Source organism: Quercus robur, chromosome 2 (genome assembly GCF_932294415.1).
Source record: "Quercus robur chromosome 2, dhQueRobu3.1, whole genome shotgun sequence".
NCBI classification, from domain to species: domain Eukaryota; kingdom Viridiplantae; phylum Streptophyta; class Magnoliopsida; order Fagales; family Fagaceae; genus Quercus; species Quercus robur.
The window spans coordinates 38187315-38249590 of NC_065535.1; the positions used below are offsets into that span (position 1 = coordinate 38187315).

A 62276-nucleotide genomic window follows, 5' to 3' on the forward strand; every position below is an offset into this window, starting at 1 on the left:
TATAACCCTTGGCTAGTGATGAATGCGGTCTTCTTTTGATCTTCCTCATCCATCATAATCTGATTGTAGCTAGAGAAAGCATCCATAAAGCTTAAGAGCTTATGTTTGGTAGTTGAATCTACCAATTGGTCGATCCTGGGTAAAGGGAAGCTATCCTTCAGGCATGCCTTGTTGAGATCTGTAAAGTCGACACACATCTTCCACTTGTCATTGTTCTTCTTTACCATCACTACGTTGGCTAGCCACTTAGGGTAGAACACTTCCCTTATGAAGCCTACCTCCAAGAGTTTCTCAACCTCTTCTGCTATTGCCTTATTGCGTTCAGGCACAAATATTCTTCGTCGTTGTTGCACTAGTCTACACTCCGGGTTAACATTAAGACGATGCTTAATGACTCCTCTGTTGATTCCTGGCATATCCTTGTGCTTCCAAGAGAAAACATTCTAGTTTTCTCTTAGGAAGTTTGTTTGAGGCTGAGAGTGCTAATCCTATCTTCAAGACTTTGGACAGATCTCTAAGGACAACCTCAATCACTTGTGGCACTTCTGACGGTTCAGGGACTGGTTTAGGTTCGTCTATCATCCATGTGTGGTTTTCCCCTGATGCTAGGGTAGCTTGACAACATTCTCATGCGAGGACTTGGACTCCACTAATTTCCCTATGTCATGGGATGTAGGGAACTTCACCTTTAGATAATAGGTTAGCGTTGCCGCTTTCAACTTGTTGAACATTGGTTGTCCAAGGATGACATTGTATCTTGATGGATAATCTACCACAAGGAAATCAATCTCCTTGGAGACTTATGCTGGATAAGTGCCTGCAATTATGGTTAGCTTAACAACGCCTTTGGGAATAACCCTATCCCCGGTGAAACTTACCAATGGGAAAGTGAATGGTCGAAGCCTTTCTTTGTTCAGCTTCACTTGTTGGAAGGCTAGTAGATAAATGATGTCTGCTGAGCTTCCATTATCTACCAATACCCGATGCATGTTGAATTCTTCCATCATAAGCATTATAAGTAGCAGATCATCATGGGCTGTCTAGCGCCACGAGCGTCTTTCTCGAAAAAGACGATATCTGGTTCGCTGTAACTAGGTGTTTTTTAAGGTAGGAACTGCAAGTGTACGCTATTTACTTCTCTTGCATATGCCTTCCTCAGTGATTTGGAGGATCCTCCTGCTACCAATCCTCTTGAGATCATCCTTATTTCTCCTATGAGGGTTTTATTGCCCCCCTGTCTTTGGCTCCTTTTCCTTCTCATCCCTCAATTGTCTTCTATACGACTCTGTTCTTCATACAAACTTCTACGATTTTCCCTGACGAACTAATGTTTCTACTTGGTCCTTTAGATGTCTACATTCGTCAATGTGATGCCTGTGGTCCTAGTGGAATCTATAATACTTGATTTTGTCTTTTACTCCTACTGGAGCGTAAATGGGTCCAGGCCATTGCAAAGAAGGTTTGTCATTTATCTGCATCAATACTTGCTCAATAGGCATCACTAGGGGAGTGAAACTAGTAAACTTAGGTCTTCGATCTGGGAGGTTCTTCTTTTTGTCCAAAGTATGCCTAACACCCCGTGTTTCCTTCTTTCTATCAGGGTTGCGATTGGTTCCTTCATCTCTTTTCCTTTTAGTTGTCACTCCTTTAGCTATTACGGTGTCCTCTACGTTCATTTACTTCTAGGCCTTGTGAAGTAATTTTGCTACTGTTTTCGGCGAACTCTTGGTGATCTAGAAGAAGAAATCTCCTGTTAGCAGTCCTGCTTGGAAGGTCATCAGGATGACTTGACCTTCCGCTTCGTCCACCTGTAGCAACTCTTTGTTGAAGTGCGTTATGTATTGCCTCAGTGATTCTCCCTCTACTTGGCATATGTTGAGAAGATGCCCAGTTAGCTTCTTGTGTCATTGTCCACCAATGAAATGACGAACAAAGCCTTTGCTAAGCTGGTCAAAGTTTGCAATGGTGCTTAAAGGTAGCTTGCCAAACCATAGCTGCACCCTTCAGCATTGTTAAGAAGGCCATGCACATTACTTCGTCTGGGGTCATCTATAAAAGCATCAAAGTCTTGTACGACTCAATGTGATCCAAGGGATCTCTTGAGCCATCAAAAGACTCTAGTTGGGGAAGATGAAACTTTGGTGGGAGTGAACGGTTTAATAGTTCTGTGGTAAATGGTGAATCTGTCCTGTGGATCATTTCGTCTCAATTCTCCATGACTTTGTCTTTTACCACATTCCTGAGTTCATCCATCTCCCTCCTCCTGTTGTGAAGCTCGCTCTCCATTCTGGACGAGTTTTCTTCTGGCGTTCTCGTCCTCCTGTTCACCTGGCTATCTAATCCTTCCTCATTATGGTTTCCTTCGATCCTCCAACACTCTTCTTCATTCTAGTTCTCCATGATCCGCTATCGTTCCTCATTCTAGGATTCAGCAACTCTCCTCAACTCTTCATTTTGACAAGTCACTTCATCCAAGATGGTTGTCAGGGCTTGGATTTGTTGTGCAGCTTGTTCGGCATCCATTTCGTGCTACGAGGTTCTCTTTTGTGACTTAGGGAAGATGGCTTGAATGATCAGCGTTCCTACAAACAGCGCCAAACTGATGATACGGAAAGAAGTGTAATACACCGATGTGACGTTTGCTAAAAACACTACGATGCTTAAGTCAAAAAGGGGAGAAAGCTATTTAGAGAGAAAAAATGACTTTAAGCAGTTTTTGGGTGAGTATTTATGTGTACCTTTGGATTATGTTGTTCCTTTCTTTAATAATTGTTTTCCTGTCTATATGGATAATGAATCCCGACATTTATGAGCAACAGCTAGTATGTCATCAATGGGAGCTTTGAAGTACACAACTGACTTGTTACCATTGCTTCGTCTATTATGTTTCATCATCAATACGAGCAATAAATGTGTAATGATTGTTCGAGTCGCGATCAAGTAGCTATCTCGGCTCTCAACTTGACTTTGATTGTGATCTCTACAAGCTCAACTCTTTTCAACTGATCATGATCAAGTAGCTCTTCTGGCTTTCTTCTTGACTTAGATCGTGACAAGTAGCTCACAATCAATGGAGATTAACCTTCTTTTACTTAGAGAACGGCATGTATCATAAGATTGGGTTGTAACTTTCTCCCCTTCACAAGACTCTTGCATTATTACTGATCGTCTCGATTATATCTTCGTCCATAGAAAAGGTAATGGACGAATGTAACATCAACCTTTGTCCACCTCATGGTACCTGCCAAGCGAGGATGAGGCCATTCACCCATAATCAACGACTAAGCATCACACAACAATAATGAGCCTCTGTACCGTTGGAGAGACATCTTGCCATTAACACCCCACAAAGGGCATTACAGATACCACATTGAAGTCCCCATTAAAGCACCACCAATGGCTAGAAGGAAGAAACAAGAATATATATATACCAGAACCCCAAGACCTGAAAAAGGTATCGAAACTCTAGCTAATACTCATTCATACTTCAGTATTGAACCTTCTTTTCTTCTAGTCTTTCTAACTTTGTCATTGAAGGCTCCGTGGCAGGCACCACACTGATGACCTACATTTCTTCTGTTCTTCACTTACCCTTTCAGGATCTTGTTGGCTATGAACGGTTTTCCCTTTGGACGATCCTTCTAACTGACGATTTCAACATCATCAGTTTAGCGCCGTTTGTGGGAACCTGATTTTCTTCACACCTAGGTTTGAGAGCATAGTTCCACTTAACTCACAAGTCCAAATGGTATCCAACACTAACCAAGATCCTGCAGCATTAGCTTTGCAAATTCAAACACTCGCAGCCATTATGGAGGAGCTTACCAGACAAAACCAAGAGATGAGGTAGCGACTATAGCAAGACAATCGCTCGAAGACCAACCGAGACGATGATGGAGAAAGCCAGAAAAAACGACCCGACACTCTAGAAGGCGCAAGCTCGGATCTCCTCAAAGAAATGAGAAAAGAGATGGATGAGCTGCGAAACGCGATCAAGGAGAAAACAGACCGAAGCCTAGATAGAATGGTCAGGAAACGGACTCACCCTTCACCATGGCGGTCCTAGAATACCCGGTGCCCTCAAAGTTTCATCTACCACAGCTCAAGCCATTTAACAGGTTGAAGGATCACTTAAACACCTTTAAGACAACTTTGGGTCTCCAATAGCCCCCTGACGAGATACTATGTCGCTCCTTCCCTACCACACTCAAAGGAGCAGCCAGGGAGTGGTTCACCAAGCTATCAACATCGTCCATCAATAACTTCGAGTAACTAGGCAATTCCTACCTCCGTCACTTCGTTGGCGGGCAACACCCAAAAAGACCAGCAGACCATTTGCTCACCATTAGGCAAGGAGAGAAGGAAACCCTAAGATCATATGTGACACGATTCACCTGAGAAACTTTAGAAGTAGAAGAGGTAGACGATAAAGTGCAGCTGACAACCTTCAAGGCTGGATTAAAGTCTAGAGAGTTCGTGGTCTCCTTAACAAAGAATCCCCCTAAGACGATGGCCGAAATGCTCTTGAAGGTGCAGAAGTATATGAATGTTGAGGATGCCTTGGCAGCAATAGAAAGGGTAGAGAAGCCTAAGGAGAAGAAAAAAGAGAAGGAAGATGACAGAAGAGGACGAAAAAGGGATAGAGTAGATCGCCAGAATGTTGAAGGGAATAGATGAAGAGATGACAAAAACCATCACCCGATAAAGTTCACTCCTTTAGTTATGCCCGTTAACCAAATTTTGGCGCAGATCAAAGACGAGCACTACCTCAAATAGCCTAGGCCATTACACTCATCACTCAATGTGCGCGACAAGAGAAAGTACTGCCATTTCCACAAAGATCACGGGCATTACAGAGAGGACTGTAAGGACCTAAAGGAGAAAATAGAAGAGCTTATACAAAAAAGGAAGTTACAAAAGTTCATAAAGAGAGGAGATTCCAGCAGATCCAACAAGGGTCAACACGAAGTCCCTCAGAGGGATGAAGATCACATTCCCCTTCATCCACAAAGCGCCATAAGGGAGATAAAGACCATCACAGGAGGACCGTCTGTAGGGGGGTCATTCAAGTCCCTCAAGAAGTCATACCAGAGGCAGGTAGACAGCATTCATAGCATGCCACCTCTAAAGCATAGGCGGACGAACCAAGATATGTTGTTCTCAGAAGAAGATGCCAGAAGGGTGAAACAGCCTCATGATGACCCGTTGGTCATTATGCTCATGATTAAAGGATTCAACACCAGAAGGGATTTGGTAGACAACAAGAGCTCAACAAATATCATTTACCTCTCTACCTTCTAGTAGCTAAAGGTAGACCCAAAGAGACTTCATCCATTCAAATCCCCCCTCGTCAGTTTCAGTGGAGATAAGGTGTACCCACGGGGAATAGTAACGTTGGTGGTCACGGCTGGCTCATATCCCCTCCAAGTAACCAATAAACATAACTTCTTGGTAGTAGACTCACCTTCGTCCTACAATGTGACCATAGAAAGGCCTACACTCAATCGTTGGAAAGCAACCACTTCCACGTATTGCCTGAAGGTGAAATTCCCGACGGAACAAGGAATTGGGGAGATAAAAGGAGATCAAGTGCTGGGGCGAGAATGTTACCAGGCCGTCTTGGCATCAAAAGAAAACCATATGTGGATAATTGAAGAAAAGACACCAGAAATTGCTAAGAAACTAGAGACGATTGAGTTGGTCGAGGGAGATCCAACAAAAACAACCCAAGTAGGGATGACTCTGAACCTCTAAACAAAGAAAGAAATCATCAACTTTCTGAGGAGTAACCTGGACGTATTTGCTTGGAGTCATGAAGATATGACTAGCATACCAGCAAACATCATTCAACATCGCCTGAATGTGGATCCTGAGAGGAAACCCGTTCAATAGAGAAGAAGAGTTTTCGCTCCAAAGCGGAACAAGGCAGTCATGGACGAGGTGAACAAACTACTCGCTACTAACTTCATCAGAGAAGTATATTATCCCGAGTGGTTGGCCAATGTTGACATGGTCAAAAAGGCAAACGGGAAATGGAGAATATGCGTTGACTTCACGGATTTGAACAGCGCTTGCCCAAAGGACAACTTCCCTCTGCCCAGGATTGACCAACTTGTGGACTCGACAGCAAGGCACAAGCTCCTTACCTTTATGGATACTTTCTCCAGATACAACCAAATACAAATGGCAGAGGAGGATCAAGAGAAGACCACATTCATCACCAGTCAGGGACTCTATTGCTACAGGGTTATGCCTTTCGATTTAAAGAATGTAAGGGCCACGTACCAGAGATTGGCAAACTAGATGTTTAGTAAGCAGATTGGGAGGAACGTAGAGATCTATGAGGAACGTAGAGGTCTATATGGACGACATGCTCGTTAAGAGTAAAGAAGAGGAAAATCATCTAGACGACCTCAAGGAAACGTTTAACACACTCAAGCAATATAATATGAAGCTAAACCAAGCCAAATGTGCATTTGGAGTCTCTTTTGGAAAGTTCCTCGACTTCATGGTATCACGAAGGGGAATAAAAGCAAATCCATAAAAGGTGAGAGCCATCCTTAATATGTCATCTCCAAGGATGGTCAAAGAAGTGCAATCTCTAACGGGAAGAGTGGCAACCCTCAATAAGTTCATCTCCAAAGTGACAGACAAATGTCTTTCTTTCTTCAAAGTCTTGAAATAGGCTTTCGTATGGATGAACGAGTGCAAAGCAGCATTCCAAGAGCTAAAGCATTACCTGAGCAACCCCCTACTCCTGAGTCCATCCAATGAGGGAAAAGACCTGTTCCTGTACTTAGCCATGTCCACAACCACGGTGAGCACAACCTTGATCAGGGAAGAAAATAAGATACAACGTCTAGTGTATTACATTAGCCAGGCCTTCCAAGGAGCTGAAGCTCGATACCCGAGAATAGAAAAGATCACCTTTGCCCTAATCATGGCCTCCAGAAAGTTTCATCCATACTTTCAGGCCAACCCAATCATAGTGATGATGGATCAGCCCATTAAGAAAGTAATGAACAAACATAAGGCCACTGGACAAATGGTACAGTGGGCCATCAAGCTTAGTCAGTTCAATATAGAATATTTACCCCGAGCAGCCATAAAGCCTAGGCATTGGCGGATTTTATAGCAAAATTCACCTTCCCCAAACAAGAAGACAACCAAGAAGAACTTTGGACGATCCATACGGACGGGTCATCCACGCAAGCGAAGCGGGCGTCGTCATTGCTTCCCCTGATGGGGTTATTTTGATATATGGAGTCCAACTTAAATTTCCTATAACCAACAACGAAGCAGAGTATGAGGCTATACTAATAGGGCTGAGGATAGCCCGGGCACTTGGAGCTAAGAACTTTTTGATAAGGAGTGATTCACAACTCATCATAGGCAAGTCAAGGGAGAATTTGAAGCAAAGGAGACAAGGATGCAAAGATACCTCAAACTGACGAACCAATTGGTAAGCAACTTTGATCGAGTAGAATTTGCTCAGGTCCCACGAGATCAAAATACAGAAGCCGACGAAGTGGCCAGGAATGCGTCAACGGATAATCAGGCAAAGATGACCAATTGGAAACTGGAAGAACAAAACTCTCCTAGTATCGAAGAATTTCAGACCTTCCCGGTGCACACCCACACGGGATGGAAGAGCCCAATCCTATCATATCTCAAGGATGGACGATTGCCACCAAATCCTAATGAAGCCGAGAAGACCCAAAAACTGGCTACCCGGTTCATAGTCCTGAATGACGAGCTTTACAAGAGAGGCTTTTCGCAGCCCTACTTAAGGTGTGTTGAAGAAGAAGAAACCAAATATGCCCTGGAAGAGGTCCACGGGGGCATTTGCAATGATCACATGGGAGCAAAGTCCCTCATAAGAAAGATCATGAGGGTAGGCTACTTTTGGCCCATGATGCAACAAAACGCAGCGGATTTCGTCAAGAAATGCAATAGCTGCCAAAGATACAGGAACATCCAACGAGTCCCAAGAGAGAAGATGACGACCATAACCTCACCCTAGCCATTTGCATAATGGGGGATCGACATCATGGGGCCTCTGCCACAAGGAAAGAAGCAAGTAAGGTTCTTACTCGTCGCTATCAACTACTTCACGAAGTGGGTGGAAGTAGAAGCATTAGCCACTATCACAGAAGCAAAGGTACGAAGATTTGTATGGAAAAATACTGTATGCAGGTTCAGGATCCACAAACGATTATCTCGGACAACGGTCGTCAGTTCGACAGTCAAGGATTTAGATCGTTTTGTTCAAGCCTTGGCATCAAAAACAAGTATTCATCTCTAGGACATCCTCAAGCCAATGGACAGACGGAAGTAACGGATCGAACATTGCTAAAGATTATCAAAACCCGATTAGTGGGGGCAAAGGGAGCATGGCCCGAGGAATTACCAAGCATTCTATGGGCTTACAGAACCACAGCATGAACCCCAACAAGAGAGACGCCCTTCAACCTAACATATGGCACAGAAGCAGTCATCCCTGTAGAAATAGGGCTCACCAGCCTCAAGAAAGAGTTCTTCGACAAATGTGGCAATAATGACAAATTGAAGCTGAAATTGAATTGTTTGGATGAAGTCAAAGATCAAGCCTCTCAGAGAATAGCCAAGTACTAGCAGAAAATGGCCGAGTACTATAACCAAAGGATAAAACTCAAGAGATTCAACTTCGAAGACCTCGTCTTGCGAAAAGTAACGCCTGCAATGAAGGACCCAACACAAGGCAAATTAGGGCTAACATGGGAAGGACCCTATAAAGTCGTCCACTACTCCTGATGAGGGAGTTATCACCTAGAAGACCTGGATGGGAACAAGTTGCCCCATCCATGGAATGTTGAACATTTGAAAAGGTATTACAAGTAGAAACTATAGCCCGTCTGTAAGCAATCAGTAATATTTAATGTTTCTTTACTATTAAGAAGATTAATAAACTCACTATTCAGCGTCTAACTCCTAATGTTTCTATTTAACTTTCCCCCTTATGTCTGAACTAAATTGCCAATGGGATACGAAAATCCTCTACCAAGTTAAGACGATAAGATTCCTTAAATGGATGTACATCATCCATACAAGAAGAGACAATAAGATTCCTTAAATGGATGTACATCTTCCACATAAAAAGAGGCGATAAGATTCCTTAAATGGATATACATTGTCCACATAAAAAGAGGTGATAAGATTCCTTAAATGGATATACATCATCCACATATCATCCACATAAAAAAAGGCAATAAGATTCCTTAAATGGATGTACTTCGTCCACATAAAGAGAGGCGATAAGATTTCATAAATGAATATACATCGTCCACAAAAGGATTTCTAAGTCCCGAGAAGGATGAAGAATATGTTCCAACAAAAATTTCTCTAAGTCCTAAGAAGGACGAAGAGCATGTTCCAACAAAAATTTCTCTAAGTCCCAAGAAGGACGAAGAATATGTCCTAAGAAAAATTCTCTAAGAGCATGTTCAAACAAAAAAAATTTCTAAGTCCCTAGAGAGACAAGGAACATACCCCAGCAAAGAAGAGCAACACAAGAAATGTAAACCATTCACGAATCATACGAAGGAAATAAACACACATATATAGAGAGAGAAAAGTTATAAATTGTTCAATAGCCCCAAAAAATGCGGGGCATCCAAAATGTGTAAACTAAACTATTCAACAGCCCCAAAACATATGGGGGCAAACAAAAAAAAGGAGAAGTTAAGCAAGAGGGGCATCGTCCTCTTTTTCTGGCGTCGGAGGGTCTTCAGCAGCAGTAGCCTGGGCGCCTAAGCCGCCTTGTCTGCCTCGATCTCTTTATCTATAGCCTCAAAGTCCAAATCTTCCAGATTGGTCTCAAGGCCATGCTTCACTAAATATCTTCTTAACAGCTCAAAACTTTTAAAGTACCAGCTGAATAAAACAGCATTGTACTCATCCGTGAGTTGGAAAGCATGGACGGCCTTGGCATCAACGTTCTTCATTTTCTAGTTAGCAGTGGCGATCTACTCGTCTTTCTGCTTCACCAGCAACTTTTCCGCATTCAGTTGCTCAGTTAAGGCCTGGATCTTTTCCTTGGATGAATTGTTGGCATCCACAGCCTTTATCAGATCCTTCCTAAGACTAGAAGCCTCTGCCTCCAGCGCTTCAGCCTTAGAAGTGGTCACCATAGCCTTCTCCTCACTCATCAAGTACTGGAAGGTGATGTGCATTGTCTCCCCCAACACCTAGCAATCGCAATCAAGCAAAGAATCAAGACCAGCTAAAGGCAGGAGAAAGATAAAATAAAATAGAAAGAAATGACAAACTACCTGGACGAGCTTATGCACGTGACGATTCACCATCTCGTGGGAAGGCACGGCAGATATCTCCTTTAAGTCCTCAGGCATCACAACCTCGTTTACCCGAGCCACAACCACCCCAGCATCTGCCCAGATGCTGGCACCCACCTTCTCCTTCCCCTTGTCTCCAGTCTTGCGCTTCTTGCCACAAGGAATAATCTCCTCAATAGAAATGCCAGGGGAAAGGGCATGCCCCTCGTCCAGGGTGGGAGTGGACGATCCTTTCTCCACCCCTTCCTTTTCCTTCTCCTTCTCTACCACCCTCAACCTCCGCATGTCGATGCTGGAAAGGGGTTCATTCTTCTTCGCCTTAATTTTGGCATACAACTCCTAGTTAAACTTGGTCGTCATCTTTGCAAAAATAAATAAATAATAAATAATAAATAAATAAATAAATTAAATTAAAGTTAGAAAAAGCAAAAGGAGGAGAAGATGATTCATTTTCCAAGTGTCAGGATAACTCACGTTTCCTCTCCTCCCGATCAATTGCACGGAGAACGTAGTGAGAAGGCTCTGGCCCCAAACAATGACGAGCCAAAGTTCGCAAATCCACGATCTCGTCAAAATCTTCAATAGTACTTGCGTACTTAATAGCCTCTCAAACACGCTCCTTGAACTTACTTTCAAGCTCAGGACGATCTTTCACTATGAAGTAGAAGAATACCTAAGATTAGAATGGAAAATTAATACAAATAAAAAATTAAGAAAGGAAAAACATCTCATGGGAGGTAAATGCACCAAGCTGAGAGGTCTCCCACCGACGCAGTAGCCTAGGGACGTCCCCCCAAAAGTCGTTAGACAGGGTCTCCCAACCATCAACAGACACGAAGAAATACCTAGACTTTCAATAGCGAAAGGACGACAGGAGGTTGACAACAAGATGAGACTTTCTATCCTAGGGCACAAGTTCATAATACCCAAATTCCTTGGACTCTTTTAAGTGGTAGAGATGGACAAACTCATTAAGCGTGATCATATCCCCATCTACTATAGTCGTCCAAATCACCATACAGCTTATGACGATTCTCCAAGAATTTGGCATAAGCTGTCCCGGAGCTATGTTCAGGTGGTGGAGAAGCTCCATTATGAATGGGTGGACAAGAAATCTAAGGCTGCACAAGAACGCAACCTCACCATGGGCGAAGGCACAGGCCTTTTCGCCCTTCCTAGGGAGACGAACCCTAGTCTCTTTAGGGAACTAAAACCTATCCCTGAACCTACTAAACATACCTATTTTCAAGGAACACTTTTCCTTAAGGGTGTGAAAGGCTCAAGGTGTATCAGAAATGGAAGGGTGAGAGGACGAAGGTACGGAAGAAGGCACAGAGGTAGCTATATCTGTCTCAGCCCCAGCCATGCCAGTGCTGGAGGACAAACCAGTCTCCAAGTCACTCAATCTAACCTAACACCCCATACTTTCCCTCCTTAAAACCCCACTCACAAATTTAAACCAAGCTAAAGATTGGCACAACAGTGGGTATAGGTTACCCAACACTAGACCAAGGCTACTATCCCTTAGAACCAAATCCCCAATGTGTAGGTGTGGGTCACTAGAGCAATCTGAAAGCGAACCTAATTGGTCACTAGAGGAAACTATTAGCACCCCTAAGCGAGCAAAAAAGAAGGCAATGGAGGGAGAAGTGTGCCTAATTTCAAAGTAGTCAACCATTAAGAAGAACAATGCAACACTAAAAAGGACATAGGAGCATAAATAAAGGAAAGTAGCAAAACCCCAAAAGAAAAAGGCATAAATAAGGGGCATACCTGAAAAAAGGAAGGAACTGAGAAGATAGATAGCAAAACACGCAAAGGAGGAAGGATTAGCTGTGAGGTCAGAAAAACTAAACACGGAGATAAATGAAGAAATGAGAGAAGAAAGGCAAAGGTTAAAAAGGTTTGCCTTGAAAAGCGTGAGAAAGTTGAAAGGTATTCACCGAAAACAAAACCCTTTAGCCGGTCAAAATATGACACGTGGCCACAATGCACACCGCCACAAAGCAATTAATACGGAGGATGGAACCCCAAGCACCAAAACCGCCAAAAAAAAAAAAAAAAAAAACTTTTCATATGCCTGTGATCGTCCCAAAGATGGACAATCTCGAAATAGGGGGGCAGCTGATCGTCTTGATTATATCTTCGTCCATAGAAAAGGTAATGGACGAATGTAACATCAACCTTCATCCACCTCATGGTACCCACCAGACGAGGAAGAGGCCATTCACCCACAATCAACAACTAAGCATTACACAACAATAATGAGCCTCTATATCGTTGGAGAGACATCTTGCCATTAACACCCCACAAGGGGCGTTACAAGTACCACATTTAGTCCCCATTAAAGCACCACCAATGGCTAGAAGGAAGAAACAAGAATATATATATACCAGAACCCCAAGACCTGAAAGAGGTATTGAAACTCTAGCTAATACTCATTCATACTTTAGTATTGAACCTTCTTTTCTTCTAGTCTTTCTAACTTTATCATCAGAGACTCTGTGGCAAGCACCACACCAGTGACCCACATTTCTTCTGTTCTTCACTTACTCTTTCAGGATCTTGTTGGTTGTGGACAGTTTTCCCTCTAGACAATCCTTCTGACTGACGATTTCAGCATCATCAATTACAGAGATAGGTTGAAGGCCTTCCAAAAGGCCTTCCCTTTTTCGTTAGTTTCCTTTCATGAGGCATCACCTTCTATGTCACAATCCAAGAAAAACTCGGTGTTTCCAAAGTGAAATTCTGCCTCCGCGAATGGTTGCAAGTCTATTGTAACCTTTTTTATCTGCTTGCCATCGAAACACTTGAAACACTAGAAGGTAAACCCCTCAATTATCATGGCAAAGTGAGATTCGGCTAGACATGAATATTGAGAATTGTCATGCAAAGGTAAATACCGAATCATGTTGATTGTCCTTTAACCCTCTTGATTAAATTCTTGGATGACCAGTTGACTTTTGGATAGCTCTTCTGCCAATACTCCCAGGCATCTCATTGTCGATTTCAACATTACGTTCACAGCAAACCTCATCATCTATGAGATTCGACTTACCCTTTCTCCACGTGCTTAATCAGAGACAAAAACTTGGCCAATTATATGGTTTAGAACCCAATAGAAGGTGCTCATCGGTAAAAGTCATTTTGCCGTGGCAGTTGGCACATTGAGTGAAGGCTTTTTCTAAGGCACAAATTTTATTCTCTCTCTTCTATATCCTTCATTTCTACAGGGCTCACTTTTTCCTCCCTTTTGATAGAGTCATCTCGATCATCAATTTTTGTGATAAGATATCATGTAAGTGGTTGTTACAAGGCCCTCTATGAGGTAACCTCTAGGGAAGAACGCTCTGGATGTTTTCTACCAATGAATGCATTAGCAAAGGTTTAGGTTTTTCAGTTGTTTGGATTATGGATAAAGAACAACCGTAGTGTTTTAATCTCATAGTCATAGCTCATGGCGAGTAACTCTAAAAAAGTTGCTCTGAAAAGATCTCACAAGGTGAAACACTCTTGGAAGAGAAATTTACGAGTCTTTAGGCTCAAAATAGGCTTGGCACTTAGATTTGATCTTGTATAATATTCTCTTACTCTTTAGGCTTAAAAGATGCAACACAATAAGTTGTTTTACCGTTCATGTAATTTTGGTTCAAGCGCGTGTTGACTGAATATCAAGCAAATATTTTGATTAAGCAAGGGTTTAGCAAACACTTTGTCTGATCTTCACACGAGTGAGAATGATTTTGGTCAAGCGAGTCTTTTGAAGCTTGAATTTTTCAATTTGTATCTTGACTATAGTTAATACAACCATACTTGATTACATTACAACCCCTTACAACACTTTGTTTTTGACACAAAAAACAGATAAAATCTCTAATAATTAATTAAGAGATCTGGGGTTCAATCTTCGCCTACACAAAAAACCGATTAGTGTCTTGGTTTGATAACAATGAGTGCAATAATCAAAAGTAGACGTCATAGATTTGAAACTCTCTAAAAAAAAGTACATTATAATAGAATTCATATTACAATTCTATTTGACTTGCACTCTGTTTGTTTTGACATTAAAATTTTCTAGAAAATAAATTATTTTTCAAAAAAAAATATTTTCTAAGAACCCATCTCTTTTTTATGTTTGGTAGCGACTTAAAATGGGTTAGAAAAATATTTCTTAATTTCTCTTATTTAGCTTCGCATAAAGTAGAATTATTTTTCAAAAAAACATTTACAAAAAACAATTATATCTCATGCCTAGCTAAATAAGAGAAATTAAGAGATATTTTTCTTTTGACCTATTTTTATCCAAAACTACCAAATATAGGAAATATGTGAAAAAAAATAAATTATCTATCTTCTTATAAAATTTTTCATTGAAACATACAGAGCATTAAACTAAACTTACCATAATCAACCAAACTCCCCGAACAAATGCGGGTAATGTGAAACCCGCTCATGTTTGCCATGTGACAGCGAAAAGAAAACCCAAAAAAAATAATAAAGAAATAAAAAGGCTATGATTATAGTTCCAATAATTTACGGTTCCAATCAATCTTATGTTGTCAAAGACAACCAAATATCAGTGGAATAATCATCCTGAAAAAGCGGCAGAAAAGACGAAAAAGCATGTGGGAGAGGACCCACTTGCGAGTCCCAAGTCCTAACCTGCTCCTCATACGACTTCAAAGACGAAAAATGAGCCAAATTTTGCCTTCCCTTCGCACTCCTTCATTTCTCCGCATCCAGAACAGACTAATTTGAAGCTTTCAACAACTCCCGTTTGAAACCCTAAGGAATTATGTTAGGAAAGAGTCTGCACATACACAATAGAGCTTTGAGCAAGCAGGCACAACAAAAACAACTGGCATTCGGGCATTCCCATATTCATGATGAAATAAAGTTGGAAGTAGTAATTAGTTAGACACTCTGTATGGGACACACAATGCCATGTCAGCTGAAATCGTGTTTTGAAAACATAAAACACGATTTCACAATTAGTGTGTAGTATGTAGTGTGAAATAAGGAGTGCAGAACAAGATTTAGATATAAAATGGTGTAACTTGTAATAACCCCCCACATTTGACAAACCCCCGAGCTGTTAAAAACAAATGTAAATTTCACACTGCCTAATAGACACAAATTAATTTGTTAAGTACTTAATTCCATTCTCGTTGTCTCCTTCAGCAGGTCTTGCTTCAGCACTTTGGCGATTGCAGGCGAAACCTTTAACAATCGAGAAATGAAAGTCAAAGTCTGCCTTTAATTTTAAGCAGCTGGCTTCTATCCACTTCTCTGCTACACTGGTAGCTACACTGTCTTGGTTGTCCCTCTCATATTCTTCAATGGCAGGTCGTATCTCATTGTATAAGGAATCAAGCCCAGAGTTGGCATCATCCTTAATTTCCTGCATAGAGCCATATCTTTTTCAACATTAATTTCAAAAAATAATTATAAATGACAAAGAGGTATGTAGAAAAAAATTTTAATTTCAATGTTAATTTAATAATAATTATAATTTCCAAATGGTTTCCTAAATCTACCTTGCATGGTATTATAAAAATCCACACTAATGAGGAATGTCAGGTAAAATTCTTTAAAATATTAAAATTTAACGCTTTGTTTGTTTTGAAGTAAAATATTTTCAAATGTAAGTACTTTACATTGAATATGTTTTCAGTAAAATGTTTTCATTGTAAAATATTTTACCGTGTTTAAGCGTACGCGAAAATGCTGTGAAAATCATTTACCTATGTTTGGTTCCTTGTAAAAATTCCTTTAATTAGAAAGGACCTAAACTCAAAATTCTCACCAACCTAAACTGAAATTCTCAAATTCCTTTAATCAAAAACATAACCATGAATCGAAATCTGCAAGGAAAAAAAAAAAACAAATATGCAAAAAAACCCCAGCAATCCAGTAAATCCAACACCACGGCGAACCATCAACACCCCACAACACCACCAAACTACCACCCCTCCAACAACACCAAAATCAGTGCTGCTGTGAGCCAAGGCCCAAAAAACCAAATATGGGGAAGCAAAAACAAAGAAAAAAAAAGGAATGAAATTGTGAGAAGAGGAAGTTTTCAATTAACGAGATCAGCGAGATTAAAGCAGCGGCAAGCAGCAGAGAAACCAGATTGTCAAAGATCGGCGGAAATCAAAGCAGCAGCAAGTAGTGGTGGTGAGATCAGCAATGACTCCAGCTGATGACCAACGTTTTCCTGGAGAGAGAGAGAGAGAGTAAAGGACGAGGGTTTTGCGAGAATGAAGGGGGGGGGGGGGGGGGGGGGGGGGGTGTTCCTCGTTGTTTGTTTGGTAAAACATTTTACATTTTTGGCTTGAATTTTACTTGCGTTTTAGAGTTGACCGAAAAAATTTTAAAGCTGACTAATATTTTACAACAAAACAAACACCGTAACATTTTACTTCAAAACAAGCAGAGCAAAAGGTACAAATTAAAGCATAATGCTAAAGAGCATAAACTGGGGAAGAGAAGAAATAACAAGTGGAAACAGAGGTCCTTTTAGTTTTGTAACCTATAGAAATCATGTTTTGTCAAATTTAGCAAATCAACACATTTAAACGTCTAGCAATATTACAAATTACCATATTTCTCCCCAAAAAATAAAATTGCTAATGGTCATAATTTGGTCAAGTTTTGCCTAGAATTAGGGAAAGCATCCTTCACCTTGTTGACAAATAATATTGAAGGCAGGCAGAAATGGAATGAAGCATGAATAACTTTGCTTCATTTTTGCCACATCAAAATTCCAAGTACACGCTCAAAGTCTTGTCATCATAGGACCAGTAATTTCAATAGACTATAATTCATCACAATTAATATATGTTATGATTGCTCAGGTCAAAATACCGAAATCATTCCACTTCCAAGCCAAAAAAGAGTTATGCAGAGAAGATTTCCTCTAATCTAGAACACAACACTAAATTAGGACTGCTTAGGCACTAGTGCATCTGCCATCAACTTTTTCATTTAGCTTTTTAGAATATTTGCTTGGATACAACTTTTTAGAGCCTCAATTTTTCCAAGTACAACCATACTTAACCAACTTTCAGCGAAAAGCAATAAGCAAAAGACCAAATAAGCCAGTGCTAAATAGACAGGCACACATAATAAACTATGGGGATGTCCAAATTACCCCACGTCCAGCACATGTGCATCCACATGCACAAGTTAGATGTTCTATATATGCCAGAATATGAGCAGATGACAACAGCATAACTGATATTTGGCTCGAGCTAATCTCAGTAAGCCTAATCGGGGAATTCATGAGCCTCAGTGATTACAAAACTATAGTAAATAACCTATAGCATACCACCATGACCTATGTTTTTTTTTTTTTTTGATAGGTAAGTAGTACAATTTTATTAATCAGAGAAAAATATAAACTTTTGAGTTCACAATGATGAATACAAGGACAAAAAAAAAATCACATGGCAGTTCTAAGAGAAGGTAGAAACTCTAGAATGGATGAACATTCAGATGAGCCCCGACACCTTGACCAATCAAAAAGAGTGTTATGAAACACAGATTTTAATTGGTTCAAGGAGCTTCAGTAAACACCATGACTTATAGTTGGCCTCAAGCAAATTTTAGTAATGCAGTACACCTAATCAGGAAACTTATGAGCCTTAAGGATCAGACTTAAAATTGTAGTTAAGAACCAAAGGCAAAAAAAAAAAAAAAATCCCCAGCTAAGCTTGCATGAACCACTCTAAAAATAAACATGAAAAGCAGTTCATACCTCAGATCTTAGGATTTCCTCTTTTGCTTCTTTTGATACTAAAAGTAGGGCAACCAATTTTGCATCAACTTGCTTCTGCGACGAGTGTTTCAACCTTCCATTAGGGTACTGTTTTGATCTTTTGTTTGACAACGACCCTGGTCCAATGTGATAGTTCCGGCATGCACTATTACTTCGTATACGAGATATCATTGCATTCTTCTGTGAAAAGGCCTGTTGAGTATCTTCTGAATACAGTTTCATTTCCTCACTTGCTTCAGTTTTTATTTCACTGACAACTACATCCTCCATGGGAACTGGATCAGGTGGCTGAACGCTGAGAGCAGTGGATTCAAATTGGTGCTCAGATCCCACACTAACATTCATTGTCATGGAGTATTTATTTTTCTCATCAACATTATATTCAGAACTTGAGGAGTTCATGCTTTTAAGTTGCTTAGAGGAAGGTTCATCCTCGGCAGAATCATAGAGAGGAATTTTCTCAACTGAATACCTGTAACCAAACAGGCATGTCGAATAAGAAGAAAGAATAAATAACAATGACTTAATGCATTAGAAACACAATGGAACAAATGTATAAGGCCACTGAATTCTTGAAGGTCAAATACTGATACTAAAGTCAAACCATCTTTGCGGGCCATCAAATCAACCTTTTTGAATTATAAAGGCCTCATGATCAGGATGCAGGGCAGATGTCTTAACAAAATTTTCATAATGCCATTGAGTACATCTAAATGGGAGATTTTGACCTGAAACAATTGCCAGGATCAAGTCGAGCAAACCAAGCACAAGGAAACACTTAATGCCAGAAATTTACATATGACAATCCTTGTGTATCAAACTAAGCTACAAGTTTTAGCTGAATTCTTGGGCTATGAATTCCCATTTTCAACCTAGTTATCAATTTTTTTTCAACTCTAACCAATTCATTCTTTGAACTGATGAAGTGTTCCTTTCTTTCAACATTGTCTTAATCAGATTTTATGGTGGAGGCAATTATCAGTTATCATGTTGGCCATGGTTGAGAAGTGGAAAGTTGAGCTTCACAAAGAATTTTGGGTAAAATACTTTTTAAACCTTAGAATTTTGGATACAACTTTCAAAATGTTCCATTTTAACCTCAAAGTTTTTAATGTTTCATTTAAATCTCATAGTTTCAGATAGCTTTATTTAAACCTGAGTTTTGGGTAACTTTCATTTAAATCTCAAAGTTTGAATAAATTTCATTTAAACCAGCTAGTCATTTAAACCAGCTAGTCATATGTAACAATATTAATAGAAGAAAAAAAAATGTGATAGAAGGTCTAAATAAAATATTTTAAAAGTTTAAATTAAACATACTCAAAACTTTCAAGTTTAAAAACTTATTTACCCTTTTTTTTTAATCAATTTGTCACCTTTTCTTTTTTGTTTCTAATACTTAATTTTTTATTAATATTAAAACAAAGACAAAAAAATAAACATATAAAATTGAGGTGATATGACAAGTCAACTTTAGCAAAATTGAGAAAAATATAGGAGGACCTGATAGCACCAAGTTTAACTTAAGGGCCTTACTGAAAAAAGGGTAACATTTTAGGGACCAAAAAAGTAGTTAAGCCAAAAAAGCAAATAAATAAATAAAGATAAAAGAAAGAAAAGAAACACAGTCAAATAAAACCAGCCAGGTGGAGCAAGGCTCAATGACTACAATCCAGACTGTACAGAGGATTTGACTTGCTATATATGGAAAAGTTAAAAATTATCACTTGTACATAATACATGATTCAGTACACCCACTACATGGGAACAAAGAAAAGTAGAGTGCGTATAAATGCATCATGAGATCATGAACAAAGCATTACCTATCATCATCATCTTCCCACAGATAGGTATCCTCCTGTTGAAGAAGTTGGACAACATGCAGAAAGAAACATATTAATTATCAGAACCACAGCAATATAAGAAAACCGACCCCACCACAAAAACAAAAATGAATAATACACTGAGGGACTATACTGGACAACACTAAAATTAAACAAAATATGACCATTGGGAAATGTATCCTACAAGGCAAGAATGCTATATGAATTGAACACACTGAACAATGTTAGAAGCGGGTAAATTCTATAATAATTTAAGTCAGAACAGGTGTGCAACTGCAGTGTCTCTATAGCATTTGTAAACAAGAAGTTGATAATAATACTAAGGGTTGAAAATTAATTAACTCTAAAACACGTATTATTTATAGGTTTTTTCATTTCCTATTTCTTTTTCTTTTTTGGTATATTGATAAGATATGTTAAAAAGGATAAATTCAATAACGGCATGATTTTTCTAGTCCATAACGCAAGATGCAAACAACTTAAGAGTTGTTACTTGTTACCATTACATAGGCCTAAGCATCTCCAATAAATAAGCCATTTTTTCACCCAAATTGAAGAGAAAATTTTACTTCTATTTTACCTACCAACGTTTTTAACACACCCTCCAACAATCTCTCTATCCTTTTCACTATTTTCTTAAAATAATATTTTTTTTTGTTTTTTAAAATTATTTTTCTCCCACTTTTTTTTTATCAGTTACTAATTTCTTCTCCCCAACCACAGACCTGAGAAAGAGAGAGTGAGAGAGAGAATATGATGAGGACAGCACACCTTAATAGATTGGATTTCTTATGTAGTTGAATTAGAATAGGATTCCATTTTTGTTTTGAGATTAGATAGGGATTAGTATTTGAGTTCAGATAGGATTAGTTTTCATTAGTTGTAATATTTTATCTTTTTATTTCCTGGAAGCTCTAGCTCTATATAAAGGCTTCAGATTGGAGATTTTCCACTAGTTGGGTGCTAATTCCTAACACCTTGGGTGCTGATTCCTAAGTTTGTTTGCCTGGTGTTGATTCTTAGGGTTTATCTTTTAATTTTCTTGTTCTTTTATTTTCTCTTGATTGACCTGCATCATAATCACATCAAATCATCAACAACGCCTCTCCTCCACACACCTGCCTCCTCTACCGCTCCCGTCCTTGCCATCCACCGTTTCACTCATCCTCCCTCCACCGCCTCGTCGTCATCATCCCTCCAATCCTCCATCTCCGACACAAGGCAGATCAAGCTTGTGTTGATTTGGGTCTTGACTTTGGGTAAGTTTGTGTTTTTTTTGACTAATTAATTGTTTGCGGATTTGGGTCTCGATCAATTGTTTACTGATGAACTGGGGTTGGGTGAGAAGAGAGACATTTGAAAGAGAGGAGAGCAATAGGGTTGGGTTCTTAGTTGAGAGAGAGAGAGAGAGAGAGTTGAGTAGAAAGAGAAAGAACAAATATTTTACTTCAGCTTTAGCAATTTTATAAGCCAGTGAATTCATTTGCTCACCTACAGTGACTCTCCAGACAAAGAGTCACTAAAGATGAGAAAAAAGTCTCTATTTTAGAGATACGGTTGGACCTGCACTTTAGGGTGTTACTCTCTAAAATGGAGATGCTCATGACCTAATTCACAATCATAATCACAAGAAGTGATTAGAAAAACTGCAAAGCAAAAGGAGTCTTGATAGAACGACATCAAATACCAAAAGGGTGTTAATGCATTTCACCTTGATATTAGTTCAAAAATTGAATTATTTTGGACAACCATCAAACATGGTCACTTAAAGAATACCACCTAGTTGACAGTAAACAACTACAACGTCAAGAATTTGGCAATAGCATCTATTTATATAACTATTAAAAACTCCAAGCAATGTAAAATACAACATTTATTATCACTTGAGCTTAGACTTTTCCAAAAAAAAAAAAAAAATCCTTAAGATACTAATGTAATTTCTTTGAAAGATGCATATCTATGATCCTAAAAACCGACCGGCCTTTGTGACAACGTACATGATATAATATTTTTCACCCTCCACATTTCCATTCAACACTAGTTCAGGTGTTGCTCATTTGTATTCTTTTTCTTTCTTCCTTTCTTTTTTCCTCTAGTAGATACTAATGTAAGAAAAATTGAATAATTTAAATACATGTAATTGCAGATTCTTTATGATTAGGAGAGTACCGAATCTAGAATTTAAAACTTTATGAAGAAGGGTTAGGGTACAAGAATGAATATGGTTTTTGTAGGAAAGAGAACAGTTGATTTAGGGTTGCAAAGAGGTGAGAAGAAATTAAATCAGTGCACAATCTATGAAAAGTGCTGACGTAAGACAAGGGGGAAAAACAAAACCTGATTTATAACTCTTGGGGCAGATCTGGATAGCTTGGGTTTTGAAGAATTATAGTTAGGTTTTGGTGGGGAATAGGCTAGAAAATAATAGGGATGATAGGGTTTCCAAAGGGGGACAAGGATTAGTAGGGCTTGGGAATGAAAACAAAGGTGAAAATCAAGATTTGGATTGCTGTGAACAGTGTTGTGAATAGTAACCGTGAATGGTCAAATTAAAGAAAATAGATAAATTCTAGGCATCACACCTAGACTTCCTAAGTATCACACCTAGGGTTCCTTGGCATCACACCTCAGAGAAGATTACATCACACAAACCATAAAGAAAGCTTCATAGCTATTAAATTTTGAAAACATTCATCATCTCAATAGAAAGCATTACAACTCTTTCTAATACCTAATCCTAGTTGAACTAGGGTTTCTTAAAACCCTATGTCTTGGACTTGGACTCCTTAGGCTTTTACTACTAAGCCCAACTAAATAACCAAAACTTAAAATAAAATAAGACCCAATGGACTATTATTACAGCCCATTCTAGAATATTAGGAAATTACAAAATTGCCCTTGATACATAAAATCAAATAAAATATAATAAAACTGTCTTCTCACTGCCTCCTGCATCATCCTCCCTTGGTTGGAGAAAACTCAACCTCAAGTTTTGAAATGTTGAAGTATAAAGAATCTTGGTTTCTTGCAGTACCTCCTTTCCTTTTGTTTCTTCATTTGTGGCAGCAATGATGATAATGATAAACCCACCAATTTAATTGACCCATTAAACTTTTCAGGAATGACAATATAAATATCTTGAAAAGTTGGTGTAGGCAATAGAACCACACTTTGGGCATGCAACATGAACTTGGGAATTAGATGCTTCAAGTGTTTACTTCAAGCTTACCTTGATCACTTGCATCTATATTCAATTCAGCATCTCCTATGTTGCTCACTAGACAAATTGTACCTTTGACAAAGTCAGTAGAGCACTCATCCATAGGATGTATGGGCTTTGATAAATTTTTCAAAGAGAAATCAGAGCAATCTCTGGACAAATTCTCTGGAATTTGAGGCACTTCTATAGGCTGGTCAGGTTTTGTTTTGGTAGCTTCTGTTGCTACACCAGAATTGTTAGCTTCTAGATCTTTTCCTTCAATAACTTTTGGCTTTGATACTTTAAATTTATCCATCTCGGCTAAGGTCATAGGTTTCAAAACAACCTCCTCCTCACCAACCATTAGAGCATAGGTGTTTCTTTCCCATTATGTTGGACATTTTGATCAAGGAGACAAGGTTGACCGAGAAGAATATGTGTAACTTGTATAAGAATTATATCAAACATGATAGAATCACTATAAATACCACAAGAAAAAGAAACAAGGCATCTATGAAATACCAAAATAGAGGTGCTAATATCCAAGACACTATGTATGGCTGAGGATGAGGTTCAACTGGAAGCTTAAGGCATTCGGTGGAAGATGACACAACATTCACGCAACTTCCCCCATCAATAATAACCTCTTTGCTTGGTTTCCACAATGAACCAACATCTGAAAAGTTGAAGTTCTCCTCCAATCCTCTTCCTCTACTTTAAGGGCTGCTAAAATATGTCACTACAGAAACAAGAGAAGTATCCTCCAAGTCATCTGTAGCAAAAGCACCGTAATCAAATGCATCCTCCTTATGATCTTCATCTTGTTCACAAACACTCAATTTCCGCCTAAATGATCTCCCTGATCATGTAGACATGTTGCAAATTCTCGCTCTAATACCAAACTGACATAGGACAAGGGGGAACAACAAAATCTGATTTAGAACACCAGGGGCAGATCTGGTATAGCTTGGGTTTTGAGGGTTTAGGTTTAGGCTTTGGTGGGGAATAGGCTAGAAAATAATAGGGATTAAAGGATTTCTAAAGGGGACAAGGATTAGTAGGGTTTGGGGATGAAACAAAGGAGAACAATCAAGGTTTGAGCGGCTGTTCCTGTGCTATGAACTGTAATCCGTGAACAGTAAATAAAATAAAAGATAAATTCTAGGCATCACACCTAGACTTCCTAAGCATCACACCTCGGAAAAGGTTGTATCACACAAACCATAAAAAATACTTCATAGCTATTAAATTCTAAAAACATTCCTCAACTCAATAGAAAGCTTTACAACTCTTTAAAGCAATACATAATCCTAGTTGAACTAGGGTTTCTTAAAACCCTAATAAGTGTTGGACTTGGACTCCTTAGGCTTTTACTACTAAGCCGAACTAAATAACCAAACTTAATGCATGAACTAAATAACCAAATAACTCTGTCTTCTCACTGCCTCCTGCATCAATTGCACATGAATGCATGAACAATAGTGTGAATGTTGATGGAATAGTGACAAAATACCAAAGTGAGAGAACAAGGAGAAAGAACTAAGACCAGTGTGCCTTAATAATCAAAAATACTAAATTTTTCTATTAATCAACTCAATATATAGGGAAACTTCATGTACTTAATAGTAAACCACAACTCAAATAAGGTAACAAAAGAATAACTTGGACTCGAAGGAAATAAACTTGAGATATTTAGAATATCCTAAAATATACTCTCTTTTTTTTTTTTTTTTGATGATGTGAAACCTTGCCAAGGTAGGACCCTTTGGACCCGCCTTTAGGGAGGAAACCAAGGATACACGACCCCACCTGCCAGAATTGTGTATCATGTAATCTAGGGGAACTCCTACTAGGGATCAAACCCAATACTCTTAATTCGCAGGAATTTCAAAAATTACAGTTCTACTACTGAACACAAATGCAACCATAACTTGTAAATTAAAAATCCAAATTAAAAACTATGTTAACCCCATAATACTAATACCTAGAACTTTAAAACCATAGACTTTTGCTTCAATTGGACTTCATTCATAGACTCAATAAAGTAAATCTTAAAAGGACAAAATTACAAAGCAGAAACAAATCACTCTTCCATGGCTTCATTAGTTCCTTAATCTAATCATTACAACAAGATGGAGTTGACAGTGCAGAAAAAACTACCAAGGATGTGTAGTAATGATTTTGCACGACCACACAACAAAGCCATATTTTGATGAAGAATACACCTGATATATTATAACAACTAATCCATAAATAACTACACTATTTTTTTTTTTGGGGGGGGGGAGAAGGGATAAGTAAGAATAATTTTATTGAAATGAGACCATCTCATGAAAATAGATACGAAGTAGTCTAAAGAATTACAATTGGAAAAATATCTACATACGGATCGACTCTTACTATCTATGAGGCCCGAAACAAAAGATCACTCATAAAGAGAACTAATGAAGGATGCTTGCAATTGAGTAGACATGCAATCCTCATATTCAAAAGTACGCCAATTTATTTCCCTCCAAATAGTCCGCATCAAACATAAAGGAGTAATATTTCATATATCTGAATTAGGTTCCCTACTCTGCCACCCACATAATAAATCTAAAACCTTCTCCGGTAATACCCACTGAACCCCAAACATCCTGAATATCAAACTCCACAACTCAAAGGCCACACTACAATGAATAAAGAGGTGGTCCACAGTTTTTCCACTACAACCAAGGACGGACCCAAGTGGGGGCCTGGGCCCAGGCCCCCCTGGGTCCATTTTTTTTTTTTTTTTTAGTTATTATATATTTTATTTTTGTAGTTGGGCCCCCCTTCCAAAACCTTAAGCCCCTTTCTCCCCAATCAGCCTAGCTAGCCTAACTCAAATAGCAACTATCCAACTTAAAAACTTAACAAAAACAATAAAAATATTCACAATGGTGATTATATTTTAGCAAAAAAACTATCATACCACCAAAGAACTAAAAATATGTGTGTTATTGGAGAAGCTAAAGCTAAATTTTTTGTAACTACAGTAAACTGGTATAAATATCAGTTGACTGTAGTAAGTTGTTAAAAATAAAATACAATATTTTATTAAGATTATATCTCTTCCTTCAATTAAAAAACTCAAATTCTCTCTCTTCCTTTTTTATTTTAATGAGTTTTTTATATTATTTTAAATGAAGTGATAAAAAAAATATAACATTTGATATTGGGTATATTATAAAATAAGGTGGTAAAATAGATAAAGTAGCTTTTTGAGGTGCTAAACGTTAAAATTTTTAGCACCACCACTATGAATGCTCTAATTTCAACCACAACAAAAAATCCTAGCAAGCCTAGCATTTTAAAAAAAAAAAAAAAAAAAAATTACTTTGTTTTTGTTTTTGTCTTTGTTCGTAGATGATTGCATCTTAATGTATTTAGAAACAACGATTTTGTGTATTTATTATTTTTTAATACTATATGGATGCCTATTTGGAGTTTTTTTTTTTTTTTTCTTCATATTCTGGCCCGCTTAAAATCCTGGGTCCGTCTCCAACAGTACATACAACACCGACTCACCATTGAGTAACCCCTTTTGATGAGGTTCTCACAAGCATGAATTTTCTCCCATGTAAAAAATGAAACTCTCGTAGGAGCCTTGACCCTCCTATGCCTTTTCCCAACACCGACTCGCCATTGAGTAACCCCTTTTGATGAGGTTCTCACAAGCATGAATTTTCTCATGAATTCCACACCAACTCCTCCTCCCCCCTCCTCCTGTCTCTCCAATAATGATTCGACAGAAGCATTCTTATCAACTGCAGTATCAAACAGTATAGGAAACATCAGCTTCAAAGGCTGATCTCCACACCATCAATCAAGCCAGAATCGAATTTAATTACCAGAGCATATGTCAAACTGAATGCACTGTAAGAAACGATTTCCTGTCATTCTAATACTCTTCTAGAGCCTACAACCATGAGTGCCCCAAACAGGTTTCGAGGAAATGCATTGTAGGAAAAATGCATCGTATTCATCTTCCTTTACCCCTCCTTAATGCCAAAATAAATAATAATTCAAGCCTGCACTGTTAAAAATACTGTTCAACCCATTGAGGAACCATCAAGGTTAATAAGGAATATACTTAATTCATGCTGGAGCATTCAATAAGAACAAATTATACTTAAAACCTAGCATAATAAATGCATGTTTGTAAAACCATATGAGACTAAGAGACTAACATCACCTAAAAGTGAACTTGCAAATTGATAGAAGTCCTGGATCAATAAGGAAATCAAATAACATCAACATCTGACTCAATTATTTGCATACAACTGAAAGTTTCCCTTTTTTTTCTGATTTAGATTCTCTGAGCAGAACACATTCTTCAAAATTTGAATTCAGAACTCCACCGAGTTTATTAAAATTTACCTGAAACCCACGAGATTTTGCCCCAAGAAATCCTGAACAGCTTGCTGCACCACAGAGGCAACGAACCTTGGCACCGCCATACCATTCAAAATTGTAATCATATCCCAATTCAGTTCCCTTCAGTATATCTTCTTTTGCAAATATTCCAACCCTAATTTCCCCCAACACATTCCATTTCCTCGTCTCACAATTCGGTTGGCTGCAAACATTCAAAAATAAATAAATAGTGAGTGTCAACTTCACGCACAACAAAATATCTATACAAATATATTGTCTCAACTTAAACTTGTCTCAAGTGGCTAACCATGAATGGTTAATAAACCTAGCAAGGCTTCCCTTTTTAGTAGCATCAATAGATTCAGAACCATTGAGAGAAATGATAAATGCATCCTTGAGACCTGCATCAATTAACACAATGTTGAAACTGGTTTTCAAATCAAAATAATATAGACATGCAATTGACAAATTTATGCTCTACCCTGAGTTTCATAAGCATGGGATCTTCGCTTTGCTTCTTTCCAGGATATAACTTCTCCACAGTATTCAATAATAAACTGTCCTGCCTGAATTGGATAAAATGAACAAATTTTTTAAGACAAATGAAAATTTATAAATCTACTCCACTGAATGCTTTTATAACATTTATAAGCTCAGGCACACACAAAGTCATGAAAATCCAAAATACCAGTTACTCATCAACATAAATATAACACTAATTTCTCCAGAGATACACTGAGCAAGAAAAAAAATGTCACAACTTTGCACATAAACAAAGGAGACTCTTACGAGCTTGTTAGGATCTAGGTTTATGTTGACAAATTACTATACTAATAATGTTAAAATGAGGGGTGTATAAATTGCAAATTGTTTTAAGTACTGAGTCAACTTCAAGAAGACTTGCTCGAGTGATGAGCAAGTCCTGAAGTCGGTCAAGCAACTCTTCAAAGTCAGGCTGAAACTTTTCTTGAGTGAGTTTGCAGAATTTACTGTTGATCTTTCCTAAATACATAACCTAAGCCTTAACTTATATATAAATACCCCCCAATGCACAATTTTCAGTGAGAGAGATAGCTGCTCTAAGACCATTGAGAGAACCTTAACTCCCTTAAGCCTAAACTGCCAGAAAACCTCTTCCTGTGAGTTTCCCTCAAACCACTGTCAGCTTTCATGCCTCTATCTGTTTGGTAGTATCCCTCCGGAGGGTTCTTTGGAGTGCAGAGTTCTGGATTGTAACAACCATTTCTTCTACAGTGGAAAGATTTCCTGTGGGGTTGGTTACACTTAGCTTGGTTTTTGTTTTAAAGAGTTCTTTAAAAGTTCCACTTGGTCACCAAAACCTATGTATTCTTTTTATTATTTTGGATTGAGGTGAGTATTACTATGAGTGTTATTTGTCAAACTATTAGTTTGACGTATCAGCAATAATAAATCCATTGCTTAGCTTCGATGGGGTCAATCTAGATTTTTTCAGAGCTAATGAAATAATTTTAGAATAGCAAATAAACCGTAACTGATACATTTATATGATTGCAGAAGTTCATAAAAGGTCTGTAAACTATTACCTTTATATCCTTATCAGCTAGAAGTCCCCACCCTCGGCCTTGAGTTTTAAACAACTTTGTTTCAGCATATGCACATTTCTGAAATCTCTGTTAAAGGGAACATATAAGACATCAAAAAGAGTGAAACATCAATTCCAATATATTTAAACAGGAAACCCAAATGCTCATCAAACTTTCTAAAAGTTAATTTAAAAACAACACTTTCTGAAGTTTGCAAGAAAAACATATTATAATTTTATAAGAATTCCTATTGCATAGCATAAAGTATATGAGACAAAAGAATAACACACGTGCACATTTGTGCTTGTTTCTACTGGAGTGTATGTTATGTGTGAATACAAACCCACGCATTTTATTCCGAAACAATTTCAAGAAAGTTTCTATATGGCCCAGGTGTAATAATCATCTTGTGTTATATGATATCATTAACATTCAAGGAATTAGTTTCAATTATATTACATATCATTAAGAAGGGGAAAAATATCAAGAGAAATAAATTTTTGAGAATATATATTTATTTAATTAATGTCTTAGGAATTAAACATATTGCTTTAGTGAATTCAGAATATTTTAATGATTTTGGCTAACTTAATTGGACGATTCTCTTTTATATTCTTGATTGTATGTCTTACTAAAAACTTGCTTTTCTTGGATTCACATGAATACTTTTCCTTTCCTCCAATGAACACAAACTACCATCAATGAATATAGAGTATTGGGTTTGAGGTAGGGGTGGGGGATAGAGTGAAGTTTTGGACAGATCGGTGGTGTGGGGATTTACCACTCCAACTGTCCTTCCCGGTAGTGTATGGGATTGCTACTAATAGAGAGGCATCTGTGGCCTCGTCCCTTGAACGGTTGGGGATAGAGGCACAAAGATGTTGGAATGTTCATTTAATTAGGGATCAAAATGATTGAGAGTTGGGTGTTGTGGATGAATTCCTTCGTACCTTGGGATCTAATTTACCTCAAACTGAGAATGGAGGCCGTATGAGATGGAAGTTGATGAAGAATGGGGATTTTGACATCCGCTCATTCTATTATAAGCTACGAGGTCCCTTGCCTATTATCTTTCCTTGGAAAGGTATTTGGAAGGTTAAGGCTCCTCAGCGCGTTTCTTTCTTTGTTTGGACTGCAACTTGGGATAAGATTCTTACAGGCGACAATTTGCAGGGTAGAGGCCTTGATTTTGTTGACTGGTACATTATGTGTCGTTGTAATGGGGGAGACGGTGGATCATTTGCTACTCCATTGTGAAAAAGCTTATCACTTGTAGAGCTTGGTTTTTAGATCTTTTGGGATTTCATGGGTCTTGCCAAGATTGGTTGCAGATACTCTTTTTGGTTGGTGGAATTGGTTTAGAAAGCACTCTTCTAGTATTTGGAATTTAGCTCCGTTGTGCCTAATGTGGTGTATTTGGAGGAAGTGAAATTGGCAAACTTTTGAGGGCATGGACAAATCCGATGACCAGTTGCTTGCTTCTTTTAGTGGTTCTCTTTTTGATTGGTCTAGGGCTTGGAGACTCACCTCTAGTGATTCTCTCCCTTTGTTCCTTAGTTCTCTCCTTTGTATTTAGCTTTTTTTTTTCTGCCACCTATCAAAAAAAAAAAAAGTATTTAGCTTTTTCTGTCTGTTTGTTTCTTTTTCTATTCTCTTTGTTCTGCCTTTTACTTTTTTCACTTGAGGTAGCTTCTTGAATATATATCTTTCTTACTTATCAAAAAAAAGAGTATTGGGTTTGACCACCATCTCTATAATTTGACAATCAGTTTGGATTCTCATGTTGTAAAATTACGTGGTTACACAACTATCAATGTCACTTTAAACATTATAAGATTAAAAAGTTCTAACTCCATGCTAAATTGAATAATGAGGGCTTTAAGTGCAATTAATATCTACAAAATTAAAGTGCTAAGTAACACACAGAGGCTGATTACATGGGGGGAGCTCGTAAATTCTTCATTGAGTCAAAATTTTTTCATTTAGTTTTAGAGGAAGGGGGTCGTTATTTCATGTTAAGGATTTTTGAGAGGGGCAAATTCTTTATGAGATCAGTCTTTATGGGCAGGAATGCAGCACAATGGCTGATGTCTAGCATAGAACACCTTGTTATTGGGGTGAGTTCCAAACAGTTTTTTAATCTTAGAGAAGGTAACACAGCTTTTACTCTCTAATGGAGTTACAACTCTGCTGGTCAGTTCTTGCTGTTGACTGAGCTCAAAGCTGGTGGGTCTAGGAGGTCGATTATCATTCCCGAAGGTAAAGAGAGACATGGTTGGAGAGCTTTTGGCCTTGAACTAAGAAAACTGCTGAACCCTTCTCAATATGCAGTGGGAGGAAATGGATTTCCCAAATTCATTCCTCAGGTGCGTAGGTATAACTTGGAGGCTGTAGGTTCTAGAACTTTTGCTGAAGTTGTGCAAGGTTTACATGGAAGAACAGAGGAAAGGAAGCAACCAAAGCAACTAGGAGCCATTGCCAAAAGGAAGTTACCACAGATAGGGGAGGAGAAGATGGGAATGAATCTGAGAATCTTTGGTGTTAAAGAGGGGGATTTACCGGTGGTGAAATCTGACAGGATGGAGGTGGTGGGAGGAGCTAGGAGGGAGCTTTGCTCTTATGAGGTGGCAGAGGTTGGTGAGCAAAACCTGGCAGACACTAGGCTACGTTTCCCTAGTATTAATTTGAATTCAAAAGATTTTGATATGGGGAAGAAGAGTGATGCTAGGAGATCTTGCTGGTCTGGGAGAGGTCTTGTCGTGGAGGTTGATGTGATGGGGAGGAGGCGGGTTTTCTGGGATAGAAAGAAAGGAGGAGATACGAAGTGCAGAGGGGATTTACGTGAATCTGGTAGAGAGACTTCTAAGGCTTTTAAATGGATTCAACGGAGCTCTAATCAGGCTGTAGTTAAGCCTTTTATGGGCCTTGGAACAAGCCCAGAGCTGACCGACACTAGTGAGGGTCTTTTTTCAGGCCCACGACTTGTTGAAGTGGGAGAGAGCTCTTGGGCTGGTGAAGGAGCTTTAGCCCAGGTCCCGTTGGAAGCAGATTTAGAGTTAGGGGTGTCGGGCCGGTGCACGTCATCCTCCATCGAGCCCTTGCTAGCATCTGGTGAGGCCGATGGCTTCACCGGTACCAGTTCCGGCGAGCCCACGCCGATACAGGGAAAGGACGACGGTCCTTTCTGCGCTGGCACATGCTCTGACGAGCTCGCGGTGACTCAGGTAAAGGCCGATGGCCCTATCTCCACCGGAATCAGCCCTATCCTGCCTTCGTTTTTAATGGGCAAGGCCGACGAACCCTTCCTTGTCGGAACTAGCTCCGTCGAGCCCTTGCTAGCATCTGGTGAGGCCAATGGCTTCACCGGTACCAGTTCCGGCGAGCCACGCCGATACAGGGAAAGGACAACGGTCCTTTCTGCGCCGGCACATGCTCCGACGAGCTCGCGGTGGCTCAGGTAAAGGCTGATGGCCCTATCTCCGCCAGAATTAGCCCTGTCCTACCTTCGTTTTTAATGGGCAAGGCCGACGACCCCTTCCTTGTCGGAACTAGCTCCGATGAGTCCACGTCGACACTAGGTAAGTCAGATAACTTGCTTCCGTGGTCATCGGTTGAAGGTTTTTTATCTGTTTTTCTTCTGAGCTTATCGCGGGCTGGTCTTTTGGTTTTGGGTGACTATGAGGTGGATGAAGGTGGCTTGGACAATAGAGCCATCTCGCCGAAAGCGGCCCTTGAATTTGAGCAACCCAGATCAGCGGAGTTACCCACGATGGCATTGAGTGTTGTCCCTGGGGTATGTTCTTTGGTGGAGGAAGGTGTGAATTTTTCTGATATGGGTTTGGGTGGTGAAGATAGTTCACCTATTCCTCTGTTGGCTATCACTCCCGGTGGGTTACCTCTGTCAAATGAGCTGAACCGTGATAATCAGGCAGTGGAGTGTGTGGATACTCAGGATACTTCTAGATGGGTGAAGAATAGGCTCCCTGGTTTTAGTAAACTAGTGGGGCTGCCTTTGTGCCGTCATGAAAAATTATGCATTGCCTTGTTACAGAAGATTGAGAGGGAGACAGAGGCTGCCAAAGTGCTAAACAGGAAAGTTACAGAATCTAGAAAAGTGGTTATTTATAAGGACAAGGGAAAGAGAGAGCTGAGGAACTTGCAGTCTTCGGTTAACTACGATGGTAGGTAGTGGTTGGTTGCTGAGATTCTTTTCAGCCGGGGACTTCATGTCTTTATGCATTTAAAAATTCTCTCTTGGAATGTTAGGGGGCTGAATGACAGTCGGAAACGTTTGATAGTGAAGAATTGTTTGCGTGAGTGGAAGTGTGATGTTATATGCCTTCAAGAAACTAAACTTTCTGGTATGGATAGACAGATGGTAGGTAATTTGTGAAGCTGTCCTTATGTGGATTGGGTGGCCTTGGATGCTGTCCAGACGGCCAGAGGGGTTGTGATGATGTGGGATAGAAGGGTTTTAGAGAGGACGGAGGTTTTGGTGGGCTCTTTCTCTGTGTCTATTCGGTGGCAAGGGGTGGGGGACGGTTTCAGTTGGGCGTGTTCGGGGGTTTATGGCCCAATAAATAACAATGCGAGGGGGTTAATGTGGGACGAGTTGGTAGGTGTTCAGCATTACTAGAATGTCCCTTGGTGTTGCATTGGGGATTTCAATATTGTCCGCTTCCCTAGTGAACGGTTGGGTAATTCTCGTCTTACTCCGGCTATGGAACTTTTTTCGGAGTTCATTAAGGATCTTAATTTGATAGATTTGCCTTTGGAGGGAGGGAGTTTTACTTGGTCTAGCGGGTCAGAGAGGCCTTCGATGTCCAGGATAGACAGAGTTTTGGTGTCTCATGATTGGGAGGAGCATTATCCGGATGTGACCCAACAGATTCTCCCTCGTCCTGTTTCTGACCATTTTCCAATTCTAGTGGAGGTAGGGGGAATGGCGAGGGGGAAAAGTCCGTTTAGGTTTGAGAATATGTGGCTTAAGACGGATGGATTTACCGATAGAGTTCAGTCTTGGTGGAGTCGGCATTCTTTCTCTGGCACTCCTAGTTTTGTTTTTGCCAAAAAGTTGAAGGCTTTGAAAGAGGACATCGTTCAGTGGAACCAATTGGAGTTTGGCCATGTTGGTCGCAAAAAGACTCATTTATTAGAGACTTTGAAATTGTTAGATGTCAAGGAAGGGGAGATTGGTCTCTCAGGGGCAGAGATTTGTGAGAGAGCTGTGATGAGATCGGAAGTGGAAAATCTTCTCTCTATGGAAGAAATCTCTTGGAGACAGAAATCAAGGATGCTATGGATTAAGGAAGGAGATAATAATACTAAATTCTTCCATAAGGTGGCTAATTCCCGTAGAAGGTTTAATCATCTGAGTTTTGTGGAGGTGGACGGGGTGATTTATGAGGAGGAATCCGAGGTGGCTGCACAGGTAGTAAATTTTTATAAAAATTTGTACCAGGAGTCAGAGGAGTGGAGGCCTTTTGTGGAAGGTTTGGAGTTTGATCAGCTTGATGGGTTGGAGAGGGGTTGGCTTGAAAGGAGGTTTGAGCAGGAGGAGATTCTTCTAGCTGTTAATGAGCTGGCTGGAGATAAAGCTCCAGGTCCTGATGGCTTCTCTATGGCTTTTTTCCACCATTACTGGAGAGTGGTGGAAAGGGATGTTCTAGCAGTTTTTGAGGAATTTTATCAGCACAGTAAGTTTGAGAGATCTTTGAACGCTACCTTTATAGCTCTTATTCCCAAGAAAATCGATGCTTCTAATATTAGAGATTTCCGACCTATCAGCCTGGTGGGGAGCTCGTATAAGATCTTGTCTAAGGTTTTGGCAAATCGAATGAAATGGGTCTTAGATCAATTAATTTCTAAGTCTCAGAATAGTTTTATGGGAGGCAGACAGATTCTTGACTCAGTTCTTATTGCTAATGAGTGTGTGGATAGTCGTGTGAAGAGTAAGATCCCGGGGGTTATTTGTAAGCTAGACATTGAGAAAGCTTACGATCATGTGAATTGGGAGGCTCTTCTGGATCTTTTAAAGAGAATGGGCTTTAGGGAGAAATGGTGTAGTTGGATTCGCACTTGTATTTCAACTGTCCAGTTCTCTATTTTGATTAATGGGGCTCCAGCTGACTTTTTTGGGAGCATGAGGAGCCTAAGACAAGGGGATCCGCTATCTCCTATGTTGTTTTTAGTTATGATGGAGGTCTTAAGTAGGATGATGAAAAGAGTTGAAGGTGCTGGCTTGATCAGGGGTTTTCAGGCTATAGGCAGACGAGGTGTAGGGGAGTGTGTCTCGCATCTTTTGTTTGCGAATGATACTATTCTTTTCTGTGATGCGGATGTGGAGCAGATCCTTCATGTGCGTATGCTTCTCCTTTGTTTCCAGGCTGTCACAGGTTTGAAGGTTAATGTCTTAAAGAGCGAGTTGGTTCCTATAGGGGAGGTTAACAATATTCATGCTTTGGCAAAGATTCTGGGTTGCCGGATTGGGTCTTTGCCTATGACCTATCTTGGTATGCCGTTGGGGGCTTCCCATAAGTCCCCTTCTATTTGGAATCCTATTTTGGAAAAAATTAGTCAGAAGTTGGCCGAGTGGAAGAAGTTGTATTTGTCAAAAGGTGGTAGACTGACGCTGATTAAGAGTACGCTTTCCAGCCTTCCTACTTACTATTTATCCCTTTTTACCATCCCTTCGCATGTGGCTAATAAGATTGAGAAGATTCAGAGGGACTTCTTGTGGGGGGATTCCAAGCTTCATTTGGTGGGATGGGATAAGGTGTGTGCTCCTAAGGCTAATGGTGGTTTGGGTATAAGGAAGTTAACTACGTTTAACAAAGCTTTACTAGGAAAATGGCTATGGCGGTTTGGGGTTGAGGAGACTCGTCTTTGGAGGAGGGTGGTGGCTTTGAAGTTGGGGGAAGAGTGGGGGGGTTGGTCTTCCAAACTGGGCAGGAGTGTTCATGGGTGTGGTTTATGGAGAAGTATCCGAAAAGGATGGGAGGTGTTTAGCAAACACATCCGGTTTGAGGTAGGGGTGGGGGATAGAGTGAAGCTTTGGACGGACCAGTGGTGTGGGGACTCACCACTCCATCTATCTTTCCCGGTAGTGTACGGGATTGCTTCTAATAGAGAGGCTTCGGTAGCCTCGTCTCTTGAACGTTTGGGGACCGAGGCTCGGAGAAGTTGGAAGGTTCTTTTACTTAGAAATCCAAATGATTGGGAGATGGGTGTGGTGGATGATTTCCTTCAAACCATGGGTTCTAACTTACCTCAATCTAAGCAAGGAGACCGCATGGTTTGGAAATTGTCGAAGAAAGGGGTTTTTGACATCCGCTCGTTCTACAATAAGCTCCGAAGCTCCCTGCCTATTACCTTTCCTTGGAAAGGTATTTGGAAGGCTAAGGCTCCTACTCACGTTTCCTTCTTCGTTTGGACTGCGGCTTGGGAAAAGATTCTTACAGGGGATATTTTGCGGTATAGAGGATTCGATTTTGTTGATTGGTGCATTTTGTGCCGTTGTAACGGGGAGTCAGTGAATCATTTGCTTCTCCATTGTGACAAAGCTTATCTGTTGTGGAGCATGGTTTTTAGATCCTTTGGGATTTCTTGGGTTTTGCCAAGATCGGTTGCAGATATACTTTTCGGTTGGTGGAATTGGTTTGGAAAGCACTCTTCTGGCGTTTGGAATCTAGTTCCGTTGTGCCTAATGTGGTGTATTTGGAGAGAGCGTAATTGGCGTACTTTCGAGGATAGGGACAAGTCTGATGACCAGTTGCTCGCTTACTTTAGTGGCTCTCTTTTTGATTGGTCTAGGGCTTGGGGACTCACCTCTAGTGATTCTATCCCTATGTTCCTTAGTTCTCTTCTCTGTAATTAATTTGCTATTTGTTGTCTCCGTTTGTTTTCTTATTCTTTTCTTTTTCTTCTCTCTTTTTGTTTGTTTCCTTCTCTGTATTCTCTATTCTGCCTTGTGTTTTCATGAGGTAGCTTTTAATATATATCTTTCTTACTTATCAAAAATAAAAAAAAAATTAAAGTGCTAAATGTATTTGAAAAAGAAATGTGAAGCTTTGCTTGTCTCTTTTATTTTAATCTACATGACCTCCTATCTTATTTTCTAACTTTTAGACAAAACTTTAATTCAAAAGAGGAGAGTTTAAACATACCATGTGTACATTTGAAACCACTCCTAAAGAATAACTAAGGCCCCATTTGGTATAGAAGTTTAACAACGTTTTTTCAGTTTTTAAACAACATTGCATGCATTTTTATTCACTTTTTCACCCACACATATTTCCAAAAAATACAAACAATGTTATTAGAACAACATTACCAAACAACCCCTAACACTTCATTTATTCCAGCAGAAAAAAATTTCTGCATTTTCCAGTATTTGGTATGGTAGAAAACTTTGGCCAAAGGAAAACTTGTAGCCTGGTCAACAAAAAACAATGAATCTTCCTTAAAACAATAGCAACCAAAGCTAAAATATTTTTCACCTTGAGATGTAGAACTATTTTTTATTGTGATGAAGATGGTTTAAATGTTTAACTATTTTATGTGGTTGATTTTTTTTTTTTTTAATATTTATAAACTAGTAAAGATGGATTAATATGTTGTGAATGAAAGTTTTTATTTATTCATAAGTTTTGATGTCCAAACTCCCCTGTAATAAGTGGGGCCTAATATACAAGCTTTTATGTGAAGTTGCCTATAACTATGTATTGCAACAATCAAGCAGAAATTCATGTTGCCTTATCCCATGTTCCAAGACCAAACCAAGCATATAGAGGTAAATTGTCACCTTGTTTGAGAGAGAATGGAATGTGGTGTACTTGCTACCCTAGATATTTATATATGAATCCAAATGGCTGATATGTTTACCAAAGCATTATTTAAGACTGGTTTGGATTTATTATGTAACAAGTTAGGTTGTATGATATATACATCACAGCTTGAGGGGGGTCTTCTGAGTTTGTATTGAGTAGGGCAAATAGTAATATCATTGTAATCACCCACATATATATAAATAATAATGTGTATTAGGGCAATCTACTTAACAAACCATAAACTCAATTTCTGAGAGCATCAAGGATAGGCATCCTAAAAGAGGAATGAAATAAGCATGAAGAGAAGCAAACGTACTTTTGGGAGAGAAACTCTTCTGCCACTTGAGAGATTCAACATTTTCCACCCTACAAGCCTTCTCCCCATCCTTTCTCTATGATGGTATTCCACACTGCTCAAGCTTTGTAAGATGGACCCCAAATGGCAATTCCAAATACTACATAGGTAGAGTAGAAAACTTGCATCCCGGTATTGAGGATAGTTCATATGCATCCACAACTTCTCCCACAAGCACCAGCTTGCTTTACCCAAAATGAATCTCAAGCCCGATATTGCTTTAAAACATCAAAGGACACATCTGAGATAGCAACATCTTCTTACAAATTGGAAAGTTTCTTCCAATGCATGCTACTTCTAGGCAAAACTAAGAGCGGAAACTTAGATTTCTATCTTTCTTCTTATTAGAATAATGATTAAATAATTAAATTCACAATTTCCTAACTATTTAAGATTTTGTGAGAGGTAGTAATTTATCGTGGTATCAAAGCAGGTGGTCCTAAGTTTGAAACCTATCTCTACTCTATCTCCCATTTAAAAAGTTAAAAATCTCACATGTTAGGCCCCACTTGTTAGTTCTTATAGGGGAGTTTGGACTCCACGAGATGAAGAAGTGTTAGGAAAATGTTTAATTCACCTCATTATAGGAGAGTCTAGGCTCACACATAAGGAGGAATGTTAAAATAATGGTTAAATAGTCAAACTCATCATTTTCTAACAGCTTGATCTTTTAGGACAAGTGGTAATTTATCATTTCTTTTCTTTTTTATAAGTAATAAGTTTTATTGATATCAAAAAATAGACACCCTAGTACACAAGGAGTGTACAGGGGTCAACAAATCAAGTACAAAAATTACAAGAATCAAGAAAATCAAGAGAATGATTGGTTTCGCAAACCAGACAACCAATCCAATAAAGTTCTAAAGAAAAATAACTTGACGTCTAGTATGGATCTCTCATTATTTTCAAAACACCTACTATTTCTTTCCTCCCAAAACCACCACATTAAACAATGGGGAACAATTATCCATATATGCTCATTTCCATAACGACCAAGCCGGCCTTGCCAACAAGCTAGGAGCCCCACAACTAAATGTGGCATAACCCAACTTACTCCAAATAAACCAAAACCATAGACCACAAATCCATAGCAACCGGCCAATGAAGGAAGAGATAGTCAACCGATTCACCATTACACTAGCACATATAACACCAATCCAATATCCAAACATTCCTTTTTCTTAAATAGTCAATTGTCAAGCATTTTCCCAGAGCAACAATCCACACAAAGAAAGCCACTCAAAAATGGATCTTCTACTTTCAAAAGCTTTTCCAGGGAAAAAAAAAAAAAAAAATCATTAGAGCCCACTAGAAGACTATAATAATTTTTAACCATGAACCCCTTATTTCTATCTGGTTTTCAACTCATCTCTTATCCTCCCCAAACCCCCTTACTGAAGAGCCATATATGGTATCCATGAAACTCAACACAACCTCCAAATCCCGAACATGAAAGCCCCAAAAGAAACTTACATCCCAAAAAAGGACCCCATTAGTGAACTTCATAAGCTCAACCACACTTGCCTTCTTATCTCTGCAAGATCTTTTTTTTTTTTTTTTTGATAAGTAATAAGATATATTGATACCAAAAAGGAAACACAGGGAGTGAACAAGGGGACAACAAATCAAATACAAAAATTGCATGAATCTAGGAAATCAATAAAAGAAGGGAATGATTGGTTTTGCAAAGCAAACAACCAATCCAATAAAGTTCTAAAAAAGAAAAGCTTGAGGTCCGGAATAGATCTCTCGATATCTTCAAAACAACGACTATTTCTCTCCCTCCAAAAACACCACATTAAGCCATGAAGAACAATGGACCATATATAACCATTTCGATGACAACCAAAGCTACCTTGCCAACACCCTAACAGCCCCAAAACAGCATGCGGCATAACCCAAGATACTCCAAATAAAGCCAAAACCATAGACCATAGATCCATAGCAACGGGGTAGTGAAGGAGGAGGTGGTCAACCGATTCACCATTACTCTTGCACATGTAGCACCAATCCAAAATCCACACCTTCCTTTTTCATAAATTATCAATAGATTTAGGATGGCTGACAGCAAGAAGTGTCTTCCCACACCAACGGTCTAGCCAAAATTTCACCCTCGACCCATCACCAATATCATACAAAATATAACAAGAAAAAGAAGGCCATCCCCGACTGATATTTTTACACAAACCAACACCATATGGACCAGAAACTGGACTGGTACAAAAGCCATGCCATCTACATCCATATTTCACCTCTATCACTTGCCTCCAAAGGGCATCCCTTTCAAGCCCAAATCTCCATAGCCACTTCCCAAGCAAAGCTTCATTAAAAAGCCTTACTTTCCTTATCCCCAAGCCACCTAAAGAAAGAGGAGTACAAACAATAGCCCATTAACCAGGTGAAATTTGGGTTCATCCCCTAACCCACCCCATAAGAAATTCCGCTAAAGTTTTGCAATTCCGTTAGCCACAGCAGTAGGTATCATAATTAAATATAGAAAATAAGTAGGTAAATTTGATAGAGTGCTTTTAATTAAAGTGACTCTACCTCCCTTTGAGAGATCAGAGGAGGAAGATCCAAATTATCTTAGGACAATCAAAGAGGAGGCAAAGGAAAAAGGAAATGATGTACATGAGGTTGCTTGGGGATTGGATGATGTGGATTGGGAAATTTCTTAAAATTTTCTATGATGCAACCTTGCGTTTTTCGAGTGCTAATTATGCCACTAGCAATTCTTTTTTTATTTTTGGAGTTCATGTCAATTCATGACACAATAGACTTGAGGAGTATGAAAAAGAAGGCTATTTATTGAAAAAAATGGCAGAGTACATGAAGTCCAAATTTGATAAGTATTGGGGAAACTTTGATGATATGAATCATTTGTTGTATGTTGGGTTGATTCTTGATCCTCGATACAAGTTGCGGTATCTTGAATATCGTTTTGACACTTTGTATGAGTAGCAAAAGGCTACTGATATGGCAGATACAGTAAAAGATGTATTGTTGAGTTTGTATGATGCTTATACTTAAAATCCATTGGGGAGTAGTCCTGCTACTGCTGCTGCACAAGCACACGTTCAAAAACCAAGTGGATCAATGAAGAGAGACGATTCTAGTGTGGTTGTGGATGTGAGGGCAATGAGGATGATGGGATTTAAGAAGTACTTGAAAGGTATTGATTCTTCAGATAACAAATCAGAGGTTGATAAATACTTAGCAAAGATTTTGAAGATGTCTTTGGCTACAAACTATGATATATACTGTTGACCGTTTGTATTTAAATAAATATAGGTTATGTATTGGTTATTCACTAATCTTGTTTGTAAGGAATGGGTATGTGTATGGTATTTTTTATTTGGGATATGTACTGTTGTGGTTGTATTTTAATGAATAATAGAAGCAGGTTATGTAATTTTTTTTTTTTTTTTTTTTTTTTTAGCAAAAGCAAGTTATGTAAGATTAATTTCAAAAAGAAGTAGGTTATGAAATAGAAGCAGGTTGTGAAAAATTAATTTGTAATAAATTTGAAATGGAAGCAGATTAGAAGCAGATCCTGGTTCAGGACCTTCAGGTTGTATTTTAATGAAAAGCAGGTTATGAATAATTTCAAAAGGCCCAAAACATGTTTCTAAAGGACAAAATTTAGCTACAAATTTGGTTGTAGCTTTACTCAATATCTTTTTATTGGAGGTGAATTTTTAAAATCCACCATTGAATTACATTTTCTTCTTATAACCTCCATGCTTACAAAATTTTTAGAAAATTAAAGATTAATAGCTATGTTATCAATTAATTATTTAAATTACACGTTTTTGTAGTTTAAAATTATTCATAAAAAATAAAATCTAAAAGATCTCATAGTAAATAATATCTGATTGATAGAAAATTTGACATGTGTATTAGGAGTGTAAAAAACATGCAATTCAACGGATTAAATTTTCAAAATATACAGTAATGTTAATGATAATTGAGTAAGGTTGTAGCTTTTGACTACAACCAATTTTATAGCTAAACTTTGTCCTTCTAAAAAAGGCCCAATAACTAAAAGGCCTAATACTACAATTTTTTTTTTAAAAAATAAAAAAAGGCCCAAACAGCAACCAAGGCCCAACTAGCCCAAACAATTTTTTATTTTTTAAAAATTATGGGCAAAAACCGAAAACCGACCAAAACTGATATACCCCGAAACCAAATGATTTTCAACCATTTCAGCCGGTTTCAGTTGAGATTTTTAAAAACTGACCAATTTGGTTCAGCCCAAAAAACACTCAAAACCGACCAAACCGAACCAATTAAACCCCTACTTTCTTCCCTCCACCACCATCTCTCCGATCGCCTCCACCACAGCCAACAGAAAAGATTTGGGATTTTTCTGTCAGAACTTCTGCACTACCGATGGTTTCAACACAGAATGTGATGGTGGTTTGGGCTGCAAGTGTCTCAGGAGCAATAGCCTTTTGTAGATGAAATCCAAACCCCCTCCAACCACTACCCAACTTTCCTTCCGGCACCACAATGACACCACGATGAAGCCTTTCCAACAGCCATGAACAAGTTCTGAGATCATTACAAACCTGCCATGTGCATTGGTGCCCAATTGCAAAATAAAAACTTTATCACCATTAAAGGTTCGTGCAAAACTTCCAGGAGTTGCATTGGACATGAGATCCTCCACAATAGTTAACAAGCGTTTTGCACTCTCTTTTCCCATGAACACTAACTAAAGAGAATCCCTGTATCTCTCATATAAACGTAACGTGTAAAAAGTACCTCCCTCCTCAACCGAAAATTCGAAAGTTTTTGACTCAACAAAAAAGAAAAATACCTCCCATGACAACAGAGAAAAAGAACGAAAAACTTTGTGACTAATCCGAGGTAGCCAAGCCTCTAAGTTGTAGATGATGATTCTGACTCATCCCAGAGACTCTAGAAATCTAATCAAACAATACTTCCAATCAATAATGAAAAAAAGAAACTAAAAAGAAGTTTACTGAGAGTATTGACTGTCCTATCATTTCTAAGGCCTGGTGCTGATCTAGACAACCTAGGTTTTTTATCTTTTTATGTTCTTTTTGTTTCCCATACACATTCCCCTTTGAAAGTTCATTGTTCTGCGTTGGTAGGACCATATCCAAGCAAGCCCTCCCAGAACCTGACCACAACTAGGTAATGAACCTTTTATTCATTCGTACATGTATATTTATATATAAAAAAGAAATGTGTAAAATGTACATATTTATGTTTATATGTATATAACTTTTCTTGCTATATTTATGGTAGATAATGAATTTTTCTAATACATAGATAACACCTAGAACTATAAAAAAAATACACAACAAAATAAGAATGAAATTTCATATTCACAACAAAATTATATGAAATGGCAAATACAAATTCCTCCAAAAAATTAAACAGTCAACTCAAGATTCCAATCAAATTAATTGAAATTCATAATATGAAACTAAGGGCACAACTGCAACAAAAAGATTAATGAACGTTTAGAAACGGACATAAAAGAATAAAGGCAAGTGGAAAGGATGCAAACACACAGAGAGAGGAGCAGGAAATCCCATAATTTACCTGATTCTTGCAGCAAACACCACAAGGGCAGTAATTAGGAGTGCATTCTGTGCTGGTTAGTACATTCAAGCACCTCTCCCCACATGCACTATCAGGATCATTGGCATTATATTTGCATTCGCAAATAGCAATATCTTCCTCCTTTTGCTTCTTGTGCCTAGAAACAAGCAGAAAAAAAGTCAATATCGAAAAAGGATTTATACAGGCAAGTCATTAGATATCTTTACTTATAGAAAAAATCCTCTTTTTCAATAAGATATCTTTACTTATAGAAAAAATCATTTGAATAATAAATACTTATATATATATATATGGGTCAAGTTACACCTGAGAGTCCCCTAGTCTGTTTTTGCATAGCAAGTTTTTATTAGTGTTAGTGGCTTAGGAGACTTGTAATAGATGGCGTCTGTTATGTTTCTTGATGTGTTTTGATAAAATTTATGCTTGCTTAACAAAAAGAATCTAAAAAATCTTATCAAAAATTTTTTTCTACAAAATCCATTTAGAGTAGAGGTATGGGGAAGGACACCATATGCTCTGTTTGGACTACATCAAAAGACTAAGTACCCATTTAGCATCCCTTTCAAAAATGCACCTTTTTTGTTTTTTGATAAGTAATGGAAAATAGATTCTCTAAAAAATAGTCGCCAAAGTATATGGGGACTCTACGATTAATCACGTAAATTACATGAATCAATCAAGAATAAACCACAACGACTAACTATACAAAATTGACATCTAATCTAGCAAAGTTATAAGAAAAATAATTTGAGATCAGGAATAGTTTTCTCTGTATCTTCGAAGCTCCAATTGTTCCTCTCCCTTCATAAACACCACATCAAGCAATGTGGGGCAACCATCCACAAATGTCCATTCCAGTGAAGCCAAACAATGACCTTACCAACAAGCTAGCACCTCCACTGCAGTCTTCGACATGACCCAACAAACTCCAAATAAACCCAACGCCACAAAACACATTTATGTAGCAATAGGAAAATGAATTAGTAGATGGCCCGCTGATTCACCATTGTGTTTACACATATAACACCTGTTAAAGTGTTGGGTTTATGTTGATGTGATGGCCTAAGAGGCCCAACAATGTTGTAAGTCCATATTGGGCTAACCCTAGCTTCCATTCTCTATATATACCCGATTAAGGGTTCACTGCTAAGTTGCACCAACACGGACACGGCCACACGAGTACAGATACAGGGGTACAGCAATTTTTGAAAAATAAGGGTATGACACGGTATGAGTACGGCAATTAAATAATTAATTAAATTTTATATTTAGGCATATTTTTTAATATTTTTAGGCATAAAATACGTTTATATCTAGAATTTAAATTATGTAAGAACTACAAATAAGTAAACTAACACTCAAAGTAGTACAATAATACACATAAAATGTTTAGAGTACAAACCAAAAGTTTAAATAGGCTACATTCAAATACTAATAATAATACTAAAAATAATAGTCAAAATAATATTATAAATTATCTTCTTTTGGACTAATGGCATATCAATGACATCATGGCACTGACATATGGTACTCAATAGTTAAAATTTGAAATTGAAAGTTTGAAAGTGACTTTCACGTGGGGTTGGCAGAAGACACACAAAACAAAGATGAAATATAAAAAAAGTATTAGAAAAGTTAAAATGAACTAGACTAGAAGACAGAAGGCATCTGGGTGAGAGAGCGAAGAAAAAGAAAACGAAAAAGAAGCAGAAGAAGAAGAAGAAGAAAAAGAAGGAGAGAGGAGAAGCTCGCCAAAAACTAAGCTAACTGGCAACATGAAGGCGAAATGGTGGTGGCAACATCAACGTGTTGGCGCCGTGTCGGAGAAGCAAAAAACAAAAGAGACACCACTTAGACACCGGAGTCCGTTGAGTCTTACCGGTATCAGTGTCCGACACGTGTCAGACACCGGTACTTTGCCAAAAATGACGTGTCAGTGCAACCTAGGTTCACTGTAATCAATGACTTTGAGTACACAATAAAGAAGTAGCAACTAGGGCTTTATTCTATGGATGTAAGTCGTTGGCCAAACCACATAATCCCTTGTGTTCTTCTCTCTTTCTTGCTTCCGCTTCTCTATATTATTTTATTCTCTTCTTTAACATAGCATTAGAGTGGGAGGTCCTGAGTTTGATCTCTGTCTCCTCCACTCTACCCCCATTTAAATTCCCACGTGTTGGGACTCACATATTAAAAAGGTAGTTTTGGCCCACACGTGAAAAGAAGTGTTAGAAGTATGTGGTTAAATGATTAGATTTACCATATCCCAATAATTTAAGCTTTTGGGATAATCGGTAATTTAATATGGTATCAAAGCCAATGGTTGTTAGTGGTTGTTAGCTTGTGCAACCTTCATATCTAAGTTTGTTGGTTGTTCTCAATAGTTGTTGATTGGTTGTTGTTGTTGTGGTTATGGTTGTTGGTGATTGCAGTTGTTGGTTTTTGTTTTCCGCAGATTGGTTGTTGTTGCTGCTGATTTTTTTTTTTTTTTTTTTGATAGGTAATTAAAGATTTATTTCATAAAAAGGACATCATGTTCACGATGGTGAACACTCAGAACTTAAAACGAATACAAGTACCTCAAGAAGAGATACGAATAGAAAGAAGAAATTCAAAAATGGAAATACATTGTGTAAAACCCCAAATTCTACCCCATTGAAAAGAAAAAGAAAAAAAAAAACTAGTATAGCCTTCAAAAGATCTATTGATCTCACAATATCTTCAAAAGTACGATTATTACGCTCTCGCCAAATTAACCACATCAAACAAGCCGGAACCATATTCCAAATATTAGAGGAATGCTTCCCCGGCCAATTCCACCAGCCAAAAAGAAGGGAGGCTACTGTCTTCGACATCACCCACTGGATTACAAATATCAAAAAAACTTCACTCCACAAGGCATAAGCAAACTTACAATGGAATAGAAGATGATCCACAGTTTCCTCATCACAATGGCACATGCAACCCCAATTAACCAGTGGTAAATGCCTAAGAACCAAATTATCAATGGTAAGAATACTACCCCTAGCTACTGGTTGTTGTTGTTCTTGGCTTGTTGTCTTGTTGCCGTCACCAGTGGTTGTTGCCAGTGGCTTTCGTTGTTGTTGTCATTGGTGTTGTGGATCCAACCTATAGACACAAATCTGACCACAACCCAACTTGGTAGATCTCGGTGGTTGGCCTCTATTTTTGTTGTCGCCGGCATGTTCTAGAGTCGCCAGTGTTGGTTGTTGGTCAAAGTAGATATGGAAATCCCTTATTTGCCTGTTTGGTGGATTTTTGTTGTTTGGGTATAGGTTTTGGCTATCCCTTATCCATGATAAGGGTAACCTAACCCCCTATAAAACTTACGTTTGGTTTTGTTTGATAATTGAACAACTTCAGCCGATTCATCTCGTTTTTTTTTTTTTTTTTTGACGATTCAGCTTCAATTTTGGCCCGTTCACTTCGTTTTCAACCTCCTCGAGCAAGTTGGTAGTTGTGTGTTACAAGCTGGATCTATATGCTCCAGCATGAGGGGGAGTGTTAAAGTGTTGGATTTATGTTGATGTAATGGCCTAAGAGGCCTAATTATGTTGTAAGCCCATATTGGGCTAACCCTAGCTTCCATTCTCTATATATACCCTATTAAGGGTTCATTGTAGTCGTTGACATTGAGTATACAATAAAGATGTAGCCACTAGGGCTTTATCATGTGTACGTAACCCGTTGGCCGAACCACGTAATCCCTTGTGTTCTTCTTTCTTTCTTGCTTCCGCTTCTCTATATTATTTTATTCTCATCTTTAACAACACCAATCCAAAAGCCAAACATTTTTTCTTCGTAAATTTTCAATCGTCAAAATTTTCCACAAAGCTGCAGTCCAAACAAAGAAAGCAACTCTAAAAGGAATCTTGGGTTTCCATGTACTTTTCCAAGGAAAAGATTGATCCAAGTAAAACCCAATAGTAACCACTTACTGTAAATCTCTTTTTCTTCTCTAGTCTCCAACACAGTTTATCCTCCCCACTTCCTTTTACCGATGCCCATAGATCACATCCATGAAATTTGACAAAGTCTCCAACTCCTAATCCCATACCACTCAATTGAAATTTACATCCCAATGATGGACACCATTAGTGCATTGCATAAGATCTACCACACTTGTCTTCTTGTCATGGAAAATCCTAAATAACTTAGGAAAGCACATAGCAAGAGAGTTTTCCTCCACACCATCAATCTTGCCAAAATTTCACTCCAGAACCATCCCTTATATCATACTAGAGATAGCCGAACAGAGTAGGCCAGCCCCTTTAAATAAAATTCCATAAACTCATCCCATATGAACTAGACACTATGTTGGAACACCAGCCTCTCCAGGCACAACCATACTTCACCTTGTAGGTGCTTCCTAGGCCATAACACATCTTTCTCAAGTCCAAACCTCCACAACCACTTCCCCAATAATGCTTCATTAAGCGCCTTAAACTCCTAATAGCCAATCCACCAAATCCCAATTAGCCAGATGAAATTTGGTCTCATTCCCTAACCCTTCCCATAAGAAATTTTGCTAAAGCTGCTCAATCCAATTAGCCACATCAGCAAGAATAGGGAATATAGAGAGGAAAAAGGTAGGCAAATTGAAGAGAGTAAATTGAAGAAGAGAGACTCTACCTCGCTTCGACATGTATAGTCGTTTCCAACCTACTAGTCTATTTTCCACCTTTTCTAAAATTGGATTTCATATTGCCTTCTCCTTGAATATAGCACCTAAGGGGAGGCCTAAATATTTCATAGAAAGTGATCTACATTTACAGCCTAAAACATCCACCAACAGGTCTATATTAGGAACCTCACCCACAAGTACCAATTCAAACTTGGAACAATTTAATTAAACCTGACACTGCCTCGAACCAAAGAAGCACCAATCAAATAACCAATAGCTGATCAAGATCAACGTCACAAAGGAGCAAAGTATCATCAACAAAGATTAGATGAGATATCATCAAAGTATTCCCCTCCAAATTACCTACCCTGAAACCTAACAAACGACCATCACGAAAAGCTTTATCCAACATTCTACTAAAGACATCCATGACTAAGGCAAACAGCAAAGGAAACAAATGATCACCTTGTCTTAATTCCTTGGAATTCCGAAAAAGAAAAACCACAAAAAAAGCCATTAATAAGGGTGGAGAATCAAACTGTAGAAAAACAAAAATAGTCAAATGCCTTCTCCACATCCAACTTACATAATAATCTAGGCAAACCAGCCTTCAATCTACCATCAAGGCATTCATTAACAATTAACACAGAGTCAAAAATCTGTCTGTTCAAGACAAAAGCATTTTGAGATGCTAAGATGATGGCTCCAAGCACCACTCGTAACCGATTAGCTAGTACCTTTGCAATAATTTTATGAACATCCCCAATCAGACTTATAGGACGAAAATCCTTCAGCTCCACTGCCTTAGATTTTTTTGGAATGAGAGTAAATAAAGTTGGATTTAAGCTTTTTTCTTACTGACCTTCATCATAGAAGTACTAAAACACTACCATAAGATCAGATTTGATAACATCCCAAAAAGTCTGAAAAAAAAGGCCATTGGGAAACCGCCAGGCTAGGTACCTTATCCCCATTATAATCCCTAATGACTCCATGGATCTCTGCTTCCTCAAAAGGACTCTCCAACCACCCAGCCTTATCCTCTGATATCCTGGGAAACTTCAAGACATCTGGAAAGGCCTATTGACCCGCTGCTTAGTATATAAGGACTAATAAAATTGAATGATGCTCTCAGCAATCCTTTCCTGATTGGAAGATAACACCCCATCAACCAATAGACTCTCAATGCTTCTTCTATTAGAATTGGCCATACGAAGCAATAATTTTGTATTATTGTCCCCCTCCCTTAGCCAAAGGACCCTAGACTTTTGTCTCCAACTGATTTCTTCTACCAACATGGTCTTCTCAATTTCAATGCAAAGCTTGTCCTTTTCTAATTTCTCCACACCAAATCTAAATGGGATTCGACCCTTATGATGCTTTCCACTCTCCAAAAAGAAGTGGAAAGTGATCTTCGAGAACTGTAGGAAAACTTCTTTGGATGGTATTAGGAAAGTGCTCCTCCCAATGATGCGAAAAACCTATCTATTCTCAACCCTAAAGAAGAATTAAACCATGTGTATTAACCACCCTTTAAGGGAATGTCTACTAAACCGTACATGGAAATGAAATTTGAAAAGTCATGCATGGCCTGAGAAAAATATTCACCCTCCAACCTCTCTAATGGGAATTGAAATATGTTAAAATCTCCTCCCACACACCACAGTATATTCCACAAACTATAAATCCCTGCCAATTTCCTCCATAACAACTCTAGTTCCCTGTCCAAATTAGGACTATAAACCCCAATGAAAGCCCACTCAAAATGATCTTCCACATTTTTAAATCAACAAGATACTGGAAAATCCCCCACTGCTTTCTTCACTTTTTCTACTACTCATCTATTCCATATGATCAAAATTCCACCTATAGCACCCTCCCAAACCCAAGTACAACCAATCCACATATTGGCAACCCCATAAACTTCTCACTAGACCTCTGATAATACACTCCAATTCAATCTCTTGCAAACAGATGATATATGCCCTCCAAGATCGGATCAGATTCCATATTTGGAGTCCCTTGTCCCTCTCACTCAAGCCTCTAACATTCCAAGATAAAATCTTTAGGTTCATTGGTGAACAACCAAAGCCCTATCCCTACCGCTAGTTCGACTCTGTGGAGGAAGCATAATAGTTAATAGAGCTGAAAAGGTTTCTCAATTCCCTTAGCCCTTGTACCCTAGCCCTTGTAAGTTGCTTTTGGGCGCTTTCCTCAGCTACTCTCTATTTTATCTTAGCTTCAATGTACAGTTGTTTTAAGCCTCACTTTTTTCAATGTACAGCTTTTTTAAACATCCAATTTTCAAAAAGCTAAAAAAAATAAATAAATAAGTTGTACTAAATGGACATTTAGACTAAAGACTATGATAATTGTTCGAAAAGGAACTATGGTGATGCTTCCGTAATTGACAAGCTTCATTTAAACTAGACACATGACTAAATGAAGGAATTGCTAACTTGAGTTTGGCCAAGAACAAGTGACCCAAACGAAAATGCATTTAGGAAGAACAGATGGTAGCACTCCATACTAATGAAATGAGGGAGAGAGAGCTATCAGCTTTGACGCAACACATATCCCTAAAATGCATGGAATCACTCACAACCATGATGCTACACAGATCTTTTAGGTGGGAACAGAAATTACATTTTGAAAATCCAAATAGAGGTAGAAAGGTTAAAGGAGACAATTCACCAAGAAAGAACTAGCTATAGGTAGAGATCAAATAAAATCATCCACACTAAACTCACACCATGGAACTTATAACATCAAGTTTTGAATCATCTTTGTACCATACTTCTCTTGAAAGCTCCAAGGTATTAGATTTTTTTCCCCTCTGGGATAAGTACAAATTTTATTTCTAAAGGAGGTGTTATGAAGCCATGGAAGATTAATTTGCTATTACTTTGCAAATTCACCTATTCAAGAATTATTTTATTGGGTCCTCTTGTGAAGTCCAATTAAAGTGAAAGTCATGTCATTTTAATATTCTGAGTCTTTTAGGATTAAAAAAAAAGTTTTTAATTTGGGTTTTGTTTTATTAGTTATGGTCAATTTTATATTCAGGGGCAAATCTGTAAATTCTGCAATTCCTACAAATTAAAGAGTTTTGGTAATTTAGTTGAGTCTAGGATCTTCTAGGGTATTCTAAGTATCTTAGGTTTATTTTATGTGGGTCCAAGTTAGGTTTTTTTTTTTTTTTGGATAAGTAAGATATATTGATATCAAAAGAGAAACACCCTAGTACACAGGGAGTGAACAAGGAGACAACAAATCAAAAACAAAAATTGCAAGAATCTAGGAAATCAATAAAAGAAGGGAAAGATTTGTTTTGCAAAGCAAACAACCAATCCAACAAAGTTCTAAAAAAGAAAAGCTTAAGGTCCGGAATAGATCTCTCAATATCTTCAAAACAACGACTATTTCTCTCCCTCCAATGACATCACATTAAGCCATGAGGAACGATGGACCATATATAACCATTTCGATGACAACCAAAGCTACCTTGCCAACACCCTATCAGCCCCAAAACAGTATGAGGCACAACCCAAGATACTCCAAATAAACCCAAAACCATAGACCATAGATCCATGGCAACGGGTCAGTGAAGGAAGAGATGGTCAACCGATTCACCATTACTCTTGCACATGTAGCACCAATCCAAAATCCACACCTTCTTTTTTCGCAAATTATCAATCGTCAAGCATTTCCCTAAGGCAGCAGACCATACAAAGAAAGCTACTCTAGAGGGAATCTTCTGCTTCCAAATACTTCTCCAAGGAAAACCGAAGATAGTAGGACCAACTAAAATTCTATAATAATCTTTCACCAAGAACCCCTTATCTTTGCTAGGAATCCAACACATCTTATCCTCACCAAACCCCCTTATTGAAGAACTGTATATGGTTTCCATGAAACTTGACAAAGCCTGTAATTCCCAAACATGCACATTCCTAAAGAAACTCACATCCCAAAAAAGGACTCCATTGGGGGATTTCATAAGCTCAGCCATACTAGCCTCCTTATTCCTGCAAAATCTGAACAGGTCAGGGTAGCTAACTACAAGAGGTGTCTCTCCACACCAACGGTCTTGCCAAAACTTCACCCTGGACCCATCACCAATATCATATAGAATATGGCGAGAGAAAGAAGGCCATCCCTAACTGATACTCTTCCATAAACCAACACCGTAAGAACCATTAACAGATCTGGTACACCATCCCCCCACAAACATCCATATTTCAACTCTATCACTTGTCTCCAAAGGGCATCCTTCTCAATCCCAAATCTCCATAACCACTTCCCAAGTAGAGCTATATTGAAAAGTCTTATCTTCCTTATCCCTAATCCACCCGAAGAAATAGGAGCACATACAGTAGCCCATTTAACCAAATGAATTTTAGGTTCATCACCAAAACCGCCCCATAAGAAATTCCGCTAAAGCTTCTCAATACGGTTAGCCACACTAGCCGGTATAGGAAATAGAGATAGAAAGTAAGTGGGTAAATTAGAAAGGGTGCTTTTGATTAGAGTGACTCTACCTCCCTTTGATAAATACAAGCGTTTTCAACCCGCCAATTTCCTTTCCATTTTCTCCAAAATCGGATTCCATATAGTCTTATCCTTGAAATTAGCACTCAGAGGAAGACCCAGATATTTCATTGGCAGAGAGCCCTGCTTGTAGCCAAGGACATTTAGCAATAAATCAATATTATGCACTACTCCAACCGGAACCAATTCAGACTTGCCCAGATTAATCTTTAGCCCCGACACCACCTCAAACCAAATAAGAATCATATGAAGAATCAAAATCTGGTCTAGATCAACATCACAAAAAATAAGAGTGTCATCCGCAAAAAGGAGATGAGACACTGCCAAGGATCTTCCCTCCGAGTTACCCACACTAAATCCTGACAAGCGGCCTTCATAAACTACCTTATCCAACATTCTTCCCAAAGCTTCCATCACCAACACAAACAACAAAGGAGACAACGGGTCACCTTTTTTTTACTAGTCAAACTAGTAGTCCTATTACTAGTAGGAATCCTATTACTATTAGTACAAGAGTCTTTATAATATATTTGTGCTCAATGTATCAAAAGGTAGATTGAGTTGATTAATAAAATTGAGTGTTTTAAGTAATAGGAATTTTAATTGGCTTTTGTTGGTTCATTCTCCTTCTCTTTTCTTTCTTTCTTCTCTTCTTTCTTTATAAAGTTACTGTTCACACAGCCCCTAAACAGCCCTATCTTCTCTCTAATTATTCTTCTTTCCTAACCCTAAACCCACCATGAACAAACTTAGACAAATTCAGTAATTTGTCCTACATCAAGGTACAACCCTAGTACATAGAAAATATATAAAAATAAATAGAGCCATGAGAAAACACTCATATTTGTTTCAAATCATTACTGGATATATATATATATATATATTTGGAGGGAACGTTGTCGGCGGACTTTTGAGGACATGGACAAATCTGATGACCAGTTGCTTGCTTCATTTAGCGGTTCTCTTTTTGATTGGTCTCAGGCTTGGGAACTCACATCTAGTGATTTTTATCCCTGTGTTCCTTAGCTCTCTCTTTATAATTAATTTTCTTTTTTATTTTTCATTTTTCTCTTTTTTGTACTCTTTGGTTTGCTTTATGCTTTTCTTGCATGAAGCAGTTTTTTGAATATAAAACTTTCTTACTTATCAAAAAAAAAAAAATTATATATATAAATTCTTTACTTTCATGTTATCCTCACAAGCGAAGCATCATACATATAGAGATATTTGTGCTTCACTTGTGAAGAGATAACCTGTAAGAAAAGAATTGGTCAACGAGATATTTTCAACAAAGAAAAACTTTAAGAGAAAAAGAGCGTAGATAACAACAATGACCAAAACAAAATGATTGAGAAATCTTACTTTCGGTATGAGAAATCATTTTGATTGATATGTATGTATTCTGGTAGTTCTTCAATCTGTTGATCCTTCATACAAAGCATTGTCATGTTACACATAATTTCTCAAAATATGCTACGAATAAAAAGAAAATCTAATATCTTGTGAAGTTAATTTCAGAGAGCACGAATGATAATAAAATAAATAAAAAGATGTACAAAGAAATCATTTTGATTAATATGTATGTATTCTGGTAGTTCTTCAATCTGTTGATCCTTCATACAAACATTGTCATGTTACGCATAATTTCTCAAAATATGCTACAAATAAAAAGAAAAATTAATATCTTATGACGTTAATTTCAAGAGCATGAACGATAATAACACAAATAAAAAGATATAAAGACTAAAATTAAGTTCAAAGATAGTCACAAACAATAGAAAATCATCCTTGCTTCCGAGAAATAAAATAGACAACCATCCTTGAATCCCCATAAACAAAAATGTATGAACCTATAACCTAAATTATCTTAACTTATAATCCTGATGTGTATTACCTTGCATATGAAAGGGAACTGTGCGTACTCCTTACTCATGATCACAGATCCATCTGGTATCTTGACTTCTAGCTTTTGTCATCTGGTCATGGGTGGTTGAGCTCCAGTCATGATGGAAGGGTCCAAGAATTTGAGTACTTCCGGTGTCAATCAACAGTTCCACCTAATGCCTTTTAATATGCCCCAAAAGGCTCATGGTTATAGGATTAGAACTTCCTATCAAGGCATATAAGGAAATTCTAGCAACTCCATAGTGTTTTTTACTCCTTCCTGCAGATTTTCAATCCCTTATTCATCCAATTCTTCCAGGTGAACTTCCCGTTTTTCTTCTTGGAATAGCTGCAATCCATCCATTCAAAACAACTCAGGTTTTGCACAATCCCTTCTCATCATAGTAGTAGCATAACCCCTTCTTTCTTATTTCTTCCATTTGAGCTGGAGAAATTTTTATACTGAAATTCTTGGTTTCTTATCAATCTTTGGCAGGCCTAAATGGAAGGCCTACCCCTTGTTCAGTTAATGGCTTCACTGTCATTCTATTGCTCAGGATATACTCTTCTTGAATCTTGCCCAGCCCAAAAGTTGTGTTCAAGGATGTGGGGTTAAAATTATAACTGCTAATCTCATCTCTCAACTCACTCAAACAACAAATTAGTTTGTGCTTTTCATATAAGCCTTTCAGCCTATTGGACAGACTCAAATTGAGCCTTGCATACTACTACAGTAGATGTTTGTCTGAGTCTTGTGGAGGCTCCCATTGGATTATCATAGGAAGTAAGGTCAAATATAGTCTGTAATGCTCCCACGAAGGCTTCCCAAGTAGTGATAACTCATGATTCTTATGCATCTTAAAACCACACTAAGGCTTCAAATTTCCATGTGCAACATTAGAATTTTTTGATGGGCAGGAGTATTATAGTAGTTGAAGTATCGATTTGCATTGTATATATAAATAGAAGGATTTTTCCCTCCAAATTTGGAAAATCCTAGTTTCATTGCCTTATGATGATGCCTCTATTGCCTGTTGGTGCCTCTATTTCCTCATTGAGTTCTTGACCCCCGTTTTGAGTTTCAGTTAGGGATTTTAAGACTCTCTATAAGATAGTTAATCTGCTGTATTAGCCCTTCTAGGACCTTTTGTTAATAATCTTGCTGTTACTCCATGCAAACAATGGATTCAGTTAACTGAGAAAATTAAGTTCCTTCATCCATTCCAGGTTGATGCTCTGATACCAAATGTAATGTTTAAATTGTAGATTTGTGTCAGGTGGAATCTAATTGATTAAAGGATTAACTTAGATGAGGTAGTCACCCTTAAAGGAGAAGAGAATGAGAGGAAGTAGAGAGAAGAAGTTTATGATTGGTTTCTTAATGATATTCCTCACTTATGCCAAGTATTAATATAGGCTGGTCTTGAGGTCAGTTGGTTCGTGTAACTAATTTGAATGTAACAACTAACTCATTAACAACTCCTAAACATAATCAACTCCCAACCAACTAAATGTAACAAAGGCTTGACAATGTCATAAACTTTTAATTGCATACACAAACAATTAGAAGTACAATTGAAAATACACTCTGGTTCATTCCATTTTACTACCGGGCTCTGTTACTTCTTGAAAGTTGAAAATTGAAACAGACCATCAATGTGTCAAACATGATTCACAAAAGTTTGTGATGGGCAACAGAAATTCCTCAGGGTTCCCCTTCCATGTATGAAAACGCACAATACTATATGCTAAAATTATGCCCATACCCCATATTCACAAGCTAAACCCGGATAGCTTAAGACTAACAAACTCACACACAGCATTTTCCAACTAAATTAAGGGGAATAAAAGTGTTTTTTTTTTTTTAACTAGAAATAAAATTATGTGAAATTTGAACAAAGTTACAATCATATAATGAAAAGGAGGAACATAAATACCATATCATGAAGATTCTATACAAAATTTTTTGAGAAAATGCAGAACTCCGGGCCCTTCAATGAATGCCTTGCCTGCCACCTGAAAACCAAGAAACACAAATTATTTGAACTTCACATAAATCATACACTTTTGATTATCCAATTAAGGAGAAGATATAAATGAGAGAAATTTTAAATAACATATGATGCTTGCAATTATTTCAAGTTAAAAGAAAATTTTAGTTTGAATAGACAATTGAAAATTTAGCAACAATACAAACAAAAACTGAAAATACTTGAATAATGTAGCAGTCATATCCAGCACAAAAATTATACAATTATTATAGGTTTCATAAAATAATCTCAAAAGGGACAATTATAGTCAAAACAAAGCTCAAGTGCCAAGCAATAATCAATTTATACATATATGTGTAAACACACACACCAACTAAATTTATTATTAAGTAAAAAAAACTCTCGCTCTGGGTCAGTTTATAAAGTCATAAAAATTTTCTCCTTTTCCTAGTTTTCAAAACCCAACAACGCAAACAAAAGAAAAAGAGAATTTCAATGTATTCAAATAATTTCTCTTCTCTGAATTTTAGATTCTTAGGGGTACTTACCCAAAACAATTTCTTGTTTTCAATGTGTACGCGCAAAGGAGATCGGTATATAAGATTTTGTGGCGGCCAATGACGAGTACTTGAGCAGCGGCGAGATAGAGAAGAGTGAGAGTCGATGGTACTCGTTGAGAGGGAGAGAGGGAGGTGCAAATGTGCTATAGAGACGAACAGAGAGAGATAAAAAGAATTAAAGCGTACAGAAAAATTTTAAATTATTTTGATGAATAGTAGCTTTAAAATTACTTTTTAGCTCTGTTTTGATAAATTTGTGCGCAAACATAGGGTGTGTTTGGATAGAACTTATTTTGCTGAAACTGAAAACTGAAAACACTGTAGCAAAATAATTTTTAAATGTGTGAATAGTGCTGTGGGACCAATTTTTAATGAAAAAATTGATAGGCTGGGTTTGGATCCACGTCCAAGTTTTGCGTTTTGCGTTTTGCATTTTTTTTTTTTTTTTTTTTCTACACACGTTTCAGGGTTTACTGTTGCGCTCTGTTTAGCCCTGTTTTTTTTACTTTTCTGTCAATCAGTGGGTCCATGCACTGTTTATGGACCCACAAATTTCATTTTTTATCAATTTTTTCATTAAAAATTGGTCCCACAGCACTATTCACACATTTAAAAATTATTTTGCTACAGTGTTTTCAGTTTTCAGTTTTCAGTTTCAGCAAAATAAGTTCTATCCAAACACACCCATAGTTTTCTATATTTTTAGTGTTTTGTAACATTAAAAAAAATTAGTAAAAAAATATGAATTATTTTTAGAAATTATTTACCTAAAAATAAGTTGTTTTTCACTAATTTTTTTTAGAAAAAATTCTATTTCACAGCAAACTAAACAAGTAAAGTTAAAAAATTATTTTTCAACTTATTTAAGATTGTTATCAAACATAAGAAAATGAGATAATTTTATAAAAAATAATTTTTAGAAAATAACTTATTTTCTAGAAAACATCATCGCTGAAACAAACAGTGCGACAAATCCTAGACAATTAAATTGTAACTTATTTTTGTTCAACAAAAAAAAAAATTGTAACTTGTTCTAATTTAAACTAACCTTTAAAAAACTATATTAAAAATAAAAAATAAAAACTAACCTTTAAAATTACTTTTTTTACCTAATATTAACAGTCAATAACAACCTATTACCTAAAATTTGATTTGAAAATGTTATGTAAATAACATTTCTCTTTCGCACTTGCAATGAGGCTCTTTTTTTCTTTTCTTTTTTTGGTTTAATGTCATAATTTTGCGTTCATTCCAATATTTTGATTATAATACTAAGTGGTTTTTCCAAATAATAACTATATGCATTAAGGGAGTTGAGATGTGTATAGTGGTTACGCACATAAAAATCCTTTATTTTGAGACAATGATAATTACTTTAGAAAAAGTGTTTAAATTTGAATTTGTTTATTATTAGTGAGGTTATAGGGGAAGAGATTTTTAAGAACCTAAAATATAGGATTTTAAAAATGAGTAAATTGTGGAGTTTAGTGACGGGTGTGAGATATATCTAAATAGAGGGTGTGCTAATTTTAGGAAAAAAGTTTGTATTTGTCTAGTGGAAAGATAAAAAGGGAGATTTTTCATTTTTGAATTTTGTTTAATTACAATTTTAACCGCATTTTATTTTTTATTTTTTTAGGAATAACGACTTTCTAATTAAATTAAGGGTATTTTTGACATTTTATGAAGTAATAACTAACTTTCTGAATCTCTTAATATATAGAGATACTATGATACTTTAGGATGGCGTTTGGTATGGGGAATCCACATTACTCCTAGCATCCAGATTACTATGAATGTGACGTCTTGTAATCTGAATGCCTAGGAATGTAACTATTCCTATATTTGGTTTAATTAGGAATCTAATAAGATTCCTAAGAATGTGAGATTATAATATTTAATTTATTTATAAGAATCTTAAATGAATTATTTATTTTTCTCATTCTATCCTTAAATTTATAAATCCAATATCAAGATATTTTTATTTTTCAAATCTTCTTCTAAATAAATAATGACAAACAAAATATAAACTATAAATTATGACAAATTCATTAAAACTATAGTCTAACATTTCAAAATGACAAGTATAATACAAAAATAACTATTTAAATTCTTATTCTTTATTCTTAATAATAATTTTAAAAAACTTAATCCATAACAAACCAACCTGATAACGTTTCGATCTATACGACCATAGAAGTAGCAATAAAAATAAAAGTAGTTCATCAATAATTAAACAAATGTGATCTATTACATATATAATATATTCACCCCTACATCTATGAGCACTTGAATAACGGTCATGCCTAATGTCCTAAGCAATGATTAAAAATAATCACATTTACGAGTATCAGCCGTAAGCAATTCTTCAGCTTTGATTATTTCTAATATAGAAAGTCATTCAATTTTCAATAGCTCATTAAATACTTTCATTCTTCTCTCAGTTTCCTCTAACTCAATTTTAAAGCAAGATGCAATGGTGGCCATAAACACAAGAATTGAGATAATAATAGATACATTAACAAATTTTCATGAAAATAGATCTATTAATAATTTGTTGAGCAACACACACACAATAGTAAAAGGGAATACCTGGCAAAAATGGAGGGTCCCTTCAAACTTTTTTTTTTTTCCCACACGTGAAACTTGAATAGAATTTTGTTAATGAATATATCAACAGAGTTGTCTATCCTATTGTTTTGGCGGGAAGAGATAAAGACAAAGGAAGAGATATTGATGATTTGTTTTATGTTTTATCTCCATTGCTTAAATAATAAAGAAAAATTGTTAAAATTGTCAATTTATAAAAAATACAATTTACTTTAAACTTGAGAATCTGGATATCCATCAATTTTAAAATGGAAATCAACATCTTACAAAAAGGGGGTTGAGGGGGAATCAGGTTCTCCTGGCATCTAATTCCCTAGTTTGATTTGCAACCAAATATGAGAACCTTTAAATATTTCTGAAAATCCTAAAACATTACCTCATTCCAAACAACACGTATGGGTAGTATTTATGTTATTGTTATTGCTACCAAGGCAAACGAAGAGAATAAAAATATAACAACTCTGAATTATGATGAATAAAAATTAATATTTAAGAGGAAAAAATAAAAGGACCTCTAAGCATTCTCACGTACAGGATTAAACGAAAGAAACATAAATTTTTCTTTGAGAGACTCTAATAGATGGAAATGTTGTTGAATTTAGCTTTGGACAACAGGTGGATGTCCTCTTCTGTAAGAACTCATGCACATCACGTGTAACTGCAAAAAGAGCATAAAGATCAATCATAGCAACAATAATTTTTATGTCCTGTGAGCATGCACCCTTAACTGCTGCAACCTTAGGTTTAGCAATCATAAATCTTCCAAAATGATTTCTAACTACTATCCCAACAGCAACCTGTATATCGGAAGGGGGAACTTCACCATACATTAAAATCTTTTGAAGGTAAAAAGGTAGAAATTTTATTATGTATATCTATATCAAAATTACAAAATAACTACAAACTTATCTAACCAAAAACAAGCCACTATTTACAGTAAAAAAATTAAAAATTAAAACTTATTGCCTCATTGACCATAGCAGTGCCATGTTGACTGTGTTGTTTTATTAATAAGGCCTAGAGCGCAATTATATTTATATAGTTGTATTAAATATAATTAATGGTAATTTTAAACTTGTCAAGAGTTGACAACTCATTGGAGATAGTGTCTTATTTGTTCCTTTTTGTCCCACTCCAAGCCACATACTAAAGCCCAATTGGAATGGTCCAAAAAGGCTAGTCCAATTAGACAATCGGTTATAAGGAGATAAACATACAAAATTTAGTAAGAGAATGAAATGGTTTTGTATGTGAGTGTAGGACACTCTCTAATTCTCTCTTAAACATATACATATAAACTGAATGAGATACCACATTTCTTAGGCACAAGTGGAATTTGAGTGAAGATTAAAAGTATTCCCGAGTACTTCTAATCTTTGGTTTTGAATTTCATCGCACCAAGGTACATTCTCTTGTTCTTATATTCTAAAATTTACATAGTACATGTTATCAATTGCGAATGAAATAGATTCGTTAATTTCCTACTGCGTATGTTTTGTATGCGATACAAACATGTATTTTTCCAACAATTGGTATCAGAGCGGTCTTCAATTTCAAATTTGTATAACATGTTTTGTGAGTTTTGGAATCAAAGATAGTAATTTTATGTTGTTTGAAGATTATACATTTAATTTTTCTGCATGTTTGTTGAAATTATTGTTTGATGAAAACTGACATTGATGTTATGATGTTGTTTCAGTTTGATCTTAAGTATGTTAAATTAAACTTTAAGGCTATAGTATCAATGGAATTCAGTTTTAATATCAATCACTGTCTATTATGTTCATATGATGGTTGTTTATTCATGAAAAACCTTTGAAAACTGCTTCAGAAAATTTTTGGAAAATTTGAGTTTCACAAGTTTCAATCGATCGAAAATTGCTTTCAATCAATCGAGTGAAATAGTGACCAATCTGTTTGATTCGATTGATATTTGATTACTAGTCGATTGATCAAATGTTCTTTTTCGATCGATCAAGTAGCAATCGAGTACCAATCAAGCCAGGTAGATTGTTTGGTGAGAATTTTTTAATTTTTTTGACCAATCAAGATACACATTTGATCGATTGAAAACTTTGAATTTTTGAATTTTTCTAAGTGTTTTCACATGGATAAAATGCATGGCTATGTG

At 37.4% G+C, this 62276-nt stretch overlaps 1 protein-coding gene across 7 annotated transcripts; it reads right to left on the reverse strand.

The window, feature by feature from the left end:
• Nucleotides 1–15182: 15182 nt before the first annotated feature.
• Nucleotides 15183–57723, reverse strand: LOC126713607 (histone-lysine N-methyltransferase ASHH1). 7 transcript variants are annotated; one of them, XM_050413397.1, is made up of 12 exons: nt 57524–57723; nt 56922–57000; nt 54463–54527; nt 43884–44040; nt 29121–29207; nt 28037–28121; nt 27863–27956; nt 27557–27757; nt 19938–19991; nt 18094–18586; nt 16464–16551; nt 15587–15732 (listed from the first exon to the last, which is right to left on the reverse strand). In XM_050413397.1, the coding sequence occupies exons 2-11, from the start codon at nt 56922–56924 to the stop codon at nt 16471–16473; spliced, it is 1320 nt and encodes a 439-aa protein (XP_050269354.1). In that variant the 5' UTR covers nt 56925–57000; nt 57524–57723; the 3' UTR covers nt 15587–15732; nt 16464–16470. The 7 variants fall into 7 exon arrangements, with proteins under 7 accessions (XP_050269351.1, XP_050269349.1, XP_050269350.1 ...); XM_050413394.1 differs by lacking the exon at nt 16464–16551 and having other exon boundaries at nt 15183–15732; nt 54463–54518; nt 57524–57720; XM_050413392.1 differs by lacking the exon at nt 16464–16551 and having other exon boundaries at nt 15183–15732; nt 57524–57720.
• Nucleotides 57724–62276: the final 4553 nt, after the last annotated feature.

Bases quoted from the DNA above. Each gene is read 5' to 3' on its own strand.
- LOC126713607 (XM_050413392.1), bottom strand. The intron at 27,758-27,862 runs GTTAGCCACTTG...GAATGTTTGCAG, and splicing joins AGGTTTATTAACCATTCATG to CCAACCGAATTGTGAGACGA. The intron at 19,992-27,556 runs AAATTTTAATAA...CTTTCTGCATGT, and splicing joins AAATCTCGTGGGTTTCAGGT to TGTCCAACTTCTTCAACAGG.